This window comes from Lactuca saligna, chromosome 3 (genome assembly GCF_052625555.1).
Source record: "Lactuca saligna cultivar CGN05327 chromosome 3, ASM5262555v1, whole genome shotgun sequence".
In the NCBI taxonomy this organism is placed as follows: domain Eukaryota; kingdom Viridiplantae; phylum Streptophyta; class Magnoliopsida; order Asterales; family Asteraceae; genus Lactuca; species Lactuca saligna.
In genome coordinates, this window is record NC_136419.1 from 26,002,894 (window position 1) to 26,074,982 (window position 72,089).

Here is a 72,089-nt window from a genome sequence, read left to right on the forward strand (position 1 = left end):
TCCGGTGAGATTATTGTATGACAAATCAAGCGTCTCCACCATTCTCATCCCTGATAAAGAACTCGGAATCCTACCTGATAAATGGTTCTGTTTCAGATCCAAAACGTGAAGTTTTTTCAAGTTGCCAAATTCAGGGGGTATTTCGCCGGAGAGGAGGTTGCTGCTTAGGTCAATTGACGGTGGAAAGCTCATGATCTGATTGTACTGCACCGCTGATCCTCTAGAGCTCATGTTTCTTCTTTTGAAGAACGGGAAATCCGGTGAGGGTTCTTCTAATGAAATATCTCGTGAAATCAGGCTCTGTAATTGCGCTAGACTTTTGGGAATCTCTCCCGACAAGGAATTGTTTGATAAATCCAAGTAAAAAAGAGACCTAAAATCACCCAAAGAAGCCGGAATTGAACCCGTCAAGTGGTTCCATGACAAATCCAGTAACTGCAACTGTGATAAACCGTTCAGCCATGGCGGAATGCTACCTGTGAGCCTGCAATTGGCGATTACAAGAGCTTTGAGTGCTTTGAACTGTAGATGATCATCAGGTGGGAGCTCTTCGGTATGGAAGTTCATGGTGAGAACCAAAACGGTCAGATTTGGGAGGTGTTGGAGGACTTTGAGAGAGTTTGAGAGGTTAGTGAGACTACAATTAGAAAGTGAAAGGTAAGAAAGAGAAGGAAAATTCTTGAAAGTTTCTGGGACTTGGCCTATGAGTCTGTTCCTGGCGAGATTTAAAGCTTTTAAGTTTTGGCAAGATGCAAGGTTATCAGGTATTGTACCCGAAAAGTGATTTGTGCCCAGATCAAGTGAGGTAAGATTAACCATCAAGGAACAGTTGAAATCGATTAAACCATTTAAAGAATTGTTTCTCAAACTGAGGGAAGAAATTGACTGTGAATTTGACAACGATGGGGGAATTCCTCCGGACAGATTGTTGGAATGGGCTGAGAAATAACTTAAATTTGGAAAGCTACGGAAGAAATCGGGTATACTTCCTGAGAGCCTGTTGGATGAAATATCCAAACGAACCAGATGACTGAAGGAATTACCGATTCCGTTGATGGCGATGAACCTGTTATCCTGAAGAGCTAATTCCCGCAATCTTGGTAATCTGAGTAAGAACTCCGGTATATCCCCTGAAAGAAGATTGGAAGCCACGCACAGATGTTGAAGGAAAGTGCAATTCTCGAATTCAAGCGGAATAGTTCCGCTGAAGTAATTCACAGCAAATCTAAGAACACGAATTCCGGTGGAGTTGACACATAAACCAGAAGGGAGGAAACCCCTGAAGGTATTATCAGATATGTCTAATTCTTCAAGTGCAGGCAGATTGACGTTAACCGGTAAAACCCCATTGAACCGATTACAACTCAAATCAAGCACTTTCAAATGGGAAAGATGAAAAATGGAAATTGGAAGAGGGCCTTTAAGGAAATTGCGTGAAAGATTAAGGGTTTGAAGCTGATCTAAATTAGAAAGCGAATCGGAGAAATTACCAGTTAATCTTTTCTTTTGGAGTTCTAATGCAACAATCCTACCAGAAGAGGAATTGCAAGTGATGCCTACCCAGTTGCAGCAATTAAAAGAGGGAAAAGACGACGAATTCGTAGGCCACCACCCGACAATTGGCGATTCCAATCCGCTCATGAAACCCCGTAATCCTCTCAGGTCATCGGAATTGCATGTCACATTCTGTGAAATCACAAGAACCTGACTTTGAAGAGAAAACACAAGAAGTATAATCACAAGTACCCATACCTCCGATACAGCAACCATCTCGGATTATATATAAACTGAAACACAGAAACACCGAAGAAGAACACGAAAAAAGGTGCACAATTTGGTAAAATTTCAGGGCTTATCGAGATATCCCATTTGAGAAATGGAGATTCCTTGATCTGAGTTCCAAACTCATTATTTTTCTCACTCCGGATTGCGTCACATACCAAGCAAGACGGAAAGAGGCAGCAGAAATGACGAAATTGTGAACAAGGGTTTCAATCTGGCACCGTTTTTGAAATTTGAAGAGTTAAGAAAAAGGAGATAACATTAAAAGGCAACACAGATCGAGAGAAGTATTAAATTGACTTTGAGAAATGGGTTGTTTGGTATTGAAAGAGGTGAGTTTGTTTTCATTCTTTTCTAGTGGGCTAGCTCGATGATGGTGGCTCTTTTCTAGAGAGAGAGAGAACCCAGTCAAGGTTTAATGCAGAGAGAGAGAGAGAGAGAGAGAGAGAGAGAGGAACCGCTGGTGGAAATGAGAATGCATTAAATAATAATTCCCCATCTGTATTTACAATTTATTTTTTTCGGCTTTCTACAAAAAGATTTACCCTTTTCTTTAACTTTATTTTAAAGTTATTAACTAATTGTTATGCTATATTATATTACTGAAAAAGTTTCTAGCTTCGTAAAGTCTTTTTAGTTACTTCCAAACATAACTCTTAATAAGTGTTTTGTAACCAATGTTATAGCTCTTTTGTATGACCTTAATCTAAATTTAATATTGGGTGTGTTACTAAAATCCTAGATACTTCAATAAAAATAAAGTCTGCAACAACCTGTGTATTGAAAATGACCCTTCATTAATGAAGGATGTACGTTTAAAGTCAAACAGACAGATATTTTTTGCACTTTGTAATTATTATATAGTTATTTGAAATATTTTATTAGTTAATTAATGTTCTAAAATAATGTTAATAAATAATAATGTAAGCATTTATTTATAGATACTCGATCAAAATAAAAAATGAAAATTGGAAAGTATTTAAATAAAAGGAGGAGGAAATTAATGGAGAACCGGAGATCTTGTTGGATATTTGACAAAATTAAAAGAAATATTTTTTTAAAAAATAAAAAAAGGGAAAAGGAAAGACTAAAGTCAAAGATTTGGGTTGAAAAACAACAAAAATATAATGACAAATCACGTAGACGACTTGAAAATACAGCTCATGCTTTTACTTTCATATTTTAAAAAGAAAAGTCTAATCCTAAACCTTTATCTGTCTATATATATCTATATATTTAATAAATATTTGATAAAAGTTATATTTTTTTTATTTATATATGAGTATTTTTTTTTAAATAGTTGTTAGTTTTAAATACGTAAAACTATATAAAAATTATAAACTAAAAATTCTTAAAAGCATAGAAACTTACTTTTTCAAATATTTTTAAACGTCTAAAATTTTAAATTATAAAAGCTCTATATTGAACATGTTCAACGATCTTAAGAAAAATGTATTGATATATTTTGAGGTTGCAATTATTTATTTAAAAAAAGATAATAACATAAAAGTTCTTAAGTTTGATAGAAATATATAAATTTATATTTTTCAGGATTTTAGGTTCATCAATATCGAATATTCATAATTTTTTTTCAACTTTACCCTTTTTGCAGATTTTACTCGGTAAAATTGCATATTTCTATCAAACTTAAGGGTTTAATGAATCAGAAAACCAAAATTAAGGCTTTTTAAAACAGAACAAAAAAAAATGTAAAATCAAATATTTTGGCAAAGCGTAAGACCTTTAATATAATAGACGTGCACAAAAGGGTAAAATTATTTAAAAAATTGCAAATATTTGGTATTAGTGAACCTAAAATCTACAAATGGGTAAAGCCGTACGTTTCTGCTAAATTTAAGGGCTTATGTCATTATCCCTTTAAACATATGTAAGAAATTTAAGATATCGTTTGGGTTATTGTAGCAGTCCTGCTATAATTTCTAAAGATATTTCTTTTTTCAAACAACTAAATGAATTGAAATTTAAAAGTTAAAAAATTGGGAACGAAAGAGATTACAAAGAAATAAACAAAATCGAAATTTTCATAGTGTCAACCCATTTGATAGTTGTTTTCCTATGTCTATTGACAAACCATAAGTAAGAAATATCTACCAACATATCCTATAAAGAATCCTTCTAACACCTTGATTATAAAAAAAAAAAAAAACTATGTTTTTAAAAGACATATAATGACAACCTCTTAAAAGACATTACATTTGGTATATCTGTTTTCCTTCATAGTTTCCAAAACCCTAAACGTAGTAGTCTGAACATAAAGCAAATTAGCACGCAAACACAAAGTAGCCGAGTCAAAACTCCAAACTCGCGATGTAGGATCATTAAATTGGAGGAGTTCAAATGGTACATAAATAAGTGAGAAGAGCAGGGGAATTGTAAAGATGAGGAAATCACTTCTTAGCATATTCTATGGCACTCTATGGTGGATTTGGAAATCAAGGTGTGTTCGATTGTTTAAGAATCATCGTATTGCTCCAACCAAGGTGGCAGACAACATAAAATCACTTGTCTTTTCCGGATTAGGCAAAGGAGAGTTTGGTGTACATTTAAACGGATAGAATGAAGTATTGATCCATTAATATGTTTGTAATTGCATAGTGTTGCTTTAAAACTTATATGTACTGTTTTTATGTCACTCTTCTAGTTCCTTGTTAGGTGGGGGTTGCAGTATTTTAATATAACCATTTGCCGGTTAAAAAAAATATATGTGTTCCTTCAATTTTTGTTTATATTGTTACAACTTTTTTTCAATGGTTAATTTTTGAGAAGTTATTTTTTAATCAATTAACTTATCTTTTATCTTTTATACATGTTACATAGCTCTCTTACTATGTTTTCTTTCTTATTTTAAGTTTAAATTATACTTTTGAAAAAATAACTTTAGTTGTTACTAAAATTTTAATAAATAAAAAAACGATAAAATAATATACTAGGACAAACCTTTTAACCTTAGTTATTTGTATATTATAAAAAATTTTAAGATTACTATTTTAAATTTCTATGAAGTGTATTAAATCTATTTTTATATTTAACTAAATAAAAAACATAGTTAATAGTTAAATACATCTGCAATTTAAAATAAAGTGTTATGAAATTAAAATGGCTTTCTCCGTTTTCCAAAATCCTTAGATGATTTCCTTAAGTGATTAGTGTGACTTGGAGTTTCATACGGCGATTACTTTGCATTATATTTTCCTTTACCTTATCGTGCGTGATATGTCAAATTCTTATATACTCACAGAGTAGGTTTTTTGGGCAAAAATTTGGCTCTAAACGGGGTAGGTGAATAATTTAGGGACGAAAACTGTCAAAAAGAAAAATTGGGTTCCGCGAGACGAGGACGCCCTGTGCGCCTTTTCCAATTCGATGATAAAACGTGCGTTTGGGTGTCATTTGACGTCATGCGCTCCTCAAACGTCCCTTTCTTTCTCAACGGGTTCCAACACGCAATAAGCACGTGACATTTTTGGAGTTTTTCTCTTTATTTTCTCGATCCTCTACTTCTAAGGTATGAAACCCTCTTATCTTCAATGTATTTCATCCACAATGTTTCATAGATTTGTGGTTTTAAGGTTTTGAAGCCTTTTCTACGGTTTTGTTGATTTAGCTAGAAATACTTGAAATTAACTAGTTAAATATTCCTTGTATGACTCGATTAATGGTTTTGGTGGTTTTGTCATGTCCATGTCCATATTGAGGAATTGAGTTTTAAATATAACCATCTCCTTAATAAAAATTAGTTTATCTCGGTTAAGTGCATTTAAAAGTATCATTTTGCTGATGTTTTTATATTATTAATTATAGTTATAACAAATCTTGATAATCATTACATCAAATCTTGATAATCATTACGAGTCATAACCTTTGAATAAAATCAATCAAATAAAAAAGGCGCAGTAATCGTTTTCGATACTTTCGGTACCCACCGTCGTAGGCCTCGTCCATCTCTCTTAGGCTGAGAGGAGTGGTCATATCCAATCCACTCAAAAAGTGATGTCAATTCAACGTCATGTCAGCTCCACTACAAACTCACTACCAAACCATTAGTCTTTGGAAATTGTTACCGCTCCACAATAACTTTTTTTATATTATTAGATTAAATTAAAAACATAATTCAAATAAAACACAAATTACATTAAATTAAAAACACATTACATTAATTTAAAACATACACATTTAAATCCTAAAATACTTAAAAAAACATTCAAAAAAAAAAAGAACAAATTACTGAAATCTTCCCTATAGTTTGTTCAAAATTGTGTATTTGGTCCCTAACTTTTTTTTGTACTTGGACCGTCCTTGTAATATGATTTTGTTACGTTTTCGTCCCTAACACATTTAAAAAGACTATATTACCATTTGTTTTTTTTAAGTTTTTTTTATTATTTATATATATTATTAAAAAAACTGATAAAACATGTGGGGCCCACTAAACTATTTCATCTCCTCTAACACTCCGTTCCCGAGTCTCATTTAACGGGGGAAGTGGAGAGAAAGGGAGGAAATCGGAGAGAAAAAGTAAACCACCGTGTTCCCTAGTTTTTTTTTTTGGAATGATTTAGGAAGAAAAGAAAGGAAATCAGAGGAAAATCTTCCCTCCTAATCTTCCTCCCAAATTGGAGAGATTTGAAGAGAAGAGAATCAATGATAAGGATAACAACACACGGTTAAATAATCATTTCCTTTCCTTTCCTTCACACTCGGGAACACGAAAAAGTTAATCATTTCCTTTCCCTCCCTTTCTTTTCTCTCCATATCTTCCTTCACTTTTTTTTCTTTCGTTTAATGAAACTCAATTAAACTCGGGAAGAAGACCTAAGTTTCTACCCTAGATCCTTCATTCCCTTTCACTGAAACGCATCCCTCGTTCTTCTCCATAATTGGAGCTTTTGTCGGAACCCTAAATCTACACCACTGCTGCCATCATCTGGGATACATCAACCACGGGAAGCACATCCCTTTGTCGAACCTAAATCTCTCAACCATCGTCGCCTGGGCGAGTGTTTTGTTCCACTGCCGCAGGTGGAGCACTGTGTCAAAGAGCCACCCGCCGCTTGCCAGAACCCACTGAAAACCCATGGACCACCATCTACTTCGTCTCTCTCATCTCTCTCTCCCTCTCTCTCTCTCTCTCTCTCGACTCCGCTTTCTTCACTCCGCTTTCTCTACTCTGGATTCTCAAAGATTATTGGATTCCCCTGAAAGACCATCACCTCTCCTTCCTCTGCCCCTCTCCTTGATAATCTAGAACCGTAGCTGAGACCATCGCCTTCGTTCGATTTTCCCATCGACGTTTAGTTTCAGATCTATTATCGAACATTGATGTGTGGTTTTGGTTTAGTGTTAATTGTAGGCTTTGATTTTGTATACATTGATTCCTTATTTTGTTTTGTTCTGATTTTGTAAAGAGTGGCGGGTGTGGTAATTGATCTAGTGCTTGATTTTGGTTTAATTTCTTTTGATTTTGTGTAAATTGCGGTGGCTGTCGAAGGTGAATCATGTTTGAACATAGGTGCTGCGAGGATGGTTGTCGAAGGTGGAAGGTGAGGGTGAATGGGATGGGAGACGGGGGGTGGAGTATGTGGATCCACTTATTTATAAATTACTTATAATTCATTTACTTTAATTAATCAATAAAAATTAGTAACAAAAAACTGAAAAAGAAAATACATAGGGTAATATAGGCTTTTTATCTTTACAAGAGATGAAAAACGTAAAAATATGATATGTTAGGGATGAAAAACGCAAGAATATAATATGTTAGGGATTATCCGAGTGCAAAAAAATGTTAGGGACCTAACGTGTAATTTTACCCAAACCATAGGGACGATTTCAACAATTTGTTAAAAAAAATACTAAATTATTTATTTATCCTAAATTACTTAAAAAACATAAAACATATCAACTAAAACATAAATATTAGAACCTGTTTTCCATTTTTTCGCGGACTTGTTGTTGGATTTTTAGAAATGTCGGTAGATTTTCCAGGTTGAGATCCGATCGGGGCTTTGTATTTATGATTTGAAGATCGGTAAGAGCTATTTTTCGGCGACGAACTTCCTCCGTTGATTGGTATTTTTTCTATAAAACGTAGAGCTTTTTCTATGGATTCCACAAGCCCGCCTTTGCTAGTTGTGGTTGCTTTTCCGCTTGAAGATGTTGCCTATTTCGCTTTGTCTCTTCCCGGTGGTCGACGAAGTTGGACTTCCAGTGGACCCTCCACCTCGGTAATGTCGAATTCATCATTGAGGTTGAGGCCAAAACTCGCATCCGATTTGGAAGTTCTTAGCCTTTTGTTGGAGTTGGTGGTCGAGTCTGAATGCGACGTCTCCAGATTAACAACCCATTTTGATCCTAACGACAAACTTCCCACACTTTTGGTGGCCAAATGGTTTACCACTGTTGGTAACTTTGAATTGGTAGCACACGGTTGATAAAATTTTGAAGTCGTTGCAATCACTTTTCTGCATATTTTTAAGATTCTCAAATATACCATTAAACTTTGTGCAAGCCGCTCGTTGATCATGTTATTTTTCGTTGATCGCGTCGTGCGATCGATCCGTTTGCCTGCTTAGTAGCACGTGAAAGTGATCCAAAACACGATTCCAAAAACTTTCTCCGGATTATGTGTTGCATCTTCTCGAGTCACACGATATGCAAACCCAAGCTTTCGCTAAAGCTTCCCCATCTTCTTTATTCCAAGCCACTACTTTTTTCCTTTTCCTTTTCCTTTTGGTTGCCTTCTTTGAGATGGTTGTGGTGTTTCTTGGACCAGTTCGTCGTCGGTGTCGAGGTTTATAGTTTGGGAGTGAGATAATGGTACTTGAGATGATTGTGTTTGGAATTGTTATGGTTGAAATTGTTGAGAATATAGAGATATATTGATATGCTGTGAATGCTTGATTGTATTCAAAGGTTGTGGAGTTCCACTTTTTACAAGAGTAAGTATAGGAACTAAACTAAATTTAGAAGAATAAGTAATTACAACATGATTATAATGATATAATGAATTAAGATGGGCTAATGGACTCGGTGGATCCGTTATCCTTAATACATCCCCGCAAGATGGAGGATCCATCGGATACTCCAATCTTGGATCGATTGTGCAAAAATAGAGCTCTAGATAATGGCTTGGTGAGCATATCAACTATCTGGTCTTGAGAGTGAATGTGAAGAACTCGTAGATGACCACTTGAAACTTGTTCTCGTACAAAATGATAATCAAGAGCTACATGTTTCATGTGTGAATGATACACATGATTTTCACAAACATAAGTAGCACTAGTGTTTTCACAAAATAAAGTAGGTGTTGTTTTGACTGTGATACCTAACTCGTGTAGTAGATTCTTTAACTAAGAGAGTTATGTCGTTGAATTTGCTAAGGCTTTATATTCCGCTTCGGTGAAAGACCGGGATACTGACTTTCGACGTGTAGATCGCCATGAAACAATGTTAGATCCAAGACAAAGAATATAAGAAGTTGTTGACCTACCTACATCGTTAACACCACCCCAATCGGAATCAAAGAAGGTCGTGAGTGTAAGAGGAGAGTTACGATTGAGGAAAAGGACATAATGAATTGTGCCTTTGATATACTGAAGAAGTCTTTTGAGACCTTTCCAGTAAGATTGGCGTGGAGCATGCATGTACTGCAAGAGTTTGTTTATGGCATAGGAGATGTCCGGGCGAGTAAAGGCTAGATATTGAAGAGATCCAACAAGTTTGCGGTATGGGGTAGCATCAATGGTAGGAGTAGAGTCAATTACGACAAGTGTTTCAGTGGCACTGAGTGGAGTAGTAACATCTTTAGCTCCATCCATATGTCATAAATATGACGAGGCTGAGATAAAAAAATATTGGAGGTGGTAGGAATGACTTCAACACCGAGAAAGTGGTGAAGCGGACCAAGATCTTTTAAGGAGAATTTGGTTCTTAGAGCGGAAATGAAGTGAGTTAAAAAGGTGGACTCATTGTCAGTGAGGACTATATCGTCCACATAGACTAGGAAGTAGAAGATGGTGTTGTGATTGTTGTAAATGAACAGAGAGGCATCGGCTAAAGATTTGGTGAACCCGAACTGAGTGAGAAAGGTTGTGAGCTCAGTGTACCATGCTCTAGGCTTACTTAAGACCATAGATGGATTTTTTTAGTTTACAGATATGATGTGGGAATTGGGAATCAATGTCACCGGTGGGTTGAGTCATGTAGACCTCTTCATGGAGAGTGCCCTGAAGAAAGGCATTGTTGACATCGAGTTTTCGTAGGGGCTAATTGTTTGATAGGGCAATAGAGAGAACAGTTCGGATGGTGACAGGTTTTGTGAAGGGACTGAATGTGTCAAAGTAGTCTTTACCATATTGTTGGTGAAAACCTTTGTCAACCAAGCGGGCTTTGTACATGGGAATGGAACCATTAGGATTTTGTTTGATTTGGAAGACCCACTTACAACCAATTGGAGTGTGATATGTGGGCGGAACTAGCTCCTAAGTTTGATTGTGTAAGAGAGCATTAAATTCAGAATCCATGGCTTTGCGTCATTTAGAGTCTTTGAAGGCTTAAGTGTGCATTGTGTGTTCAATGGTAGATGGAAGTGGGTGGAGTGTAGTGAAGTTGATAACATTGTTGGATTAGGTGTCTAAGCCCATAACTATAATTGGTATGTACTTGAATTGATAGCAACACAATCCTTTTGGGTTGCCCTTAAACCTAGCAACCAGACAAGGAAATTATGAAAGAAGAGATATTAATTTATTATAAGATTAATAAATTAATATAAATGAATTTATTAATATATTAAAAGATTAATATGTTAATTAGAAATCATTATGTTTAATTAATATTTAACCAGAAATTAATTGGAATTAATTTTGGGGTTAAAAGAATTAATTATAAGGTGCAGGGACTAGTTTGAAATTATCTAATAGTTGAGTGGAAGGCTCTAGAACCCCCTTGGAAGAGGGTGGACGAAATCTTTAGGGGAAACCCTAATAATTTATTCCATAGGGGCTTGGATAAGGCCCTTAGGTTTGCTTAGGCCCTAAGCAAAGGATAACTAGGGTTTCCCCTAAACCCTAGATCCCTCAACTATATAAGGAGTCTCCTCTTTCATATTTTGGTCACTCTTTCTTTTGAAGAAACCCTAAGGGCCGAAATTTTGCATACTCCCTCTACTATCTCTCTTCTACTTTCCTTCTTGCTAGTTTGGGTGTGATTACATTAGAGGCATTACACTTGTGGTGCTAAGCTTCCAAGAAGATCTAGATCAAGATCAAGGGAATTATCAATTGTTTACTATAACAATTGAAAGGTATGTAATTACTAAACCCTAGTTTGTAGATTTCGAAAATAGCCTCTCTCCTCTAGGGTTCTTGTTTTGCAATTCAAAGTTGTATGTTCAATAGTTAAAACATAGATCCAAAGTAGGTTGCATATGAACTTATGAATTGTTTTCTAGTTTATTTGTTTTACCTAAAACCCATCAGTGGTATCAGAGACATTGTTTTTTTTAAATTAAATTGCTATAATTGTTGAATTGCAAATTAGGGTTTATAGCTATTAAACCCTAAAGGCCATTTTTTCGATTTCTAGGGTTTTGGATCAAAGGGTTTTCGAAAACCCTAGCTTCCAAAGAACCCTAATCGAAATTAGGGTTAGGGTTTTGAAAACCCTAGCCTCCTCCCTTGTAAATTTCGAAATATGCTAAAGTTTTTAGGGTTTCTTGTTTTGGATAATTGTTACTTGATTAGATTAATTGGATAATTATCCTTTACCCCTAATTTTCGAAATTTAGAGGGATAAGGATTAGGATTAAATTAATTGATTAATTTGATTAAATAATCCTTACAAGATTTAATAAATTAATTAAAAGTTAATTAATAGATAAATATTAAATCTAATTGATTGGTTTATTTAAATTTAAAATTTAATAGTTTAAATTTCGAAATTTATATTAACCCTTGGAGTTTTAAAATGTTTTTTTAAAACACACCTTATATATATATATATATATATATATATATTATAATTAAAAGTCTAATATTATATATGTATAAGAATATGGTCAGTCAAATCACTAGTATGCCTCATTCACGAAGCTAGTCTATAAGGGAGGTATAAGGAAACTGCCTATAAAATGGTAGTTGAATGGGTGTCCATTCTCACCCACCGCTTCCTTGATTAGTGGAGGGTCGTTAGCAAAACGGATTTGATAGGACAACTTCTTCTCATTAAAAGTATAATGCTATTAAAGAAAGTACTAGAACATTATTTTTCAAAATCCCAACTCTAGTTACTTTAGGAAAAATGTGAAAAGTATGCTAATCCATGAAATTGCACATTATGCTTTATTGGTCGTTAGTGGAGCGTGTGTGGTTAACCGACACACTAAAAGGCACTAATAAAGAGTATTAATGGGTATCTTATAATTATCATTTTGATGGAGCGTGTGTGGTTTACCGGCACATCAATAGTTAATGATAAAGACAATAAGGTTACCAAGCACATTTACATGGTTATTCACATCTAGTTTGTGATCCTCCGTATCCCAGTCACAAATAGTAGAGCATAATCCGAGATTAAAACATGCACTTAAATAGTTTTAATGTATCTCAAAAGAATTAGGAATTTCACTTCGTTTATTTTGTCTAATGGTGGAATTGGTGAATCGTCATTCACTTACCTTTATGAGATTTGAACTTGGATCTCGGCATCCCATTTCTAAGATGTAAATCGTCATAGTTGGATCCTAACCTTGATGTGATATCTTTGGGTTATTATATTGAGGTGTCTTGAAATCTAACTAAAATTATCTTTCTTTTCAGATGTCTGCTCCTGGAAACACTTCTGCTTTATCATCCTCCATCCACAACTTCTCTCTACTAAACATCTGCTCCAAAGTCGTTATGGATGGCTCAAACTATAACGATTGGATGCGCAACATCAAGATGGCGCTTAGATTCGAGGACAAAGTGTATGTCCTTGAAAAGGAGCTCAAAGAACTTGATGAGTCCAAAGCCACTCCCGAAGAGTATGCTGCCTACAAGAAGCACTATGATGATGCTACCAAAGTGGCATGCATCATGGTCGCAACCATGTCCCCAAAACTGCAAAGGTACTATGAGGAATACTGGCCTTTTGAGATGAACAAGGACCTTATGGAAAAGTACCATAAGCGAGCTCGTCAAGAAAAGTTTAAAGTAGTCAAGTCACTCATGGCTTGCAAGATGAAAGAGGGGGAATTGGTTGTATCTCATGTGCAAAGAATGCAACGCTACATAGAGTGTTTGGTCAAGCTCAACATTCATTTTGATGAGGAATTTGCCATTGACATGGTCTTGAACTCATTGCTTGATTGTTATGGTCAGTTTATCTTATCTTACCATTTGAACAACACTGAGCAGACATTGGCCCAATTGCATAACTTGTTGCAGACTGCTGAAGCAGGAATGAAGGGTAAGAGTATAGCCTCCACTCTTGCAAGTGCTCCTGTTCTAGCTATTGGACAGGGAAAGGGGAAAAAGAGGAAAGGTCCTCCCAAGCAAAACTGGAAGGCAAAGGTACAAGTAGGGTCGTCTAGCAATGGCCCGAAAGCCAAGCCCAGTGCTTCCATTCCCCATGTCTCTGATCCAAAGGAAGCTGTTTGCTTTTACTGCAATCAAAAAGGGCATTGGAAGAGAACCTGCCCACAATATTTGCAGGACATCAAAGATGGCAAAGTGAAGCCATCCTCGGCAGGTATTTACACTATTTCTTCTAATAACTCATTATCTCCTCGTTCATGGGTCCTTGATACAGGATGTGGTTTTCACATCTGTTCTGATTTGCAGGGGCTAAGGGAAAGTGATGAGATAGAGTGAGGTAGGATAAACTTGATCATGGGAAACAAGAAGTCTTCACCAGTAACCAAGATCGGAGTTTATCAACTTTTTCTTAGTAATGATGTTAGATTAGATTTGATAAATTGTTGCTATTCGTCTGAGATGACGAGAAACATTATTTCATTTCATGCATTGTTCAGACAAGGTTTTAAATATTCTTTTAATGATTTGAATGGTTCAATTTCTGTTTATAAGAATGTTGTTTTTGTGTTTGAAGCTTTACCTTGTGATGGTCTGTATGAAACAGTGACTTGTGTTGATAGCTTAGGAATAGTGTACTTAATATTGACTTGTCTAATAGTGTAGACAAGGCATGCTTGTGGCATTATCGTCTTGGACACATTAACATGAAACACATAGCCCAACTCCAAAAGGATGGAGTGTTGGAATCGTTTGACCTAAAATTAGATGATATGTGTGAGTCTTGTCTTTTGGGAAAGATGACAAAATCACCATTCACAGGGTCTTGTGAAAGAGGTGAAGGTCTGTTGGATCTCATACACACAGATGTGTGTGGGCCCTTCAAATCAACCACAAGGGATGCTAATCCATTCTATGTGACTTTCACTGACGATTATAGCAGATATGATTACATCTACCTGATCAAACATAAGTCAGAAACCTTTGAAAAGTTCAAAGAGTTTAAACATGAAGTCGAAAATCAATTGGGCAGAAAGATAAAGATACTTAGATCCGATAGAGGCCGGGAGTATCTTAGTACCGAGTTCAATGACTATCTAAAAGAATGTGGGATAGTCTCACAATTGACTCCTCCTAGGACACCACAGTTAAATGGTGTAGCCGAGAGGCATAATCGAACCTTGTTAGACATGGTTCGTTCTATGATGAGTCGTGCCTATTCACTTCTAGCGGTATGCCTTAGAGACAGCCGCCCATATCCTCAATCTTGTCCCTACAAAGAAGGTTGCCAAAACACCTTCACGAAATGTGGACAGGGAAAGTTCCCTCGTTAGCACATATTAAAGTATGGGGGTTGTGAAGCTTTTGTAAGATGAGAGACTCACGACAAGTTAGCAGCTAGAAGTGAGAAATGTGTTTTCATTGGTTACCCAAAGTAGTCTTTTGGATATTTGTTCTACAGACCTAGTGAAAACGTGGTGTTTGTAGCTCGAAGAGGAGTCTTTCTAGAAAGAGAGCTCATATTCAAAGAGGACAGTGGGAGTACCATTGACCTTGAAGAAATCCAAGAGTCAACCAATGAAGGAACCTTGATGACACTAGCACTCAACCAGAGGAAACAGTTCATGTTGAACCAGTTGATAAATCATTACCTCTTCGAAGATCCACTAGGGTGAGTGTGCCACCTGAGTTGTATGGTTTTCATATTACTTCAGATGGTGACACATTCATAAGTGACAGAACACTAGTAAACTTAGATGAACCAGTCACTTATAAGGAAGCAATGGCAGGCCCAGAGGCTTCCAAGTGGAAAGAGGCAATGGACAGCGAAATTAAGTCCATGTATGACAACCAAGTCTGGAATTTGGTTGATAGTGCACCAGGTCGTAAGACAGTTAGATGCAAATGGATCTTCAAGAAGAAGACATACATGGATGGGAATGTGCATACATTCAAGGCTCGACTGGTTGCAAAAGGTTTCACTCAAACCCCAGGGGTTGACTATGATGAGACTTTTTCACCGGTATCTAAGATTAAATCTATTAGGATATTGCTCGCCATAGCTGCCTTTCATGACTATGAAATCTGGCGGATGGATGTCAAGATTGCCTTCCTTAACGGGAAGTTGGCTGAGGATGTTTACATGAATCAGCCAGAGGGTTTTGTAGATGCAAAGTTTCCAAATAGAGTATGCAAGCTTGAGAAATCCATTATGGATTGAAACAAGCATCTCGCAGCTGGAATCTTTGCTTCCATGAGAAAGTCAAAGAGTTTGGTTTCTCTAGAAGTGAAGATGAGTTTTGTGTGTATATCAAGGCTAGTGGGAATATAGTAACTTTTCTGGTGTTATATGTCAATGAAATATTACTCATTGGTAACGACGTTCCAACCTTGAATGAAGTTAAGTCTTGGCTTGGAAAATGTTTTGCCATGAAAGACCTTGGAGAAGCCGCCTATATTCTTGGGATTAGGATATTGAGAGATAGAAAGAAGAGACTAATTGGACTTAGTCAGAGCACATACTTGGATAAGGTAATAAAGAGGTTTAGTATGGAAAATTCCAAGAAGGGAGAGCTACATATCCAGAGCAATACCAAATTGAGTAAGACTCAATACCCGAGTACAAATGTGGAAATAGATAACATGAGTCGTGTACCTTATGCTTCCGCTGTCGGATCGATCATGTACGCTATGACATGTACTCGCCCTGATGTGGCCTTTGCTTTGAGCATGGTCAGTCGCTATCAGGGAAACCCAGGTAGAGCTCATTGGATAGTCGTAAAGAATATAATCAAGTATTTGCGAAGGACGAAGGACTGGGTCCTTGTGCTTGGTGGCAATGATACTTTGAGAGTAGATGGTTACAGTGATGCCAGCTTTCAAACGGATAGAGATAACTTGCATTCTCAGTCGGGCTGGGTATTTTTACTGAATGGAGGAGCAGTTACTTGGAAGAGTTCCAAGCAAGATACGGTGGCTGATTCTACTTGTGAATCAGAGTACATAGCAGCAAGTGAAGCGTCGAAAGAAGGAGCTTGGTTGAGGAACTTCACCGGGGATCTCGGAGTTGTTCCAACCATCCAGGAGCCTATGGAACTGTTCTGCGATAATGAAGGAGCGGTTGCCTTGACAAAGGAACCGAGAGATCATGGTAAAACCAGACATATCGACAGAAAGTACCATTTCATCAGACGTAGAGTAGAAGAAGGCCATCTTATAGTGAAGAGGGTGTCATCTAAAGATAACCCAGCAGATCCCCTCACAAAGGGTCTGAGTAGGGATAAGCATATTCAACATGCTCGGAGCATAGGACTGAAAGATGATATTAGTTTTAGTAGTTAGATTAGTTTTCTGAAACTTGTAACAAAGTAAATGTAATTGACTTTTGGTGATTAAATAATAAAGTATTATTTATAAGTTTGGGTTCTACCTTTTGTTAATTGTTTATTATTGTTTCAATTTTGCATATTTTACTTCCCGAATAATAAGATTATTCAAACTCCACAGTCGCTCGTACTTTTGGAAGTAAGTAGTGAATTAAGACTATCATGAATTGGACTGCACATTGTCTGAGGATAGACATAGCAATATAATTGTTGCAATGTTCATGAGTACTCAGAGAGTGAGATTTGATTATTGGATAAACCCACGCTCAGAGTATTACTTCATGGAATTCATCACGAGTAATACTGAGACGATAATATCTATGATCTTGAAACAGAGATATATGAGTTGTAATTTGCAAGTCGGTTGTGCATTGGTGATACGAAAATGCATATTATCATGTATGGTTTGATGAGTAAAAGATACAAGCATATGAGTCAATGTTGATTCATTCCTTTTGCCCTAACAGGAAAAGCCATATCTGTGGGCCCCTCGGTGGTGTTGACTTATGTGTTGGGCCCAGCCAAGACAAAATTGACGTGTTCAATTAGAAGTCCTATATCATCACAAATCAGAAATCAGGAAACATAGATTCTGGACAAAGAGATTGATTGTATTCCATGTCTTATGTCTAGAGATTTCTATTAGAACGAAGGATTATATGATCACTTATCTTAGGACACGTAACTGACTGGGTCAGAGTTCGGCAACAACTTTTTGGAAGCTACAATTTGCTGGTCAAGTTTAGAAGGCATACTAGCAATTATAATTACATACTTATCCAAGTGGGAGACTGTTGGATTAGGTGTCTAAGCCCATATCTATAATTGGTATGTACTTGAATTGATAGCAGCACAGTCCTTTTGGGTTGCCCTCAAACCTAGCAACCGGACAAAGAAATTATGAAATAAGAGATATTAATTTATTATAAGATTAATAAATTAATATAAACTAATTTATTAATATATTAAAAGATTAATATGTTAATTAGAAATCATTATGTTTAATTAATATTTAACCAGAAATTAATTGGAATTAATTTTGGGGTTAAAAGAATTAATTATAAGGTGTAGGGACTAGTTTGCAATTATCTAATAGTTGAGTGGAAGGCTCTAGAACCCCCTTGGAAGAGGGTGGACGAAATCTTTAGGGGAAACCCTAATAATTTCGTCCATAGGGGCTTGGATAAGGCCATTGGGTTTGCTTAGGCCCTAAGCAAAGGATAACTAGGGTTTCCCCTAAACCCTAGATCCCTCAACTATATAAGGATCCTCCTGGTTCATATTTTGGTCACTCTTTCTTTTGAAGAAACCCTAAGGGCCAAAATTTTGCATACTCCCTCTCCTCTCTCTCTTCTACTTTCCTTCTTGCTAGTTTGGGTGTGATTCCATTAGAGGCATTACACTTGTGGTGCTAAGCTTCCAAGAAGATCAAGATCAAGATTAAGGGAATTATCAATTGTTTACTATAACAATTGAAAGGTATGTAATTACTAAACCCTAGTTTGTAGATTTCGAAAATAGCCTCTCTCCTCTAGGGTTCTTGTTTTGCAATTCAAAGTTGTATGTTCAATAGTTAAAACATAGATCCAAAGTAGGTTGCATGTGAACTTAGGAATTGTTTTCTAGATTATTTGTTTTACCTAAAACCCATAAAACATTATGGTTAAAGAATTTAGAGTTTGGTTTTCAATTTCAAGGAGGTAGGAAGGGGAAAGTACGATCATTGTGAGGAGGTGGGCCTAGGATTTGAGGTGACGGAGGAGGTGAGGGGGCTGTTGGTGGTGTTTGTGGGGAGACCGGTTCGACGAGTGGTGGATTATCGGGTGCAATAGGTGGTGTAATAAGAATGGTAGTGGGTGTGACTTGTAATGAATGGCTGGGAGCAGAAGGTGTAATAAGAGGAGATGTAGTGGTGAGTAGAAAATCATCAGAAGTGAGTAGAGGGGGAGTGATGTCGGTGGTAGTAGTGTTGTAAAGGAATATGTGTTCAGTAAAAAGAACATGGCAAGAGTGATACAGTTTGTGAGTGGCGGAATCATAACATTTTTAAGCTGACTTTGAGGTGGAGTAACCAAGGAAGATGCATTTGGTTGAGCGAGGGTGAAGTTTTGTGGCAGCATAAGGTCGTAACCAAGGAAAGCACAAGCAACCAAAAAGTTTTAATTTGGTATAAGCTGGTGGGGTATTGTGTAATTGTTGATAAGGGGATCGATTGTTCAGAATGGGTGTAGGCTGGCAATTTATGAGATACACTACAATTTAAAATGCATGAGACCAGAAGGTCAATGGTAGATGGGCATAATGAAGCAAGGATAGGCCAGTTTCTACAATATGGCAGTGTCATCTCTTGGGGACACCATTTTGTTCCAGGGTATGAGGTGGGTTTGTAAAGTGAGATATGCCTTTTTCTTGTAGGTATGAAGTAAGAGCTACATATTCACATCCATTATCGGTAAAGAGAGAGATCAAGGAAGTATTATAATATTTTTCAGTCAATGTTTTGAACTTTGGAAATATGGCAAAGACATCTTGTTTATGTTTCATGGGGAAGAGCCACATAATAGGTAAATCCATCATTTGATTTTTGGACTGGACCCAAACATCTGAGTAGATCAATTCAAGTGGTTTAGTGACAGTGAAGGAATTACTACTAAAAGGTAGCTTATGACTTTTATTAATAGAGCATGCATCACAATGAAACAAACTAGCAGACACTTTATGAGAGTCTAAATTTAAACTATTGAGAAGAGTCTTGAAAACTTTGATGGAGGGGTGACCGAACTTGTGATGCCAAGAGAGGATGGTATTCAATGATGTCGTGACAGAGTTGAGTTGATAGAGGCGTTTGAGTGATTCGATAGTAGCATAATAAACATCATTGACGTTTACTCCCCGTATTAGACACGCCCTAGTGCGAAGATCCTTAATAAAAAAAATAGGAAGCAAAGAATTCAACAGAAACTCGGTTAGATTTACAGAGTTTAGCAACAGACACAAGATGATTTTTTTAATTTAGGAACAAAGAGGACGTTATTGAGATATAAGGAATGAGTATGAGTGGGAATGAGTGTATGACCAGTAGGAGATACACGCAGAGTTTTACCGTTTCCTATTACAATTTGATTGGGTCCTCCATATTCTGAAAGGGTGTGAAACGAAGCAAGATTAGATACAACATGATGAGACGTTCCACTATCAAAAATCCATGGAGGTGTTGGTGATGTGGACATTGATGTAGTAATGTTGACTGTCGGAGAAGATGTTGTCATAGATAGAGTAATATTGTTTTCTTTCAAGAAACGTGCTAATTTCCTGCATTCTTTAGTATCTTGGCCAAGATTATTGCAATATTGACAGTAAGATGAGTTGTGATTACCATGCTGAGGACCATTGTTACCATCAATGTTGTAAAACCCGGGTTTTTAGTTGACCCGGTGTGATGACCGGTTCACGGGTCAATCGGTTCAACCGGTTGAACCGCCGGGTCAACCCGGTTTATAGTCTTTTTCTATTTCTATATATTTTTACTTTCATGCATAATGTATAAACATATAAAACCAATAATTTGATGTCCACAAAGTTTAAACATTGAAAAACATTGAAGAAACCGCAAACGGCTCGTTGTTTTGGCGTTCGCTACTTGTATCCAACTATCCAAACTCTATTGAAACGGGTCAAACCGGTTTAACCGGTTCAACATAAGCGGTCGAACCGCGGTTTAAGGGAAACCCGGCCGGTTCGATCCGGTTCGTATTTTTACAAAAAACCGGTCTCAATCGACCCGCCTTCTGCCCCGGGTCACGGTCCAACCGGTTGAACCGGCCGGGTCGACCCGGGTTTTAAAACATTGGTTACCATTGGATGATCCTTGAGAACAAGAGTATCGAGGTCCATAGTTGTTGAACCTGTTTGGTGATCGGTTGTCATATCGATTATCGTAAGAATTCTTTGTTGCGTACCTTTGTTGTTGTTTCTGCGTGTTGTTGACAGTGGTGATGAGTGGGGTTGATTGGGTTTCCTTGAGTGTGCGTTCGTGATCAACAAGTTTGTTAAAGAGATCAAGGAATTTGATGGCGGTATCTCTGATTTTGAGTGCGGTTGAGATATGGGCATAATCTTCTCTAAGTTGGCCCAAGATGTGAACTATTAGATATTCTTCCTCCACTGGGCTTTGGGCCAGGGCTAATTCATCAGCAATCGTCTTCATCTCATGAAGAAATTTGGCTACTGGGCGGGAACCTCTAGGTTGTTGGCAAGTCTGGATTTAAGCGAGATGATGCGTGATCTAGAGACACTGCATAACTGTCAGTGAGACGCCTGAAGGCTTGGCGGGAAGTTTTGGCAGATGAAACAATTCGTTGGATTGTTTCAGAGCAGCTTCCAAGTAGGGCTCCAAGTATGATCTGATCTTAACGGTACCAAGGTGTATACATTGGATTGGCTTTGGTGGCATCGGTGGCCAGAACTTTTGATGGAGCTTCTTTAGATCCATTAACATAGTTGTTGAGAACCAAGCCTATGAGAGTAGCCATGACTTGTTTTCTCCATACGGGAAAATTTGTACCTGTAAGTTTGATAGGAAAGTGAGTGTGAGAGGTAACTTCAATTACGGAAGACATGATCATGAATGATTATGGTTTGGAATGGATCGAGTGTGGTTCAAAGGAGCTAGAGGAGCTCTGATACCATATAGAGATATATTGATATGATGTGAATGCTTGATTGTATTCAATAATGTACACGTCACTTATAGGTAAGTTACAAAGGTTATGGAGATCCACTTTTACAGGAGCAAGTATAGGAACTAAACTAAATGTAGAAGACTAAGTAATTACAACGTGATTATAATGATATAATGAATAAAGATGGGCTAATGAATTCGGTGGGTCCATTATCCTTGATAGAGAAGGTTGTTGAAAACCTTGGAATTGAGGTTGAATGAATTCGCGTTGAGTGAATTGGGGTTGAATGAATTGTTGTTATGGTCATTGTTGTTGGTAGAATTGTAGGTTATATGCAAGGTCAGTGAATAAAGGTTGTTGTTGGATTGGAGAGTTTAACAATTACATGTAAGTTTGATAATCATTCGGGGTGTTTGGAGTGGGTGCGGTATTTTGGTTTGGGTCCATTTTTGAAGAAAAGATAAAGAAAATAAAAGAAAGTTGTGTTTTAGAAGTGTAAAATATAAGTAAAATGTGTATAGGTAAAAGATATAAGAGATGTTATTTAAATTCAAAAGTGTAATAATTTTAAAAAAAATGGATTGAACGGCCAAATATGCAACCGTTACTTCCCTCCCTTCTCTCCCATCTTCTGATTCGTTGTCTTCGTCCATGGAGGATGCTACGCCACAAGCCACATATGCGCACCTAGGGTGATGTTCACACGTAGGTTGGCATGGCAACTCATCTCCCACGCGTAGCTTTCCCTTCCATACCGGAAGGCCTTATCCTGATATGCTCTTATTGACATCCATAACATCCATAATCATTTGACTTCTTTGATTATTCTAACAAAAAATGAATCCCCATTGGAGAGTTTGTATGTGCGCCTTAATTTCCGATGTCATGTTTTCACTGGAGGAGTTTGTTTGTGTGTGTTTGATTTTTTTTATATAGCTTAGGCACCAAATGAAATTTTTTTTTCCAAAATAAACAATCTGGCGCCGTCGTTTTGCACACATATACACCTAGTTTTCTTAAGTGAGATATATTTCTGAAAATTCAGGCTATTTTAATAATCTGACAAAAAATAATTATTGTAACAAACTGGGTACCTCACCATTTGTTAAAAAACATAGACGGATAACCGGTTAAGCATAACAACTAGGCTAAACGAAACAAGTAGAAACTTAGTATCTAATCCATACAAAGAGAAAGAAAAACAGGAAAACATAATCAACACATTTAGTCTAAAACATAGTCGTCACTAAATGATGCACATCCCGATGCTACTTCAATAATTGCATCCAATATTGAAGATATTTGCTCTACTTTTTCAAGTCTATCTGTTGCTTGGTTGTTAGTGGTAGTAGGTTGCTTGTTAAGATGATCAATGATAGATAGCCTCAGGAGTAGGGTTCCAAGTGTCTTCCCCTTCTTTGAAACCAAAGGGAAGACTGAGTTTTTACATTGAGTTATATCGGTCAGGGATTCTTAAATTGGTGGCAGCTTTTGTCTTATGTACGCGGTTTTGGGTATTACCAAAGCATTTCCATACAGTGATTTTCGGCCTTATTAGAATTGATCTTTTTACAATCAGAAGCAAAAATGATGGTGCACTCCAGAATCTTCTTTGTGTCATCCATCTTTGACTAAATTTGTGAATCCAAGTAGACATGGAAACGAAGTCAGAAACGTACAGTAAGAAAAAAAAAAATTCCTTTGATAGAAAGGAATTAAGTACTGAAAAGTAAGAAAGAAGGTGCTGTAATCTTCAATTTCCTTTAAACAGGTAAAAGAAATAAAGAGAAAATCAAAGTGAGTTCAAGAACAAAATGATATTTTCTAAGCGAGAATTATATAGACTTTCATAATGAATAGAATATTCTGAGGATATCTAACTGGATAAACCCATAAAGTGTTGATATATGTAATCATTATATATACACTAACAACTTTAGGCATGCATTATAAGCGGGGAAATTGTATTAAAGTTAAAGTGTGAAACTCCAGAAAGTTGAAACATGAATTTTTTTTGTGTGTTTGTACGAATTAATTCACTTAATTCCCTTGAGAATGAACTTTTATGCAGGAATCAATTGAAAAAGAACAGGGGAGAAGTACTATTGCTTTGGCTCAGTATCTTAAAACTTACAAAACTTGAATTAAAAACGTCATACATAAGACCCTATTTATACTAAACTAACTCAAAAACTTAAAATTTGAAAGTTTTTCCCAAAATACCCCTGGGCCAAAAATGTCGTAGATTTCTATACTATCCTAAAACTTGATGGGAAAAACTTTCAAATTACATATAAATTGTCGTGCGTAATACCGTTCAGGTCCTATACATTTTGATCACAATTACATTGTTTATATGCTTCTTAATACTATTATTCTAAGTTTTTTCTTAGAAAAATAATTGTAGGGAATAGGCTGGTTGGTTTCGTTTCAAGATCTTGTAGGCAAACATGTTTTCTGCACCAGGAAGCAAGGAATCTATGAAGCTTTATTGGTCAATCAACAAAGCTAATATTTCCTTCTATCTTTTTTTGCAAGATATCTGATGCTTTTTTGGTGGTATTTTAAAGTACAAGTGATTTTGTGTACCAAAATCAATACACATCAATGAGTCTGATTAGAGTAATGTGGGTTTCTCCATTAAGACTTTTTTTTCTTGACATTTCGATTTCATAATCTCCCCTTCGGTTTATTGTCTTTTTCTTTTTTGTTAATAATTTTTTTTTTTAACTTTTTAATTATTTCCTACATGAGTTTTAAGTTATCCCAAATTTCAAATATAAACTCCAGTTTACAAATTTGTTCGCATGTCATATTTTGTAAATTTAATCCTAAATTCTTTATTTAAACTTGACCCATATTGATTATCTTTTTTATTCATTCTACCTAGCTCATATTTAGTTTGTTCATAATGTTAGATAAAGTAAGCAGTTAAGGGAAAATTGTAATACAACCCATGCACATCACTCAACTTATTCACATTCTTTGTCTATCGTCCTTGAGAAAAATCAATAACTTAACATGCTATGAAAGTTGGCCTACAAATCTGCATTTTTTTTGCTTCATTCCATGTTTCAGTTTATGTTGGTAAGTTTCGAAAATATTATAAAGGTTCGAATTGGGATTTAATCTATTTTTTAGGCATGAATTTTCCTATGGTTAGATTTTGATATAACTTGGTTTCAATTGTCTGATTTCGACTTCCATATTCTCTCTCCAACACAGCTTTTTATTGATAAGGTTATCAACATTTATCTAAATGTGGATGAGAAACTCAATTTCTGTTTTGTGTTTCACCTTTTTTCTGCTCATTATCCGGGTCTTTACATGTTGTTGACATGGTTGTACATGGTGAAATTTACCTTAATTTACTCATATTTTAAGTAACTTATCGACTTATTTATTCTTTACTTTTTGCAGGTCTTCTTGGGTTTGATTAAATCAGATATTTTACTAATATGTCATCTCTCTAAACATCATCATTCTAGCTGAATCGAAGCCTAAACCAGGTAAATTTGCCTCTGCCTATAATTTCTTTGACTTAAAAGACTTTACAAGATTTGAAGCGCAATTTCTACATTGCATTTCTGTTTCTACTGAACAAAGTATCTCATGTACTAGGTTGTTTGATCTCGATCTTACAACAATTATCTGGTAAAGCTACTCCATTCCTCTTTTTAATTTCTTTTAACTTGACTCCTATAAACTTTATGTGTTCATCATGTTTTTTTGTATTTCTGTTTCTTAAGTTGATTCCAGTTGTTAATGCTTTTGCAATCCACCTAAACCTATCAGTGTGTGAGTAAGCAAGTTGTGGCCAAAGTAGATGGTTCATCCATGTTGCCTTTCTACTGAAGGTGTTAATGATGTCAAAGGTTGAATTTCGCCAAGCATTGTTTTTGTTTTTCTGTTTTGAATTTGTATCTTTGTTTCATAAACACATGACCACAATATGAAATACAAATAGTTAGCTACGAAATTTCTCATTCCATCTCTATATTTTTTGCTTGAGAACATATTATTCAACAGATTAAAGTACTCAACAAAAGTTGGATGATAAACCTATAGATTTTGATCAAGCTTACAAATTTTTGCAACTTCTTACATGCTTTACAATCTGAAATGGTATGGATTTTTAAAGAGAGAATTGGGATATTGCATTGAAGAGTGTCAAGACACTACCATGAACAAGGTGCTTCAAAAAATAGAGGAAGGGAAAGGCAAAATGAAAAAGAAAGATATGAAAGTAGTAGGAGAAGGAGAAGGTGCAGCAGACGTGAGAACCGGTAAGTCCACTGTAAAATGCTAATACATTCTGGCTAATTAATCTTAGATTTCCACTGATCTCTTTCTTAAATCTTGACATTTGTTTAGTTTAATGATCACTAGGTTATGCATTTAATGGAATTAACGAGAGAGAAAAGAATAAGTAGAAAAATTGTTCAATTGATTAATTGCAACGGAATACAAGGACTAAAATAAAAAAGGAATGCCATAAACAACATCCCGTAAATAACTCCTCTAAGTATGGAAGAGATAGCAACGAAATATAAGATAAACCCTCAAGATGTAGCATGCAAATTGGTAATGCTAATCTTGCCAAGAAGAAATTGAAGTTGTTGTGCTGTCAGCCATTTTGTTAACAAGTCAGCTAACTGCATTTTGCTGCTTATATGCATGGGAATTATCTCCTTGGACTCAACGCGTTCACGAACAAAGTAACAGTCCATCTCAACATGCTTAGTTCTTTCGTAGAAAACCGGATTATTAGCTATGTGACGAGCAGCTTGATTGTCACAAAACAAGGGTGTGGGTGATGAAGTGTCAATTCGTAATTCACTAAGTAGCCAACGAACCCAAAGAACTTCACTTACGGTTGACGCCATTGCTCGATATTCTGCTTCTGCAGAAGATCGCGACACAACAGACTGTTTCTTACTTCTCCAAGAGATAGGGGCCCCGCCTAGTGAGAGGAAGTAACCGGTACGTGAGCATCTTGTATAAGAGCATCCTAACCAGTCGGCGTCACAATAAGCATTTAAGACATGATCTCCTGCTCGGGAAAGGAGGATGCCTTGACCCGGTGTAGCCTTTAAGTATCGAAGGACACGGTTTGCCGCTTCCAAATGATTGGTTCTCGGATCGGCCACAAACTGGCTAGTAGGTAATGTCTGGACGTGTGGCTTAAAGGTACAACAACCGGCCGATCAGACGGCGGTATTGACCCGCATCGACACGTGCTTCATTGTCACCTTTGTCAAGCTTCAAACCTTGTTCAATAGGAAAGGAACTCGGTTTGCAGCCCAATTTCCCGCTGTCCTTTAAGATGTCCAATGTATATTTTCGTTGGCTTAGGACTAGTCCATCGCTAGTTTTGGTTACTTCTATGCCGAGAAAGTATTTGAGAGGGCCAAGGTCTTTAACACTAAATTCTTCGTCAAGTTGCGCCTTTATTTCTTGAATTGTATCAAGACAATTTCCTGTAATGATCACGTCGTCCACATAAATGAGAGCAGCCATCGTTATTTTTGCGTTCTCATAAATGAATAGCGAGTGATCGGCCTTGGACTGTTTGAAATTCAAGCTCAAAAGATAAGTTGTGAACTTGTGATACGAGTTGCGTGAAGCTTGCTTTAACTCGTATAAGGATTTTCTTAGACGACATACTCGACTTTCACCTTCTTTAGAAAAACCTTGAGGAATTTTCATGTAGACTTCCTCATCGAGATCCCCATGCAAAAAGGCGTTGTTTACGTCAAGTTGGTGGATAATCCAATCCCTTTTTACAACCATGGCTAGAAGAGTTCGAACTGTAACGAGTTTGGCGACTGGTGCGAATGTATCATGATAATCCACCCCTTCCATTTGAGTAAAACCCTTTGCTACTAAACGAGCTTTGTATCGTTCAACTTCGCCATTCGGTTTGAACTTTATTTTATAGACCCATTTGGAGTCTATAGCTCGTTTGCCTTTAGGTAATTCTTCCAAGGTCCATGTTCCATTTTTCTCTAGAGCTTTAATTTCCTTGTGCATAGCTTCACGCCAACGAACGTCTTGAGCTGCTTGTTTGAAAAACTTGGGCTCATCATTGTTAGAGATGGCCGAGAGAAAAGCTTTGTGATTAGTGGAAAACTCATTATAAGACACGAAATTGGAAATTGGGTGACATACCGCAGAGGCAACCTGATTGGACGTTGATGTCGGATGTTTGACCGAAGGGGGAACTTGTACCACGAAGTCTTTGAATCTCGAAGGCTGGACACTCGTTCGAGTGGGTCTTGTTTCGAAAAGGACTTCTGTTCCTTCGTTAGACTCATCGGTTTCAAGATTATCATTGATTAGCTGCCCTTCATTGCTCAGGTTGCCCATTTCATGCTCACTGTGAGTTTCATGCGAGTCATTTGGTTCACTATCTTGGTCATGATCTACTTGAGCATCTTGCTCTATGGGGTTTTGACTTTTGTTTTGTGTTAAAATTGGCTCATCATGACAATGACAATCGTGACACATCATTGGTTCTTCGGTTTCATGTTCACTGTTTTCTTGAATATTTTTGAAAGGAAAATTTTCTTCGTGGAAGTTGACATCTCTGTTGAGTATTATTTTTCTTGTTTCAAGATCAAAAATCTTGTATCCTTTAGTTCCAGGAGGGTATCCAAGAAATACCCCTGGCTTCCCCCTTTCTTCAAACTTGTCACCTCTCGTATTGGTGTTTTTAAAGTAAGCGAGACAGCCAAAGACCTTCAAAGAATTGTAATCCGGTTCTTTGTTCCAGATCAATTCGAAAGGAGTTTTGTCTTTAATCACTTTGGATGGGAGACGGTTGATCACATGAGCTTCGGTTAAAATGCATTCTCCCCAAAACCTCTTAGGAAGGTTAGCATCGATCCTTAAGGCACGTGCAGTCTCGAGTAGGTGTCTATGCTTCCTTTCCACAACCCCATTTTGTTCGGGAGTATGGGGACATGTGGTCTCTAACAGGATTCCCTTCTCATTGTAAAATTCAAGCATGCTAGTTGATGTAAATTCCCCACCATTATCACACCTAATCCGTTTGATTTGCTTTTCAAATTGGACCTCTATCATCTTGTGAAAACTTTTAAGATATTGACTTGCCTCACTTTTGTATTTAAGAAGAAATATCCAAATTGCTCTACTAAAATCATCAACTATAGTAAGAAAATAGTTGGCTTTTGTATATGACGGAACACGATATCCTCCCCAAATATCACAATGAATTAACTCACACGGGGCATTTGTTTTAATAAAACTAGAAGGAAAAGGCAATCTCGTATGTTTTCCTTTCGCACAAGAATCACAAAAACTTTGTAAATGATTAACACTAGTTTTGAGAAAGTTAACTCTAGCAAGCTTCCCTTTTGATGCGTTTCCAAGCCTTTTGTGCCATGTCTCAATGGTTGCGGTCATAGCCTTTCTTCCTTGAATCATCTTCATTCGGTACAGTCCCCCTCGGCATCTCCCCGTACCAATCAAGTTCCTCTTCAGTAGCCCCTGCATGGTACAAAAATTAGGGAAAAAGGTTATGGCACATTGTAGGTCGCGAGCAAGACGACTGACAGAAAGAAGATTGCACTTGAATTCCATAACATAAAGAAGTCCATTCACTTTTGTTCCCCCTGGAAGAACACAATCCCCTTTTCCTTCAACTGGGATGGAATACCCATTGGGAATGAGGACAGGAGCTTCAAAAGGGGTATCCTTATTGCTAATAAGGACGTTGGGCAAGTGAGTAATGTATTCGGTGCAACCCTTTACCTAAATATAAATATAATCTACTTTTAAACTAACACCTAATTTCACATATGTCAACACGGGACTTGAACCATCAATCTCACGGAAGGTGGCCACCACCTGATACCGCTGCGCTAGAAGCCCTTTACGATTGGGCATGATACCCATAAGACATAAGACTTACTAAGTTAACACATTTACTTGATTTTGATTGGTGCCTTTTTAGAAAAGGAATATGTTTCATGTAAATTGTCATTTAATATATTAAAGTTGTTATTACGAGGATACATTTTTTGAAAATTGACATAGGTTTGATTTATGCATCACTATATTTGGAATATGCTTACGTAAAGTTTCATTATATGTGATGACCATGAACTTCATTTTGGTAAAGAAGTCATGATTTTTTTTTAACATGCCATTTTTTTAACTATTACATTATATGTTGTAATATATTTATTTCGAAACAATGCATTATAATAGTTTGAGTAAATTACACGAATGGTCCTTATGGTTTAGGGTAATTTGTGTGTTTAGTCCCTAACTTATTTTTTTAACTTGGAAGGTTCCTACTGTTTGTTTTTGTTACACGTTTGGTTCTAGTCTTTTCTAAAAAGATCATTTTCCCCTTGATTTTTTAATTTATTTAAATAAACACTCCCCTAACTCCAACCCTATAACCTTACATTGTCTACCCCACTATTTTTCCCTATTTAAATAATAATTTTTTTAGATCAGACAGGGACCAAGAGCGTAATAAAAACAAATAGTAGGGACCTAGCGCGTAACAAAAACAAACAGTAGGGACCTTCCGAGTTAAAAAAACAAGATAGGGATCAAGCACGCAAATTACCCCAAACCATAGGGACCATTCGTTTAATTTACTCTAATATTTTTAATAAAATTAAAATACGTGCAATTAAAAAACGAATAATTAAATATGGGGGTTTTATAGAACATTTTAGACAGATACGGATAAATTAGTAAAAACTTTATAAAAAAAGCTATTTGAGGAGGTTAACCACTGGAGTGGTTATTTAATGATAGGTTAATTTATTATATTGATGATGTGACAGTTGTTTTAAGTCCTAATATGACTTAACAATTGGAGATGCTCTAAGCTAAATGATATAGTTAGTGGAATGTTGATGTGGCAATCCATTGAGTTCTTACGAGTTTAGTGCATTCGAGATAACCTTACAAGAATATATAGCTATCAGAAAAATCATATCATATGGTAATCTCTCATCAGAGCCGCCACCCTCTCATCGAGAACTTTTCACTTAGACGTCTCTCACCCTCTTCCCCTTCAGTTTTCATCAGGCGAAACCCTAACTCTGGTTCGTTTTTTTGCAAATATTTGGTTTATCAGACCACCGTCGGTGCCACCCCTATCGTCATCAGACCACACTAGGTATAAGAACTTGGTTTGTCTTCTTCGGTAGCAATGACAAGATCACGGTGATGGCGACAAAACCCTATATCTTCAAATCTTTGTCCGTCTTATCCAATAGAGAGAATTGATTACTGTTTTTTGAAGGTGATGAAGGATCTCAGATTGGAGGGTTTTCCAGAAAGGGTTTCATATCGGATGGTGGTGTCAGTGGTCATATCTTCTGGCTGTGGTGGTGGTCATATCACAAAGGGTTTTCGACATTATTGAAGGGTTGTCTTGATCTTGTATAACTTGTATATTTGGAAACCCTTTTTGTACTGTGTTTATTAGGTTATTCTTGTGAGTTTATCTTGTTCTTGAGTAAGTTTGCATAAATGTCTTATGTTCATTATCTGGAAAAAGCTAAGTGTGTTTTGTTCTTTAGATTTGAAAAAATGAATGTGTTTTAGTACATTAGATTTCTCCAACTTTCTTGTTCATGTCTTGGTAGTGGAAATATTAATCGATGGTGGCGCAAAAATCTATGATTAGTGATGATTGAGTTCATCATATTAAACTGAATAGAAAAGGGGAGGGAGAGATATGGGGTAGGTAAGGTGGGCAGTAGTGGTGGACGGTTTGAGTTTTGATGATCCTGCTGACTGTTTCATTTTTATCCAAATAATAATATAATTTTGTCTCAATCCAACATATTTCATGATATATTTTGTTATCAGAATTTGGTTTTCTATTTTCTGTTTTTTGTTTATATTGATATAAAGTATGTTTTATGTACTTCATATTATTGAAATATGAGATTATACGGACGTTTAAATCCATGATATTTTAATAAAGTGCATGTATTTTCCTATTGAGCCTGATAAATCGTTTTATTTCAAAACTAATTTTACCGTTGTAATTGTTATAACTTATCCAAAAAAAGAAAAAAAAATTGAACTTTATAATTTCTCTCAATACAAAATGTCACTAAAATACGAAATACAATCATTTTCTTATTTGATTTTTTACAAATTAATTTTTCATTTTATTATATATCTGTTTTCATCGATGTAGGGTTGTAATACCAGGTAAAATTTTGTTTGTTAATACACAAATTTTTGGCAGCAAGGGTGAGGTGCTACCAGTGACGGATCCAAAACCAAACCAACAAGAGGCCAAAATATATAAAGAAAAAATATAATAAAAATTAATAAAAGAAAATGATTTGTTCCCACTTATGATGCACTAAATGCCACTGGGCGTGCTTTTTATTTTTTGAGCCTGCAAATATATATATATATATATATATATATATATATATATATATATATATATATATATATATATATATATATATATATATATATATATATATATAATCTATTTCTAAACTAACACCTAATTTCACATATGTCAACACGGGACTTGAACCATCGACCTCAAAGAAGGTGAGCACCACCTCATACCGCTGTGCTAGAAGCCCTTTACCACTGGGCGTGCTATCCATAAGACATAAGAACTACTAAGTTAACACATTTACTTGATTTTGATTGGTGCCTTTTTAGAAAATGAATATGTTTCATGTAAATTGTCATTTAATCTATTAAAGCTATTGTTACGAGGATACATTTTTTGAAAATTGACATAGGTTTGATTTATGCATGCCTATATTTGGAATATGCTTACGTAAAGTTTCATTATATGTGATGACCATGAACTTCTACATATGATCTTGATTTCAACAATTTGACATATTACGACAGAAGGTGGTGCACTTTGGTAAAGAAGTCATGACTTTTTTTAACATGCCATTTTGTTAACTATTACATTATATGTGGTCATTTTCCAACAAAGTACATTGCTTTAATGATAAAGTAACATATGTACATTATTACTATGGGTAAAAAACAAAATACATACGATTTTATTATGGGTAAAAAAACATACGAGTACTATAGGTAAAAATTATAACTATAGGTAAAAATAAAGCACATTGCTTTTTTAGGTAAAACATTATATGTACATTAGATCGGAGGGTATGAGCGGGGGGTTTCCTTCACTTTTTGTGGGTCACATCATTATTTCCCTCATTTTTCTTTCCCTCACCTAAACCGAAGGAATGGGTGAGAAGATTCCCTAATTTTTTTAAAATAAAATTAATTGATTTTTATGATTTATAATTTTTAAATTAATAACAACCAAAAATTTTAATTAAAAATAAAATGCATTTCGTTAATTAAAATAAAAATTACAATAAACCTCAAATTTAAAAAAGTAGAAAAATTATAAATAAATAAAAAAAAACACAAACAAAAAATCAAACAAATCAACGACAACCTATGAAAAATATTTTTTCATAATTTTTTCCCTCTTCTTTATCACGAGCTCAAGAGATGGCCGATGTTTTCCATCAACAACTTCATATCCTCCATTTCTTGTCTCTTCGCGCGCTCCTTCTTCCTTGCTTCTTATTTTTCTTTGTCGAACGTCAAACGTTCGGAGAAATCAATATTATATTGATCAAACGACGCTGCTATTTTCCGCATTTCGTCAACGTCTATGTTGAAATCCGATGCACCCGAAGAAGTCCATTTTCCCTTCCTCTTTGCTTTGTCTATACCCATCGGGCGGACAATTTCTTCTAACTCGAGTTCGTTATCATGATTTAAATATAGGCCGACCTGAGCATCAGAGGAAGTTATGTAACCACTAGAGCCCGTTTTCGTTTGCTTTGATTATTGTACTCCAAAAATAAAATTTCGCTCGTATTTTTTCCACCTAGGACATTTGACCAATAAATTTCCAACAATCGTGCCACTTGAATGGTTTTTCGACTTTCTCAAGGTAAAATTGCAAAGCTTCTTGAAGTATTTCTTCGTCGCCTTAGCCGTTTTTTCGTTGGGTTTTTAGGTTACCCGTTTATTTTTGAAACCCCATTTGCTATTTCTCGAAACTTCGAATTCAGTTGGTGTTTCGTATGGTAGTCGTCATCTTTTTCTTGCTCCTCCCGAAACCATTCTAAAATGCGAAACCAAAAACGCTCTCATGGTTGTGCATTTCCCATCTTCAAATCCTCAGAAATGTCAACCCAAACTTTTACAATAGCTCTTCTTGTGGAAACCATGATGTCGGCTTTTGTCTTCCCGGTTGTGCAATACCCTCGCGCACTTGTTTTTCCCTTTACGTCATTGTGGGGGTGGTGTGGGTTGAGTTTCGGGAACCATCTCTTCTTCTTACGAGTCATCAAACTCATCGACAAGTTGGAATTGTTGTTGGGTTTGGGTTTGAGGTTGATTTGGCGAATGTTGATCGGGAAAACAACAAAGTTTGAAAACATTTGTAGAGTAACATTTGGAACTTGGACCGAATAATATTGTCTAACATTTTGGTATTGAAATTGTAGTGGAGATTAAATGGGAGCATCGAGTTGGAGACGATAAACTCCTTGTGATGATGAATCAATAGCAAAAATGTTTCAAGTATGGGTGCTTAAACTCGAAACATGAGTTTTTTTCCTTCTATCGGAAGTTTGGGTTTGGTTGTCGGGATTGGGTTTTTTTTTTTTTGAAGAAGAAGAAAATAGATATCGTAGAGGATTTGTTTGAAAGTTTGATTGAAGGTAAATAAATATGAGTATTTATAGATGTTTTAAAGGGTAAAAAAAATAGATTTAAATGCTTATAGCCGTTGGTGTGTATATATATATATATATATATATATATATATATATATATATATATAGGGTTGAGTTCATGTGACACAATGATATTTTGTGAGACATGGGGACAGAATCTGAACCACTAATCTATAATAATCTATGGGTAGAATTAACTGAAATTAAAACAATAGAGGCGGTGGCAATTTTGCAGTTTGATCAAACTTCAGGATTAGAGGAAGGATACGGAGGGGTAGTTTTGACAATATACCTTTTATCCGTCAAAATAATCCACCGTCATTCAATATCTATTCATGTTACATCTTGCTTCCTCCAAAAAAAACCCTCTTCACAGAAACTCAAATTTTATCTCGATTCAGATTTGTGCATTCAAAACCCTAGAAACCGATTCATAATCTTTCATCTCTTTCTAAATTCAAAAATTTGTTTTTGATTTTAATATGGCTTGCACTTCACCATGATAAACACGTTGAAACAATCAGGGAAATGCCTCATTCTACAGAAGCATATTATGATTATACACTACTTCACTTCGCAAAACATGTATTAATTCAAGCCTTTATAGTTCAGATTGTGTAATTAACCTGCTAAATAATTCTTGTTCTACATATTCTAATTTGGAAAACCCTAGTCGGTCAAATCAAAACCCTAGATCGTATCCACATTTTTAGCCATTCTCCAAATCAACTCAATGTTTCTCAAAAGAGTTAATTTCGCTAAGTTTGTGTCTTCTATGAGATTTCTTCTCATTCTGATTCTACTTTGCACCGATCTTCCATAACCCCCAATAAAACCCTAAAAATCGATTTTGATTCACTGTCATTTTGATTTTAAACGTTTTTAATTCATATTCTGATCTTGAATCATGGTTCTGACAATCCTTCAACTGTTACTTCTTCTCATGATTCGTAGTTGAGGAAGGATTCTTCTCATCAGGTAATAAATGATTCCATTAACTCATTTTGGCTGTTAACAATTTCAATGTTAATAAATCTACAATCCAAGCTATGTTATTATGCATAAATAAAGTTATTCACAAAATCTGTAGAGATATTCTTGGAATTTGAATTATAATTTGATTTAATATCTTAGTTTGTTTGGTTTATCTTATTAGTTTCATACTTCTAGTGTCAGTTAGGTGTTTGGTAAATTTAGTGATCGCCCGCTAGGTGTTCGACATAATGCACTCTGTATTGATTTCATATTTTCTGCAATAAAATTGTTATTGAAAATGATAGAATGTTATGCAAACATAACTTGCTTCATAAATTGATTTTATATGTTATTTTGTTTGACTATTTGGATTATGTAGTAAATATTTAGTGAAATGTTATTTGATAATTTGATATTATAGGTATTCTAGTTTGATAAGTAATATGTTACTTCTTAATTTGACTCAGATGTTACTTTGTTTGATAAGTTAGATGATCCAGTAAAAATATTAGTAAAATAGTCTTTGGTAACTTAATATTCTAGGTATTATGATTTGTAAAGTTAGGTGTTACTTCATAAATTTGATTTGAGATGTTATTTTATTGATTAACCGGATGTTACTGCTTACTCTGATAAGTCAAAACTAAAATACATTTTGAGAATTTGTTATTCTATCCTGACATAATTGAATTCATCTATTTATGTTTTAGTTTGATAATATTATATTCAGATTTAGATTCTACATAATGTAGATTCTAAATCATCTCTTGTAATAGGCTTTAGGAAGTTGTTAAATAATTTATTCTAATTAAGGAATTACTTTTCTAAAATTTATATTGTAGCTATGGTTAGTGTTTAATGCAGATTCACTATAGCTTGGGCTAGAAATGAACTTCTTTATTGTAGTTTCAGTTAAATACTTTTGAAATTATTTACTGTAGCTAGGATTAGTGTTTGATACACATTGAAAGCTAATGAAATTTATTTTGATGTGTTCTTAATGCGATTCTGATGTGTTCTTAATGCGACAGATGGAAATTTATTCTGGAACAATAAGTGGAAATGTGAAATAATGACTTGGGTAAAGAAGGTTTATTGCAGAATAAGAAGCATACAAAATAGTTATGCTTTGACCAATCAGACTCCAATTCCATAAGAAAGTAACTGACAAAGCAAAGGAATAAGGAAGGGTTGATAAGGATGGTCATTAAAAATGATGAAGGAATGGATCAATGCAAGAAACATACTGGAAGGACGTGAATAATTTTTTTAGAATATTTGAAAGTCTTTGATTATGAATGACATAGTAGTGTTTTGTTCGTTTAAATATTGGTTATCTTTTTTTAGTTTTGAACAATAGCTATGGTTGTTTCAATGGCCAGTGAATGTTTCACAAAATAATAGTACTGGTTAAAAAATAGTTATGCTTTGACCAATCTGAAATATCATACATTTTATGATCAAATGTTTATTTTTTGTTATAGTTCATGTACAATATTCTAATAGAGTAATGTTATAGGTTTTCTGTGCATTTATAATATTCTATTAGAATAATGTTAATATTCTAATAGAATAATTTTATAGGTTGTATTTTCATGTATAATAATTTTATGTGAATAATATTCTATGTTTTAAAATATTATAATATTAGAATATTACATATATTATATTTTTATGAATACTGAAATATTAGAATATTTTACTAGAGAAAAGTGGTCTCGTGGTCTTACTGTCTCAAAAAAAATTGACATTTCGAACATTCTATTAGAATAATGTTAAATTTTGTTGGTTTTTATAGATTTATATGTAATGAACTTTTTACAAAAAAAATGATATTATAATTTATAAATATATGTAATGTTAATAAGACTTAATTATTATGTATATGTAGAATATTCTGATAGAATAATTTTATAGGTTGTATGTTCATATATAATAATAATTTTGGAATATTGTTCATGTATAATAATTCTTTTGGAGTTTGGAAAATGTGATCAAACAAAACATCTTAACTTGGAGCAAAAAGGGAAGAAATGGAATGACGATTGTTGAATTGATAAAATATTTAGCAGTGTTTAATAGTTAATAAATATAGATTATCCTTTTTTTTAATTGCAGCTATGTTTTCTATATTTTAAACAACATGAACAATTGAATCTTTGCTAAACAGTAGTTATGGTCTGAAGGTTTAAAGATTGGTGAATGCTTAATAAAATGATATTATGGTTCAAGAACGGTTATGCTATAAATAATAATACATGAAATTTGTAGTTAATGTCGTATAATGTTAGTAATATCTTTCACATACTAGATAAGCTTAAAATTAAAGTCTGTATGTACAATATTATAGTAAAATAATATTATATGTTTGTCATTATAAAAAGGAGATGTATGTTATTCTAATAGAATAATGGTATGTGTTATTTGCTATAAAAAATTATAGGCTAACTGCAAACATGTATAAAATTAGAATATTCTAAAAGAATAAAATATGTTGTATGTACATATAGAATATTTTTACAAAATAATGTTATAGTTTGATCGGTAACAATGCACCAAAAACCATAAAAAATATTACATTTTTGTGACATATAAAATCTATTACATATTTATTAATCTTTAACTCTTGTAGTTGAAAATTTATAGCTTGAAATATTCAAGTTCCTTTCAAGTTGAGTTTCATCAGTTACAACTATCTGCAACCATAAATGAAATAATTATTAGAATCAAGTATGGATACAATCAAAGATCTAAAAATGAAGTCTATGAGTGATTATACATCATAATAATGTATTATGTAATGTAATTGATCATACAAGACACAATATAATCACTGAAAAAAAATACTCTAAATTTAATAATCTTTCTTAGTACATTCCCTTACTGCACATTAATAAGAATAATAAACATTGCTAAAAGAGACATCCAACCTTTTGTGTTTGATGGAAAAAAATTAATTTAAAAAAAAAAAAAAAAAAAAAAAAAAAAAAAACTATAATAATGATCATATTCTAAAAACATCTGATGTATATCATGCACCTGAATTTACATATTGCAAATTTAAGAGCATATGGTCTTCTTTAGCACAATTCTTTTCTGCAACATAAGAAGAGCATATTCAAACCAAACTATGCTAAAAAGACATCTCCAGTATTTTTATGTTTGACAAAAAAAAACATGTTTTAACGTAACTATGGTAAATATAATAAAAGTAGTTAACATTACATTGTTTTATACCAATTGTGACTCATATTTTAAGAAGTATACTCCAATTCTTAAAGAAGACATTAGTCGTGGGCAAGAGGAATGATGCATCAAACTCTTTGTTCATTCAGGATTTTCATCAAACACATAGAGTGCATGTATAGTTTAAGAGAATTTGCTAGAGAAGAGTAACTGTTTTGTATATACATTATTAGATTGAAAATTTAAGATCTAGGAGTAAAAATCAAAGCTTAAAGGGCTGAAAATCGATCTCGATTTGATGACGATAATGATGAATAGTCGAAAGAGCTTACCAAGAAGCAAAATCGAAGCTTGAAAATACTGAAAGCGGTATGAATCTTATGATCAATTGCTAACATCGGTTTATGTAACTTGATGAAAGCGTATTTCGGTGAAAAATCTATTTCAATCTGGCTTTGAAGTTGAAAATCATCAAATGAAGGGGATAAGATCTGATTCCGAAAAAACCTCCAATTGCTGAAAACGATTTCAATCGAAGATATCAATTGATGATCAGTTGCTCGTGAAAGCTTGAAATCGATGTGAACTCCTGATCAGTTGTTGAAATCTCTTCCAATAAGCCTGTAACATCACAAATCATCGTAGCGTGAGTGACAATTAACGTACAAAACTCAAGTTTTTTGCTTCTCATTCAATCAAAATATTGTTGCGATTGAGAAAACCGTATGAGGAAATCAACGGATGAAAGAGCGAATCTGATTTTGTTACGTTGATTAAGAAAAGATCATGTAAATCAGGGGATTTCATTATATGATTAAAAGCTGACTAATCTACCATTGAGTGTTTAATTAAGCGCTTTAATCAGGGTTTTTTTTAACCACAAGATCAAATTTGATCAATGACTAAGATTTGGTCCCTTTATCTCACAAAATATAGGTGGTCTCAAATGAACCTATATATATATATATATATATATATATATATATATATATATATATATATATATATATATATATATATATATATATATATATATATATATATATATATATATATATATATATGCACCAACCATCATTTACAAGTTGGTGTTTGTCCTTTGTTGTTCGTTCTTTTTGCATCTTCATGAAGTTTTGGTATTCTTCTCAGTTTTCATGAATTCTTTTCATTAAGTAACATAACACGTTTGAGTATAATGGAGATAGAGTTGGCAAGAAAAAACTAAAATCACCATGGGCGGCTTAAGAAACACACATTGAATACACTCCATGTCTTATTCACATAGATTATAGATAGAAAGAGAAAACTCGCTGGACAAGAAAGAGTGACGTAGGTCTGCCATTGGAGAACATGGACCAACATTACTCAATTTAATTCCTTTTACTTTTATCCCTAATTGCAGGAACAACAAGCAATGCGACGACAGTGACAAAGAAACCAGCTCCAAACCCAGTCAACACAGGCAAAATAATGGCAAAGTCTTCCTGGTTGTTCTCGGATGCCACAGGAGTTTGCAAAGGGACTTGAATTTTGTCACAGTTGATGAAAAAATCGCCACATAAACCAGAGTTTCCTTCAAAGGTGGAGTTTGTAAACGTTGGAAATTGACCTCCAGAAGGAATCGTTCCCGTTAGATTATTGTATGCAACGCTGAATTTGGACAAAAAACTTAAGCTCACCAGAGACGTAGGGATTGTTCCTGTGAGACTGTTAAAAGAAAGATCCAGCGTCTCTATGCTCCTCATACCTGATAAAGAACCGGGAATCGTACCTGATAAACTGTTGTGTTTCAGATCCAAAACATGTAGCTTTTTTAAGTTCCCAAACTCCCGCCAGATTGGGCCAGTGAGGTGGTTGTAACTGAGGTCTAAAAGCGGTGGAAATCTCATGATCTGATTGTACTGCGCTATTGATCCTCTGGCGCTCATGTTCCGTATTTTAAACAACGGGAAACTTGGTGACGGATCGTTTAATGACATATCTCTTGAAATCAGGCTTTCTAATCGTGTTAGATTCTTGGGTATCTCTCCTGAAAAGGAATTGTTGGATAGGTCCAAGTAAAAGAGAGACTTGAAATTACCCAAATACCCCGGGATCGATCCTGTCATGTGGTTCCAAGAAAAATCCAGCAACTGCAACTGCGTTAAACCCTTTAGCCATGGTGGAATGCTACCAGTGAGATTGGAATTGGCAATCACTAGAGCTGTGAGTGATTTGAACTGTAGATCATCATCAGGTGGCAGCTGTTCGTTATAGAAGTTCATAGTAAGAACCAAAACAGATAGATTGGGGCAGTGCTGGAGAACTTTAAGAGCTGTTGACAGGTTACTGAGGCTACAATTGGAAAGTGAAAGGTAAGAAAGAGAAGGGAAATTCTTGAAAGTTTGTGGGATTTGGCCTTTGAGTATGGGGTTCCTGGCAAGATGTAAAGCTTTTAACTTTTGGCAAGATGAAAGAGCATCAGGTATTGTACCCGAAAAGTTATTAGTAGCCAGATCAAGTGAGGTAAGGTTAACCATGGCGGAGCAGTTGAAATTGATTTTACCATCCAAAGAATTGTTTCTCAAGCTGAGGGAAGAAATGGAGGGTGAATGTGACAATGATGGAGGTATCCCACCAAACAGATTGTTGGAATGAGCTGAGAAATAACTTAATTTCGGAAACCTATGGAAGAAATCGGGTATATTTCTTGAGAACCTGTTGGATGAAATATCCAAACGAACCAGATGACTAGTGGAATTACCAATTCCCTCGATGTCGGTGAACCTGTTATCATGTAGTGCCAATTCCACCAACTTAGGTAACGTGAATAAGAACTTGGGTATGACGCCTGAAAGATAATTGGAAGCCACGTCCAGATGTTCAAGGAAATTGCAATTCCCAAATTCAAGCGGAATAGTTCCATTGAAATAATTCGCAGCAAATATAAGAACATGAACTCTGGTGGAGTTAACACATAAACCGGATGGAAGTGAATCCTCAAAGGCATTATCAGATACGTCTAATACTTGAAGTGAAGGCAGGTTTATGTTAAGTGGTAAAACCCCATTGAATCTATTACCACTTAAATCAACTACTTCCAAATGGGGGAGAAGAAATAAGGAAACGGGAAGAAGGCCTTTAAGAAAATTGTGTGAAAGATTCAGTGTCCGGAGATGATTTAAATTAGAAAATGAATCGGAGACACTCCCTGTCAATACGTGATTCGGGAGTTCTAATCTAACAATCCTACCAGAAGTGGAATTACAATTGATACCGACCCAGTTGCAGCAACTGGAAGACGAAAAAGATGATGAAACTTTTGGCCACCACCCATCAATTGGCGATTCCAGTCCATTCATGAAATCCCGTAATCCTCTCACATCATCAGAATTGCATGTCAGATTCTGTGAACTCAAAAGAACCCGACTTTGAAGAGAAACTGCAACAATAATGACAAGTACCCACATCTCCAATAAAACGACCATCTCGGATTATATGGACTGAACAAGAACACCAACACCGATAGGAACAAAAGTGATCAAACTTCAGGGTTTAGAGAGAAACCCCATTTGAGAGATGGGGTTTTCTTTCAAAGGTCCATAGTGTTATCCAAAAGATGAAGAAATTTAAGTTTACAGAGTATATAAGAAGGAGATGCTTGCAAACACAGCCACACAGATCGAGAGAAGAATTAGACTAAACTTCATTGACGTGACATGGCTTGTTTGGGCATTCTCTTGCTCTCTGGCTCTTTTATGCTTTAGCCAGCAAAGCATGTCAACGCGTGTTAGTATAAGACAACCGTCAACTGTTTGCCGTATAATTAGGGGACAAAATTACATGAATGGTGCTCATGATAAAATCGATTAATTATGGTCTTTATGACGAATTCTTTTTATAGATGGTGCTTTTGGTTTTAGAATCTTGCAAAAACGGTCCTTTTGACTAACGGCTTTAACTTTTTCAGTTAAGTCCTATGTGAAATGACATATTTGCCCTTCATGCATAAGAACGTTTTATGTAATATGTTTCTACCACAGGAACTATTTATGTAATTTTCTCTATTATTTATTACTTTTTTATTTATTTTAATTATATATTTAAGGATTTAGATTTGTTTAAGTTTATTGTTTAATATATATATATATATATATATATATATATATATATATATATATATATATATATATGCTAATATTTTTTAACGTTTTGCTCAAATTATTTTATCTAATCTTTTTGATATATATATATATATATATATATATATATATATATATATATATATATATATATATATATATATATATATATATATATATGTGCTAACATTTTTTAACCTTTTGCTCAAATTATTTTTTTTAATCTTTTTGACATTTTCTTCAAGTAAATTTATTAATGTTTTTTATTTTGATGTTTTATTCGAATATTATTATTTTTTTTTTGGCGTTATGAATACATTTTTCAACTATATAAGGTTGTATAATTATTATTTTTGTAAACTAATTTACTAACATTTTTTTGTAAAAAAGTGTAAAATGTTTGTTAAACATGAATATGATTAATATAGATTAGGTAGACATAAGCTAAACTGAGACCGCCTCACAACGTTGCCGAGAACGATCAGGTCATTTCACATTGGATTTAAATGTAATTATTTCAAGCTATTTTCTATTTTTTGTTTTTAGCAGTGTTGTAAAAAATCACAACGCAAGATCCTCTAATCGGTCAGGTAGCGCTTAGGGATTAATTTGAGATTAATCGGAACCAAGTTGTGATTTTTTACAACACTGCTATAAACAAAAAAAATTAACTTGAAATAATTACATTTAAATCCAATGTGAAATGACTCGGTCGTTCTCGGCAATGTTGTGAGGCGGTCTCAGCGTAGCCTATGTCTACCTAATCTATATTAATCATATTAACGTTTAACAAACATTTTACACTTTTTTATAAAAAATGTTAATAAATTAGTTTACAAAAATAATAATTATACAACCTTATATAGTTAAATATCTGAATTAAAAAATAATAATTATATAACCTGATTAAAGAAAAAAAAAATGAAAACATAGGTGAAAGTGAATTAAGTTACGAATTATAATTGCAATAGTCGTGAAATCCTTTAACAAATATAAACATACTATATGTTGAAAAATGTATTCGAACATAACGTCAAAAATAAATAAATAATATTCGAATAAAACATCAAAATAAAAAACATTAATAAATTTACTTGAAGAAAATGTCAAAATGATTAGAAAAAATAATTTGAGCAAAACTTTGAAAATGTTAGCATGCATGTGTGTGTGTGTATATATATATATATATATATATATATATATATATATATATATATATATATATATATATATTAAACAATAAATTTAAACAAATCTAAATACTTAAATATATATAATTAAAATAAATAAAAAAATAATAAATAATAGAAAAAATTACATAAATGGTCCATGTGGTAGAAACATATTACATAAAACGTCCTTATGCATGAAGGGCAAATACGTCATTTCACATAGGACTTAACTGAAAAAGTTAACGCCGTTAGTCAAAATGACCATTTTTGCAAGATTTAGAAACCACAGGGACCATCTGTGTAAAGAATTCGTCATAAGGATCATAATTGGTCTATTTTATCAATCATGAAGACCATTTATGTAATTTTGTCTAATTAGGGGATTCTATTAGAGTATAGAAACAGATTGGCTGAGTTGGCACACGAAAACAGTGTTACAACGCGGGGAACACCGTCCCCCAACTTGAAGAAGCTCGTTATGTTGGATGTTATGGTAACGAAGACGAGAAAAAACAAGAAAGATAATTGGTTATCTTCTTCATCAACTAATAAAATAACTTTCTCTATTTTCTCTCTCTACCTCTTAACATGATACAACATGTTAATATAAGTTCTAACGTTTTGTTCGAAATTTTGGAACAACTCAATCTTCCGGCAAACGTTGACTTGCTTTGCTGGCTAAAGCATAAAAGAGCCATACTGTAAGAGAATATGCCCAAACAAGCCACGTCACGTCACTGAAGCTCAGTCTAGTTCTTCTCTCGACCTGTGTAGCTGTAGGGCTGGCAATTCTCGACACGACACGCGACACGATCCGCGACACGACACGAAATAAATGGGCTTGGGTTGAGTTTTTCAACCCGCCAACCCGTTTATTAAACGGGTCATATATGGGTTTCTCAAAAAATAAACGGGATGACCCGCCAACCCGTTTATATTCTTAATAAAAAAATTATTTTATTTTTAAATGTATTTATGTATCAAGTATTAATATTTAATAAGTATTATAAATATATACTATTGATTCATAGATCATTTGATTGTTTTGACATTTTGACTCGTGATGGATGATCTAAGGTCATAAGTCGTAACCTATAAGGCTAAGTTTGTAACATGTTTCTATGAATGTTTTAATTTTCATTTGGATGTTTAAGACTTAAATGTCTAAAATTCGGATCCACGAACACGCCAACCTATGAACACGTATAAATAAATGGGTTGACGGGTAATATATGAGTTCATGTTCCAAACCCGTCAACCCGTGACCTGTATATTTAAATGGATTGTGTTTGGGTTGATATATTTTGACCCGCCAACTCACGACACGCCAATCCGAACACGATACAATTGTCGGACCTACAAAACGTGAAGAGGGAGATTCAAATTGAGACATTAAGTATCCTCCTATATTCTCTTACGGCCACCAAAGTCTCAACTTTGAAATGTTTAACGCGTGTTCCTGTGTTAGTCCACAACAACCTTCAATTATTTGCCATATACTTACATACTTACCAATTTTCCATACAACCCCTTAAACTTCCACAAAGATATTAAACCACACCCTTATTTTTTAAAATTTTTTATCTTGCCTTTATTATTTGTCCGATTTATTAATAATATTTTATAAATATTTTATATATATATATATATATATATATATATATGTTTAAACAAAAACAATTAGACAATTTAAAACATAAGAATAATTCTCAGCCAATCGACATCATTTAAAAGAGTGTTTCGTATAGTTAAGTTTCCAAAAGTATTTCTATAACTTTGTCGCTTATAAGCATTATTGGGACTTCGTCGATTATGTTTTGGCTCAAACGAACTTTGGATGTAAATGGAGAGGTTGGATCAAAGTTATGTTAGTTTCCAGTTGTGCCTCGATCGTTGTGAATGGCTCCGTGACAATCGAACTCTCTCTTTCAGAAACAGTTAGTCAAGGAGACCCACTCTCACCCTTTTTATTCATATTGACTATGGAAAATATATATGTCCTCATGTGATAGGTTAAAGAGAACATTTTTATTTCATGGTCTTGTCTTTCCTAATGGGTCCCGTTTTATCCCACTTGTGTATGTGGATGATGTGTTGTTTATTGAAAAATGGTTCTAAATTAATTTCTTTAATCCTAAAAGGCTTTTTCATTGATTTTATCTTGCATCCGGTTTAAAGATAAACTTTAACAACAACAAAATGTCAAGTCCCATAAGGATAGGGTAAGAGGGGATGTAAAATGATTGGCAACCTTAGTTGTTTCCAAATAAGACCTCCGTTCCAAATAAGACCTCCCACTGAAAAAAAAAATGGTTAGACAATATTGCTTGAAAAGATAGATAGATTCCCATCATCCAATCAGATAAAAATTGCTTGTTTTCTCATAGGCTAATTGTGTGTGCCCAAAATATTGTCTCATGGAAGTGAAATTGGAAAAGGAGGCTAATCAATTTGATTAGTTCTCTTGCTAATGTTCGTCACCACTACAGTAATGAGTCGATGTATTCTCACCAACCATATTCAGCTTTAAGCATTTTCCTGTACAATTTGCAATGGCCTTTGAAGTTTGAACAAAATTAAACTAAAGATATTAGGGGAAAAACTCAGAATCGCCAAAGGCCTTAATCAAGAAACACACATTAAATACAAAACATACTTACACACATTAATTGAATATAGCTACAAAGTAGAAACTATCAACATTACACAAATTTATCGGTTCTTTTAGTATCCCTAATTCTTGGAACAACAACCAACAAGACAACACTCAAAACAAAACCAGTTCCAAAACCAGTCCATACAGGCAAACCAATCATAGTCTCTTCCTCCTCCTCATCCTCCTCAGATTCTTGTTTTTCCAACAGATCTTCAACTTCACGACAGTTTAAAACAAATTCACCACATAAACCCGGGTTCCCTTCAAAGCTAGAGCTTGAAAAGGTCGAAAATTGTCCTCCAGAAGGAATAATCCCTGTAAGATTATTATAAGCGACACTAAACTTTGACAACATCCCCAATCTCACCAAAGAAACAGGTATCTCCCCACACAAATCATTATGAGACAAATCAATACTCTCAATGCTGCTCAAATTCGCTAAATTTTCTGGAATACTACCCGATAACTCGTTATATTTCAGATTCAAAATATGTAAGTTTTTCAGATTCCCAAACTCCGGTGAGATTTCTCCCGTCAGAAAGTTGTTACTCAGATCTAAAGTTGGCGGGAATCGAATTCCGTAGCTGTAATATAAAACTTTCCCGTTCATGGCACGCCTCATAAATATAGGGAAGTCGAGGGAAACTTCTAACGAAATGTTACGGGATCGGAGACCCGGTAATTGAGTTAGGGTTTTTGGAATCTTTCCATCTAAAAAGTTGTTTGATAAATCAAGGTAAACGATAGATGATAAGTTTCCTAAAAAGGGTGGAATTGGTCCGTTTAATTGGTTCCATGACAAATCCAAGATCCTGAGTTTTGTTAATCCGTTTAACCAATTGGGGATTTTACCGGTGAGTTTGCAGTTTGGGATCACGAGGGTTTTGAGCGATTTGAATTGTAGATTGGAATCAGATGGGATTTCTTCATTGTCAAAGCTTCCACCAAGGACTAAGGTGGTTAGATTCGGGCAATGTTGAAGAACATTTAGGGAACCAGAGAGGTTGTTCAAGTTGCACATTGAGAGCGAAAGATAAGATAACGATTCGAATCTTTTGAAGGTTTCTGGGATTTGTCCAGTGAGATTGTTCCCACCAAGATCAATCATTTTTAATTTTGGGCAGGCGGGAAGATTATCAGGAATGGTGCCCAGGAATTTGTTATCAGCTAAATCAAGAAACGTAAGGCTTATCATTGCTGAGCAGTTTATATCGATTGCACCAATGAGCGAATTGTTTCTTAAGATAAGCGAAGAAATGCTTCCGGAATTCAACAATGACGGGGGTATCCTACCAAAAAGATTGTTCGAATGAGCAGCGAAATAGCTTAAATTCGGAAATGTATGAAAAAAATCAGGTAGATTTCCTGAAATTTGATTCAAGGAAACATCGAAGTAAACAAGATTTGAAGGATTAGTATTGTGTAGCTGACCGATTATATTGTTATCTTGGAGAGATAATCGAAGCAGTCTCGGTAACTTGAACAGATATTCTGGTATGATCCCAGAAACGAGATTTGCATCTAGGCAAAGATGTTCTAAGGAACTGCAATTCTCAAATTCTAGTGGGATCTCGCCATTAAAGTAATTCACCCCTAATTTAAGCTCCTTAACTCCAGTGGAGTTGATGCACAAGCCTGGTGCGATTGGACCTTCGAGGTTATTATCAGAAAGGTCTAACAATTGGATCGAAGGTAAGTTTACGCTTGATGGGAACGATCCAGAAAACTCATTGGCACTCAGATCGAGAATTTCCAAATGAGGCAAGTGAAAGAGTGAAGTGGGAAGATTGCCTTTGAGTAGATTACGAGAGAGATTTAGGGTTCTAAGTTGGTTTAAACTAGCCAGTGAATCAGCCAAAGCACCGACTAATCTTTTTCGTGACAGTTCCAATCTGATAACCTTACCTGAGAAATCGCAAGTAATACCATCCCAATCACAACAATTGGAAGAATTCGAGGTCCATCCATCAATGGCGGTTTCCATTCCGTTCATGAAACGCTTCAATACCATGGAATCATTGGAATTGCAGGTGGAATTGAGCTGAGCTTCTACCGAAATCCCGAAAACTATGACAGTCACACATAACCCAAAGACATTCATCTCCAAGATTACAACAAGAATATTTCAATGAAATCAATCTGAACAGATGGATCACATCCCATCACCCAAAGAAAAAGAGCAATCAATATTTGATTTTCGCAGGGTAGAAAAACTTCAAAGTGTGGGACTTATGGAATTCGTCGAAGCTAGGCATCAGAAAGGAGCTGCAAATAGTGTGCGTTTGACAGTTGCAGAAACAGAGGGGCTGCTTTCTGTCAATGGAGGTCAAATTCATGGGGAATTGAGAATCTAATCTTCTTGGAGTATGCAACCAGTGCTCTTTTTGTATTAACTCGACATTCATATATGCTAAACACGTGAATCATCCTCGAAAACAACATGGAAATATTAAAATAAGTGAGGCTAACTATAAAAGAGAGTGTTATTATTCTGAATGGTGATTTAAATAAGCCTAGGAACGTTAAACAATAACTTGACTAAAAAACGAAAGTAACGTGGTGAGTATATCAGCTAGTCGTCAGTTGTGTACATTTGAATATTGATTTCTACTATGATGTAACCACATATCACAATTTAACCACTAAATGCCTAAATCCCACCAAATATACCATGCATTTGGTGCAATATATAAATATTTTAAGTATCTAATAAATAATAAAAAGAAAATGCTTTTGAATAATAAAAATGATAACCCTGATAATAAATAAAAAGCAATAATTTGCTAATAACAATAATAACTTAAAAAGAAGAAAATTAAAAGATAAAAAATATCATCATTGTTTTTAGAAACTAATTTTTCAGAATATCTTAAAGTTGTTAAGTAACCGATTTTATATTTTATTCGGTAACAAATTCATTTTTATGTATAGTTATCCGTTATCTTAGTATAAATCTTTTTTTTTTCTTTTAATTTTACACTTTTTAGCTAAGATTTTAAAATTTATTACAATTTGGTATGAATTTAAAATTTTGTTACAAAACCTCCCGAAATTTAGTTTTTTTTTTTTTTTTTAATTTATTTCTCTACAACTATTTTTTAATATTTTTTTATAATGGTTTATAAGAACTTTTTGTCATCTTTTTTCCAAATATTTTTTAAAATTATTTTATAATATTTTCTTATCTTTTTCTTTAACTTTCACTGACTCATATAAATTATCAATCAATTTTTTCTCGTTGATTATGCAGCACTTGGATTTGATGAATTTAAAAATATGATTCAAATTAGATGAAATAATAAATCAATAATTAATCATTGTTTTAGTATTTCCTCTAATTTTAAATCGAATTTTTTATTTCGTCAAATCCAAATGTGACATAACTATCGAGAAAATTAGTTTGTTAATGTATATGATGCAATTCAAAAGTTGAAAAAAGAATAAGAAAATGATGTAAATAAAAATTTAAAAATTTGGAAAAAAAAAATTAAGAAAAAAATCTTATAAAATGTCTTAGAAAGAAAAATAAATTTTTATGGTCAATTTGTAACAAAAATTTAAATTCTAACCAAATTTGTAATAAAAATTAAAATTTTGGTGAAAGTGTAAAATTTAAAAGAGAGTGAAATATTTAACTCGAGCGTCGAAATAACAGATAGTCATACAGAAAACATGAGTTTGTTATTCTTTAAAATATAAAATTATATTCAAGTATAAAATTGTGGTGTAATTGGCTATAACACATGAATGTTTCGTTTTTGGGTTCCTATTCGAAAAATCTAACAAAAAAGAATAAGAATGAATATGAATGACTAACTATAATCATTTTCTTCCAATAAAGCTAAAATAGTATTAGGTTTGTGCTTTCTACAACTCTCATTTATACTAATAATACTATTCAAATACTTTAACACAATATGATTCTAAACTATTAACTGATCCTTGACTTAATAAGCATACATGACACCCAATTTCTTTAGCAATGAATCTTTCAAACTCTCTGTTGCAACCTCTTTTCCTTTTACCTTCACAAACAGATCAAATAGTGTCACTTATGACTTAATAAGAAACAAACTAATTTGCTTCCAAAATTTTCCATCTTAATTCTTACCTCTACTTTCAGAATGTTCAAGACTTGGCCATTACAAGTGGTGACGTGGACATCAACTACTTCAAGTCTCAACGAATCAACAATCTCCATAGTCCTCGAAAACCCCCCCTCATTTTTTACCACAAACAATTTTAACCAAAAACTCTTTAGCCCTAATTTGATGTACTTCCACTTTAACCTTCATAAAAACAAGAGGATTAATTAGGGCATCTAACCCAATATATCCATAAACAAATAATATTTAAACAAGCATTATTCACCTCGGTTTTAGTATGCCCTTTTTTAACAGATGAGGGTTGATTTGCTCTTTTCTGTTTGCAGATCTCTACTTCGTCTTCGTGAGATTTTAAATCATCTTCTTCTAATCCTTTAAGTTTATCTTCAAGTTCTTGAACTTTCTTTTGCAACTCTTTTATATACTCGATTGCCACAAAAACATAAAATAAATTTAAAAAATTACTGATCATCCTGTCTTATATCAGTTTATTACCGTAAAAATGGCTATATAATAGTGTTTAACTGGTATGTTTTAAAGATCACTATACTACTCAGATCAAATAATCATTTTCTTAAAGGTAAACATAATCAGGTAGCTTCGTATTTAATTCTGGAATCAGATCTATTATATGCGAGTATTTTTTATCAATTTCATGATTTGATTATTTTATTTCCAATTTCAGTATTGGGAAACAGTTGGAGTAAGACTGGAGGAAAGAGAGGTTCTTATCCCTTTCCAAACACTGAATTTAGTCAAAGAAAGCCAGACACCATGAATCCCCCATCCCCTCTTTCCATCTTACTTCCTGTTTCAAGCTTCAACTCATCTTCCTCTATAAAACTATCATCTTCCACTTTCATCCCCTCACACACTCACCTCAAAAACATCAGACCACTGGAAAGCAATCTGGGGCATCAACGAGGTGAAATCAGATATATATTTTTATAATTAACTATGTCAAGTTGTATTGATGAAAGCATCACAATCCGAGAAGTATGGTCTGATAACCTAGAATCCGAGTTTGATTTAATCAGATCTGTTATCGATCAATTCCCTTACATCTCCATGGACACAGAGTTCCCTGGCGTTGTATACCGTCAATCGTCGGAGCCTGGAAGATCGTACAGGCATCGCCAGCCATCGGAGCACTACAAGCTTCTAAAGTCAAACGTCGACGCTTTGAACCTCATCCAACTAGGTCTCACCCTCTCCGACGCTTCCGGCAACCTTCCACAAATAGACGGGACTCACCAACGCTTCATCTGGCAATTCAATTTCAACGATTTTGATCTCACGCGTGACGCCTACGCGCCGGAATCGATTGACTTGTTGAAACGTCAAGGGATTGATTTTGAACGGAACCGGGTAAACGGAATCGACTCTTTCAATTTCGCTGAGTTGATGATGTCATCGGGTCTGGTTTGCAATGACTCAGTTAGCTGGGTGACGTTTCACAGCGCGTACGATTTCGGGTACTTGTTGAAGATTCTCACGCGCCGCCTTCTGCCGAGTGAGTTGCCGGAGTTTATGGAGGCTGTGAAGGTGTTCTTTGGGGACAACGTGTACGACGTGAAACACTTGATGAAGTTCTGTCGGAACGGGTTGTACGGTGGGTTGGATCGGGTGGCGAGACTTTTAGAAGTGAACCGGGTTGTTGGGAAGTGCCATCAGGCCGGTTCGGATAGCTTGTTGACGTGGCACGCCTTTCAAAAGATGAGAGACGTATACTTTGTCGACGTCGGACTGGAAATGTATGCCGGCGTCTTGTATGGTTTAGAAGCTAACTAAAAAATATTACTTACGGTCAAATCGGTAAATTAGCTTATCAGAATTTAATTCATTTTTTTCATGTTTATGTCTACACTTAGCTTTTTATACTCTTTTGTGTAAATATTTAGACAAATTATAAGTAATTATTTAAATTAACTAGTTACTAGTAACCTAAAATGGACAAATACCATTACCATATTTCATACTTTACCATACAACTAGTCAATTACACACCTGATAGTTTCCTAAACATTAGAAATTTATTTAATAATAATAAGTCAAATACCATTATAACAAACTTCACTATAGCAGCAGCAATTAGCATACACACCCACAAAACCTTCAACACAGATTATTATTTATGAAGCTTTATAACAAACATCTCCATCACACACCCACCCCTCCGGATTCCCTTTCTCTTCCACAACCTCCTTCCCATTACCACTTTCTTTAAAAACACATTCAGGATGAAGATCAAAATTACACTCTTCACAACTATACCCCCAAACTTTCCCTTCTCCATCACACCCATCACACCTATACCCTCGCGACCTAGTCAAAACAAGCTCATGCTCTTCATGCAGCCCGTTCTTCACTTTATCCGGCCACCCTTTTGCCATGTCAGCAAACTTAGCTTCAATCTCAGCCATCCGTTCGTCTGTAAAAGGAAACGCATCAGCACCATGAGCCATAATAAGACCCCGAGCCTCGGTCGTAACCGTCTTCCCGGTGGGCCCTAAAGCCGCCAACAACGGAATCCCATTAACCTTAAAAAGACGGCTCAATGATTGCTTCCTCTTGTCCCCAAACGGAAGCGCCAACCATGGCATAGTACCATAGTATTCATCAAACGAATCTTGGTCTCTATCACTCGAGATGAAAATAACTTCAAAATTATCATGTTTTTTCTTGATTTCATGATATGTTTCCACAAGTTTTGGAGTGAAAGCACGACAAGGCGGACACCAGTGTGCCGAGAAATACAACAGTACATGCTTCCCCACCAGATCAGATACGTGCACCTTCACGTTATCTTTCCCGATTACATAATCAAGATCTCCGGAAACCAAAACCGATTCCAGAGTTTGTGATTCCCGTTTGGCGTTCTCGATCTTTTCAAGCTCGGAGAATTTATCGGGTGTGAAAGGGTACGCGTTAATACCGTGCTCTTCAATGGCATCAGCCACATTTGGGTGAAGGGTTTGACCATCTTGACCGATAATGACTAAAGTGGGAAGTGTGGAGAGCTCGAAGTATCGAACCAGTTTTTCGCATTTTTTGTCTTTAAATGGAAGTGAAAACCATGGGATATTAGCAACTTCTTTCTTGAAAGATTCTTCATTGTCATCAAGGGGGATCATCACAATCTCAAAGTTTTCTTGTTTTGATTTCAATTCGTTGTATACTTTGATGAGTGTGGGAGTGAAATCAGCTGATTTCTTGAATGATGACAGTATGAAGTACAAACCGACTGTTTTCCCTTCAAGATCGGTGATATTTACCTTTTTGCCATTGGCTGAGATGACATAGTCACGCGAGGGAGACTCGAGGATGGACTTTAAAGACTGATTCTTTCTAGCTTCTTCTTCTTCATCTTTAATCTCCTTGAGCCGTTCTGGTGTAAATGGGTAGGCCTCTGCTCCATATTCGGCGATGATTTCAACCCCACGATCAGTCAAAAATTTCCCGTTTTCATCAAGGAACACTAGATGAGGGATTCCATTGACTTTAAAAGATTTGTCTAGAGATTCTCGTGTTTTGGAATCAGAGAACGGAACTGCAAGCCATGGCATTTTGGAGAAATAACCATTGAAGGATTCAAGATCTTCATCAGCTGAGATGAATATGATCTCTAAATCACCTTTTGAAATAAGTTCGTTGTATACTTCGACTAGGTTTGGAGTAAACCTTTGACATGGGCCGCACCAGGATGCAGAAAAATATAAGCCCCGCTTTTTACCATTCAAGGTGTCGATTGCAACCTGACAATTCAAACATTTAGCAATAAAACACTCAATTTTAAGTTTTGTGTAACCGCTTCATACAGACATCTCAATCCAAGTATAACGAAGATGTAAGGGAGCTATCACCTAAGGTCCCAATTTTGGTGTTAAGAATTGTGAGAACTACAGATCCGTGAACACAATCCGTTTATAGCCTAGAGCTTATCATAAACCCTAATACTAGACAAGTAACTCGTTCTCCGATCAAAATTATCACTCTCCGAAGTTAATCTCTATATGGATATATGGAATTGACAACAAAATTATCATCAGATCCTTTTGATATCTAGTAGAAATCGACCTAGGTAAACGAGTTCCAGAAAGGTTCTCAAATTAATCCCAATTCAAAAGTTAAAACCTAGTGCACTTTTTCATATTTACAGCCCTTTTCCAGGAATACCTAATTTCGTTAGCACTAACTACAACAAAATTGAATAATCACACGAACGATCGAAGAACAAAAACATTGTGACTGCCAACAGTTGCGATCCAGATAAAGGAATAAAGGACTGAGCTAAAAGGAGGAAGAAGACTGGATACCTGATCACCGTTGTTGCGAACAAGATAATCTGTTTCGGTGGAAGTAAGGATCGACTTAATATCGTGAACATCAACTTCAACAGTATCCGCCATTGTTTAAGCACCAAAGAAATCAGAATGTAGAGATGTCGTTAACAATGCGAGCTTTTATAACAAGTGTTCGGTGGTTCTGGAAATTCTTGGATGCCACGTAAATAAACGACACCGCATGGGCTACGTCATTATGTACGTCATTTATGGAACGTCATATATATATATATATATATATATATATATATATATATATATATATATATATATATATATATATATATATATATATATATATATATTACCTTATAAAATATTTTTGGTTAAATTCTGAATTTTGAATTTTAAGTCGTACAAATATACAATGCATTTGTACAATCAATTTATGCATTACAAAAATAATAGAGTACATATGGTCAACAGTTGAAAATGTCAAATCTCTTATCCCCTATTATTAGGTTATTTTGACCTGGTTCTTTCCTTATCTCTGTATTTCCCCAAATCGCATAATTTCTGTTCACAAATCTTGGATATATCGCTGACGTTTCCATTTATAGGATTTAATTCATCTTTCAGCATTCAACCACCATTGTCACACCTGTCACTTGGCACGGGTAAACGGCTACTATATATATATATATATATATATATATATATATATATATATATATATATATATATATATATATATATATATATATATATATATATGTGGAGCATTTTTGTGAATTTTTTTAGAAGAATAGGAATGGGCAACGTGAACGTGCATTACTCCGACGTGGCACGACAAAAGCGGCGTTATAATGGCGGCTACACCGCTCTGGGTTTATGTTTTTCAGCGTTAAGGGATTGCATGTTATGGTGATAACTGATGTTATATTAATAACGGCCTAAAGGAAGGAAACACTTGAATTGACTTGAATTTTAAGAGAACGGTCACATTTTTTATCCATTGCAAACGGTCACAAACTTAAATAATAATAATAATAATATTATTATTATTATTATTCCTTATTTATATCTACTATAAATACACAATATTTATCTCAATTTTACCTACAAAACTCAACAATTTCTTTCAAAAATTCACATTTATTTCGATTTCATTTTTTTCTAGTTTTCTATTTACTTAAAGAATAGAGCTTTTTAATCAGTTTCATCCATACAATGATGATATCCACGAGGATGATATGTTTGTGAGTATGATGTACCGACATATTATGGAAATGCTACCGCCAGAACCAACTCCATTACTGACCAGACATGCTGCGTTGAACAAAAATCATGAAAAATGATATAGAAGTCTAGTACACGTATATTTTGCGGATAATTGTGTCTATCAACCTAGTGATGTTAAAAAAATGTTTCGTTTGCAGAAAAATATGTTTCAACAGATAGTCAATGCAATGGAAAGCAGGGACCATAAATACACTTGTTTTAAAAGTTAAATATATGTTCTTTTGATTTTTATATAATTGTTTTTTAGATAACATAAGTATATCATTTTTACAAATTAAATATACGTTTAGATATGAATATTTCCAAAGAGGTATGATGCGAGAGCTAAACGAGGTTTTATTGGATTGCAAAAATATTTTACTGCAATCAAGCTTATGGCTATGGGGGATTTGTTCGATTCTATTGATGACTATATGAAAATGTCGTAGCAAACTGCACGAGAAAGTTTCTATAATTTGGCGAGAGGTGTTATCGAAACCTTCAGTGATAAATACTTGCGCAAACATTCATTGAATGACATGCAACAACTATATGCAACGCATGAAGAACGAAATGGTTTTCCAGGTATGTTTGATTGCATTGATTGCACAGAGTGGATATGAAGAAATTGTCATGTGGCGGGGAAAGGTCGATACACAAGTGGTCATCTTGGATCGCCTTCGTTGGTATTAGAGGTTGCTGCTTCACAAGCCTTATGGATTTTGCATGCTTTTTTCGGAGTTACAGGTTCCAACAATGATGTAAACGTTCTTGATCAATCATAAATATTTCATGACATTTTGTCAGGAAAGGAATTGGATGCTCCTTTTACGGTTAATGGAAACGAATATAAGTTTGGGTATTACCTCACAGATGGAATATATCCACCAAATTCCACGTTTGTGAAGGCGTTTCGGTACTCGCTAGAACCGAGAGACAAAATTTCCAAGAGAAGACAATAAGGAGCACGTAATGACATGGAACGTGCTTTCGGAGTTCTTAAATCAAAATGGAACATAGTATGAACATGCGACACAGCCACATCACTTGAACACTCTACGAGATATAATGTATGCATGTACCATAATGCATAACATGGTAGTTGAATATAAATGACGAAATATTGTGGAGCATTTGCCTACGGAACCTAGATACATTTAATTTCAACCAGGGACAACATAATACTTACATATAGTTGTTGACATTCAAAACCAACAAAAACACAAGCAACTTCGAGAATAATTGGCATATCATATCTAAGATGGTACCGAAGATGAATAATTTAGGTCAAAAAATAAAAATTTTCTCTTTTTTTTAGGTTGTTAAATGTTTTTGTCATTTGTTGTATTTTTTTAATGTTATTTTTAATTTAGGATTTATTACAATTTTATTTTTACTTTTTAAATGTTATTTTTAATTTATAATTTAATTTATATGATAATTATAAATATTATGACATAAATAAGAAAACAAATTGGAAATATAAAAATTAAAAACATGAAAAAAAATAAAAAAATAAAATAGAAAATAAAGGGTGTTATCACATATTATTTGGTGTTATCAATTTCCACACGGGGTGTTATAACGCCCATGTATGAGTAGGATGATGATATGACATCTTTTGGGTGTGGTAACATGCAATAGGAATGAGCATGAGTCGGTTTGGATTGGTTTTTGGTTAAAACCAAACCAAACCGTAAAAAGTTGGTTTTTCGGTTTTTAAACCCATATAGGTTCGGTTTTTCGGTTTTCCAGGTTGGGTTTATGGGTCTTCGGTTTTAAACCGTGGGTTTATGAGCTACTGTTTTTTTCTATTTTTTGGGTTCCAACCCAGTAAAAGTACGTTGTGATAAATAGTATTGTATCTACTTTAAATATAATAAAATAAAGAGTACGAATTCTAGTATTATAAAAGCATAAAAGTGTTCAAAAGATCAAAGTTTAACAATATTAATGGTTTGTTGAAAATAAACATAAATTACTAATAGGATACAGTCTAAAGTCTAAAACTAAAAGTTTAAAACATAATAAATAATATATGTGGGTCGATTCAGTTTTTATGGGCGGTTTTATACATCAAAACTGAACCAAACCGTTATTTTTCGGTTTTCGTAAAATTCAAACCTAAACCATCAGCTATTGCTTTGGTTTCGGTTTTTCGGTTTCGGTTTTTCGGTTTCGGTTATGGCGTTTTTTTTCGGTTTTCGGTTTGGTTTTTGCTCATCTCTAACATGCATTAATATGTTGTCTACACCCAATAGTCTTAGTAAATTGCAAAATTGGTCAATATGGTTTACCCAAAAATATAGTTTGCATTTTTTTCCAAAATTGAAATTTCAATGCAGATTTGGTCCTCGAGTTAACTGTTTATCCAAAACATTCGTTAAGTCCAACTTTTCTCTAAAAGTCAAGGATATTTTTGTCATATCATAGTATGAACATGCGGCATTTATTTTTATGTTCTAATATGGTACTGAAGATGAATAATTTAGGCCAATTAAGTGAACTCCCGGATAAAGGATTCATCAGGGCGAGTTTCTCACCTTGGGGAGCTCTGGTCTTATTCGTCCAGAAGAAATATTAATCCTTCAGAATGTACATCGACTATCAGGAGTTGAACAAACTTACCATCAAGAACCGGTATCCGCTTTTGCGAATTGATGATCTATTCGACCAACTTCAATGAGCCAATTATTTATCAAAAATAGATCTAAGGCCCGGTTATCATTAGCTCAGAGTTTTGGAAGAAGATATTCCTAAAACTGCTTTCCGAGCTCGATACAGCCATTGCAAATTCGTTGTTACGCCATTCGGTTTGACGAATGCTCCCACAACATTCATGGATCTCATGAACCTAACCTGTCTCCCATTCCTTGATAATTTTGAAATCGTTTTCATTGACAACATACTCATATACTCTCAAAAACAAGAAAGAACACAGTCAACACCTACGACAGGTTGGAACATTAAAGTCGTAGAATGTTGTGAATGAAGCATTGTGTAACGCTCGCAGATTTAGGATAGTCAATTTAGAGACGATAAGCGTCAAAAATGACTTTTTTATAGTGGATTATTTAGAATAAATAATCTTAACCAAATTGTAGAATATGTCTCAAGGGTTCCGTACATATAAAGAACACCGAAATCCGAGTTATAACGAAGAAGTTATGGCTCGTCGAAGTTTTTCGGCAAAACCGGCACGGCACCGGGAGACGTAAATAGTGAATTTACGATGGAGGACTTTTTAGCCTTATAAATCTAAACCAAAGTTGTACTATACGTTAAACCGAGAACATACAAAAAGGAACACCCAAATTTGACTTTCTATGAAGAAGTTATAATTTTCTAAGATTTGGCATAGTAGTGCACGGCCCGAAAATCAAATTTTAGTTCGAGCGGTTTTTGGCCTATGTAACCTAAATGAGAGTTGAAGATCTCCTTAATAGCAACTCAACGATAAAAAAACGAACGAAAACAGAGTCCGTATGTAGAAGTTATGAATTTTATGCGGATATTTAACAGTATAATCTCCTCCTACTATTAAATTTAAGATTGGTCGAGAAGTAGCCGACAGAGTCTAAATAAAAGTTGTTTATCTTGTTTTTTTCTACGCGTGGATATAAAGAACATCAAAAACGAAGCTCGTATGCAAAATTTATGACTTTCCGAAGATGCAGCTGTCTAAGGGCATGACACGTGGCAGAAACCCTAGCCGCCTTAAGTCACGATGTGAACATGAAGTTCATGTCACACCCCCGAACCAGACGGCGGAAACGTCCGAGGGCTATCGTGACTCAATTGAATACCATCACATTGCATATACATGAAACATAACATTATACATCACCAACATTTGGAATGATACAACTGGTAGCGTTTACATCCATTACATTGTTCCCAAAACATGACATTCTCAAAAATAACTGTTTGCTACTAAATTAAACCACAGCAAAACGTCATAGAGTACAATTCATCCTCCACTTTATCTGTTACCTGAGAATACAAGTATTTTGAAAACGTCAACATATGAAATGTTGGTGAGTTCATAAGTAATGTTTGAAATCCAATGTTTGTAATGTTTTGAGAAACACCAGAAAATCCGATATTTTCTGAAAATAGTAAAGTCAAAAATGTGTGAAGATCCATAGGTATGCTTGTTTGTTTCTATACTTGTAAAATTTGTTCATTTAAAAATTTGTGTGTATTCCGAATCCGTATGTATTGAAATACCCTAGGAAAACCCGATGTTTTCCTAATTCGTACATTGAAACAATTGCAACGTGTGAAGTTGTCGGTACCAGGCGACGTTGGATTATTGTTGAGCATGATTATTTGCTACAAACACACGTTACACAAACGACTAGTCTATAGCGATACTAACGATCCCGAAGGTGTCATCCGTACTAATCACGTTCTCCAACCGCCCTGACTACGTGTAGTCCCACACCCGAAGAGAACGAGGACACGAAGGCCTCAATAACTCCATTAGCCGGTTGGGGATAAAAGGTACGAGGGGTCCCAGACCCGCCTCGCATGAAAATGTAGACTTTACTAGCAATACCAAAGGACCCTTGGGGACCAGTAGTATACAAGCCATTGAAAGTCCTTTTACGTTATGTCGGATCGGTGAAACCCAACACTTCGTAAGAGAGAGGTCTTCGGGCCTTAAGATCAGGTCATTGGGCTAGCTAGGCTCAACGAACAAGATTTTACACTTTTGGGGCCCAAAGGTGGTGCGTAGACGTCTGTGCACACTCGCATGTATAGTGACTTCCCAATCGTTATCGTAATGTCGTAATGTCATAGTGTTGTCGTGTTAGTAATTTCGGATTTTTATTGGTTCGAGACCGAACCAATTCATTTGACAACGACTTTTGGTGTTGTAATGTATTGTATTTCGTCGATAATTGTGGTATCATCATTGGATCAATTTGCATGTATTGAACTAGTCTTGAGAATTTTCTGTTTTCAGCCCCTCATTATTTGTAAAAATTTACTTTTTCAACCCTTTATTTAAAAACCTTCCGGTTTGGTCCTTAAATCAATTTTCTTGACATTTTAATACTAAAAATTATTGAAATAAGTATTTTCCAGCATATTTTTCATAGAAAACAGCTTAAGTCCCTGAATTTCAGTTTTTCTCGGCTATAACCCTTCTTTTTCGAAAGTTTGACAATTTTGGCCCAATTTGAAATTTTTTTGCAACTTTAGTCCTTTTTAAATTTAAAAAGCATTTTAAACCTTTGAAAAGGACTTGGAACACTTATAATCCACTGTATTACAGGAAAATGCAGTTTTGACCCTCCAAAACAGAAAATCTCGCATAATGGGCCTCATTGGGCCTAAAATGTCATTTTTAGCCCATTAAGCTTGAAGTTTATGTTTTTAATCCTCTAAATAAGTATATTTCCAGAAATTTCCTTATTGAAACTGTTTTGACATAGTTCAACCATCAAAGTTCGTGATTTGTCAATTTAGGCCCTTAAAGTTTGTATTTTTCGCATTTTAGGTCCAAAAATGGTGTTTTTAGCTCAAAGAAATTGTTACTAAACCATATAACCACTTTTCTAGAAATACTTTGTATGTAGAAATATAATTGATGCTAGAGTCTTTTAACTAGAGGTATATCTCGGTTTTGAGGGGTTTTATGACTATATCCAACATTATAACACACAAAAATCACACATATAAGCATGGAATCATACCAAGCATACAAAATACATATAGATCTACACTTTCACTTGTATTCCCCCCCAAAAAAAACTCATGAAAACCGAAAATAGGGGGTATGAAGCTCACCTTGTTTGAAGCTTTCGGTTTTTGAAGAAAAGATGGAAGAAAATGAAGTGATTTTTCGGCCTTAGCACCTTTCCTTGGTAGATCTCGAGTTTGGTGACTTCTAAGGTGCATGATCACAAGTTGGAATAGATTTAGAAGAGGTTTTTGATGGAGTGAAGTAGCTAGATCATGGATATAAGTAAAAACTTACCTAAGATGATGATTAACTTGCAAGATCCTCTTGAAAGCTTCTTAGATTCACGAAAATTTTGAAGAATGAGGGAGGATTGTTATTCTAGACTTAGAGAGTTTGGAAGAGATTTTTGTGGTGTGTGTGTGTTTGCTCGGCCGAGAGTGAGAGAGAGAGAGGAAGAAGAAATGATATTTGAGGTGAGGTTTGCATGGAGATATGAGTTTCTTGCATGGAAGTCCTTTAGGTAATAGTGAGGTGGCATGAGAAAGTCAAACCTTTCTCTTGGGCTTGTTTTGGGCCGAAAACATGGAAGGAAAAAGGAAAATTTGGGCTTTTTGCTCCTAAGCCCAATATTAGAGTTAGTCTTAGGTATTTATTGGCCTTATAAAATAAAATTGTGATTTTTATGTTTTAATAAGCTAGATTAGGTTAATCATGGATCAAAGCTTTCAATTTATTTCATTCTAGGCCCAATATGGCCCATAATATTGAAATAAATGAATGTGGGTCTAATTAGAGCCCAATTAGGGTTCTAAGCCCATGATAGTCCAATTGGAAGCTTATTGGTCCATTTGGATCCAATAAGGGAGTTCTAGTCCAAAATGGACCTAAATAAGAACTTCTAGGGTTTCCAATTGTTTGTTGACCATTTGAATGATTGTATGGTGTATTTGATTGAAATTTTGTTGTTACAATCATGGGTGTTACACATGTTCTTAAGCTTTTGATTCACTTTAGCTTGAGTGTATAGTTTACAAGACACAAAATTTCCAGTTGTGACATCATCCCCCCGTTAGAGGGAATTTCGTCCCGAAATTCTGTTGGAAAGCTAGATTTGAGAATGCTAGAATAGGTGAGGGTACTTTTGCTTCATTTGATCTTCGCGTTCCCAAGTGAATTCTGGCCCACGCTTTGCGTTCCACCGTACCTTCACGATTGGGATGCGGCTCTGTTTAGTACGCTTCACCTCCTTGTCCATGATTTCGATTGGTTCTTCGACGAACAGGAGATTCTCATTGATTTCGATTTCGTCAAGAGGAATGACAAGGGTTTCGTCTGATAGGCACTTCTTTAGGTTAGAAACATGAAACACGGGGTGTACACCGTTTAGCTCTGCGGGTAGTTGCAGTCTGTATGCTACTGGACCAATTCGAGCGACGATTTCGAAAGGTCCAATGTATCGCGGATTTAGTTTTCCCCGCTTCCCAAAACGAATGACTCCTTTCCAGGGCGAGACTTTTAACAGTACTTGATCACCGACCTGAAATTCCAAGGGCTTTCGGCGTTTATCAGCGTAGCTCTTTTGTCGGTCACGCGATGCTTGCAACCGAGCTTTGATTTGAACTATCTTTTCCGTGGTTTCACGGATGATCTCCGGTCCCGTTAGTGCTGCGTCCGTTGTGTGTATTTTTGCTAGCTGGGTGTCACCTACTTCAACCCAACATAACGGTGATCTACATTTACGTCCGTAAAGTGCTTGGAAAGGAGCCACCTTGATGCTCGAATGGTAACTATTGTTGTATGAGAATTCGATTAAGGGTAGGTGGGTATCCCAAGACTTTCCAAAGTCTATCACGCATGCGCGGAGCATATCTTCGAGCGTTTGGATGGTTCGCTCGCTTTGACCATCCGTTTGTGGATGATAAGCGGTGCTCATATCGAGGTTTGTTCCCATCGCCTTATGGAGTGATTGCCAAAATCGGGACGTGAACCTACTGTCCCTATCCGAGATGATAGATGTTGGTATTCCGTGAAGTCTCACGATCTCTCGAATGTATAAACGCGTCAATCTCTCCATCTTGTACGATTCCTTAATTGGCAGGAAATGGGCAGATTTCGTCAGTCGGTCAATTATTACCCATATGGTATCTAATCCATCCGACGTTTTGGGTAGCTTGGTCACGAAATCCATAGAAATCCCTTCCCATTTCCACTCAGGAATTGCCGGTTGCTGTAACAATCCTGAGGGTTTTTGGTATTCCACCTTTACTTTGGCGCACGTAAGGCACTTACTGACATAAGTCGCGATTTTCGCCTTCATGTTAGGCCACCAATAGTGTTGTTTAATGTCCAAATACATCTTATCGGAGCCGGGATGAATGGAGTATCGCGTCTTGTGGGCTTCCTTCATGACAACATCTCTGAACCCTCCAAGTTTAGGGACCCAAATACGGTTCATGAAATAGTATACTCCATTCTCCTTTGCTTCCAGGTTCTTTTCCATTCCGCGCAATGCTTCGCTTGCTCTATTTTCCGCTTTCATAGCCTCCGGCTGGACTGATGCAATTTGAGTGGCCAGATGAGATTGAATGGTTATCGAGTGCGTTTTCGTACGGCGATTAGTGTACTCTTTTCGACTTAATGCATCAGCTACCACGTTGGCCTTACCTGGATGGTACTTGATCTCGCATTCGTAGTCGTTTAGTAATTCCACCCATCTTCGCTGTCTCATGTTCAGCTCCTTCTGATTCAAGATGTGTTGGAGGCTCTTGTGGTCCGTGAAGATGTTGCACTTTGTACCGTACAGGTAGTGCCTCCAAATTTTTAGAGCAAAGACCATGGCTCCCAGTTCTAGGTCATGGGTCGTGTAATTTACCTCGTGCGTCTTTAGTTGGCGGGACGCATATGCTATCACCCTTCCACGTTGCATGAGAACACAACCTAAGCCCTGATTCGACGCGTCACAGTAGACCACAAAATCTTCCGTTCCTTCAGGCAAAGATAATACGGGAGCGCTACAGAGAGCTTGCTTCAAGGTTCGAAACGCAATCTCTTGTCGGTCTGTCCACTTGAATGGCATGCCCTTTTGCGTAAGCAAGGTAAGCGGCTTGGCGATCCTGGAGAAGTTTTGGATGAATCTCCTATAGTAGCCTGCTAGGCCTAAGAACTGACGAATTTCTGTGGGCGTAGTCGGGGTTGCCCATCCTTCCACAGCTTTGACCTTAGAGGGGTCCACATGAATTCCGTCTTGGCTAACCACGTGGCCTAGGAAATTCACACTCCGAAGCCAGAACTCACACTTGGAGAGTTTGGCGTAAAGCTTTTCCGATCGCAGGGTGTCCAGAATTTGTCGTAGATGTTGGCCATGCTCCTCTTTGCTTCGAGAATAGACGAGGATGTCATCGATAAATACAATGACGAAGTTGTCAAGGAACGGTCGACAGATTCGATTCATTAGGTCCATAAATGCGGCAGGTGCATTTGTTAGACCGAAGGGCATTACAACGAATTCATAATGTCCATAGCGGGTTCGGAAAGCGGTTTTGGGAATATCCTCTTCTCGGACCTTGAGTTGGTGGTATCCAGACCGTAGATCTATTTTGGAGAAATAACTAGCTCCTTGGAGATGGTCGAATAGATCATCGATTCGTGGGAGTGGTTAGCGGTTTTTAACAGTGAGTTTATTCAACTCTCTGTAATCGATGCACATTCTGAAGGATCCGTCCTTCTTTTTGACAAAGAGCACCGGAGCTCCCCACGGCGAGTAGCTAGGTCGGATAAATCCCTTGTCCAAAAGTTCGCTGAGTTGGCTGGATAATTCCTGCATCTCGGCAGGAGCCAGCCGGTAGGGTGATTTAGCGAGAGGAGTTGCTCCTGGAATAAGGTCGATTCGAAACTCAACCTGTCTCTCTGGGGGTACTCCCGGGAGATCTTCAGGAAACACGTCCGGAAATTCACATGCTACGGGAATGTCTCGAACGTTAATCTCCTCCTTGGTTTTATCCACCACGTGAGCTAGGAACGCCAAATTGTTCCTTCTTAGATACTTCTGTGCTTTGATGCACGAAACGAGGCGAAGTTTCATGCTAGATTTGTCTCCGAAAATTACCAGGGTTTCGTGATTTGGGAGGCGAAGACGAACGGCCTTCTCATGGCACATAATTTCGGCATGGTGGGGGCTTAACCAGTCCATGCCGATGATCACATCGAAACTCCTAATTGACACTGGCATTAGATTTATTCGAAAGACGTGCTGATTAAGAGTTAGGGTACATCCGGGGTAGATTTCCCCAGTGGATTCGGTTCTCCCATTGGCCATTTCCACCGTATAGGTTTCATTTAGCTTTTGGGGTAGTTGTCTTAATAAATGCTTAAACTTATTGCTTACGAAGCTTCGTTCCGCTCCGGTGTCAAATAAGATGCATGCATAAGTGTGGTTTAAGGGAAATGTACCGGTAACAACAGAGGGGTCTTGAAGGGCCTCACCCTGACCCATGGTCAACATCCTTCCTGTTCCTCCATTTCTTAAATTGCTGTTGTTAGGACAGTCTCGGCGGATGTGTCCAGTCTTTCCACATCTGAAGCAGGTGTAGCTAGGCCCTGCGTTATTGCCACTGGCATGGGCGTTGTTGTTGTTGCGAGGGTTGTTGCTGTTGGTTCCCTGATTTTGGTTATGGGGAGGGTAAGCCTTGCAGTACTTTGCGGTGTGACCCCTTCGGTTGCAACTGGTGCACTGAAAATCCTTGCATTCTCCATAGTGATGGAAACCGCACTTGCTGCATTTGGGAAGATTACCGGAATAAGGTCTGGAAGCATTTGAAGTGGCTGAGGTTGGAGCATGTGGCGCGGCTGGAACCGGTGCGGTAACAACATTAACCACCACTGCCTGCTGCTTCTTGGAGGTGTCGGGGCCCTGGCGCCCCTTCCGCTTATTGTTCTTTCCCCTCTTGCCATCACTTTCCTTCGTCTTCTCAGTCTCCATTGGCTTCTCTCCCTTTTTGTTGTTATGGTCATACAATCTTTTTGCCGATCTTTTTGCACTGTCAAATGTTTCGGGGTTTGCAGCTATCACATTCCCTTGAATTGGTGATGTGAGTCCCCAGATGAATCGCTCAATCTTCTTTCCTTCCGAGGCGATCGTACCCGGGCACAACAGAGATAGTTCGCTAAATCTCGATATGTAGGCATCGATATTCGCGTTCTGCACAGTGAGGTTCCATAGCTCTTGTTCCATCTTCTGTATTTCGCCTCGTGGGCAGTACTCTGCCATTAACATTTCTTTCATCTCTGTCCACGGCATAGAGTTGGCTACAGGGAGTGTCATGGATTCTACATGTCCGTTCCACCAGGTGAGTGCTTGATCCACAAAAGTGCAGGCTGCGAACTTCACCTTCATGTGCTCAGGGCAGTCGCATATCTCGAATACCGACTCCACCTTTTCGATCCATCGCTTAAGAGTGATCACCCCTCCAGTGCCATTAAAAGTTCGTGGTTTGGCGTTTGTGAAGTCCTTGTAGGTACATGTCTTGGTGAGTCCTTGATTCATTCCATTGTTTGAACTTCCGGCTCCTTGCCCATTGACTCCTCCATTGTTCCCTTGTTGAATTTGCGCAATCGCTGCAGTGACTGCTGCAGATACAGCCGCCTGGAAAGCGGCTGAGTCAACTTCAGGTGGGGTTGGTCCTGGGTTTCCGCGAGCAGGTCGGGGAGGCATCTTTCTGTCACAATACGGAAAGATGTTGAGGGTATGTTGTTTCGGTGAGGTCGTGATCGTACTGACTCGGTGCATGGTACGAACTTAAACACTACTACCATTGACCAATCATTAATAATTTCTCAACACATAGCAATTTGCAATATCGTAATAAAACACGTAAAAATTTATTAATATTATCCGCATTTGATACATGAAAATTTGCTCGTAGGAGCATACATGAGTGATACTAGTTCGACAGCATAACGACTCTATGAGTAGTGTAGTCACTTAAACATAGAGTCGGAGTACATAGCATATTTCCTAACGACCTACTATGATAAGTCTATCCCTAACCGCGATGAGCTGCGTCCTACTATAACGGTGAAATTATATGCCGAAGTGCTGAGCCAACAGCTGAGCCATCTCAGTCATGTCTACAATGACCTCATCCCTCTCCAGATCTGCTTACACGGCACGTGCTTCCATGGCGAACAGTTGTTGCCGCAAGTCGGCAATCTCGGCTTCTGGGGAGCGATTTTCCCTCGCGGGATTCACTGGTGGGACGTGGTGATCCTGTTGTGCTTTGCTAACAGGAGATGCGACGCGATCTATATCCGGGGTCTGATCCTCCCCCATGTCATCGTCGGTCTCCTCGAACTCGTAGTCGGTGTCCATGTATTCGTCAGGTTCAACGTCGTGGACTCCCTCCTGATTCCCCTCTGGTTCGTCTTCGAGTATCCCGTGTGCTCCTAAGGCTTGGTGAAACTGAATGCCCTGATGCTCTCCTTCCATGAAGACTGGGAGAAAGTATACGAATAAGCTATCACTTTCCTATGACTCTACCGCTATTGCACAAGCTAAACAGGCGTTCTCTTTTCGGTGGTAGGGGTATGGTTTTAGATTCCCTAGAAATCCCGATCTCATCAGGATGTGTGTTAGTTTTACGTTGGAGAGAATGTAGTTGATCAGGCTGCATTCAGTCCTTGGTATCACTAAGAACAGTTCCTGAATTAACCGAGACACTAGTATTATTTTTGTTTGGTTCGTCGTTATGTTCCTATTCCTAGTGCAAGCAAGGGTGTTTTATTTACTTGTTTTGTTCAGAGTTATGTTAGTCCCTCTTTTTGGTTTATAGTTGCATATCCATGTGTGGCTAGATATGCTAGTTCACTATAAACAAAGCTCTGATACCAACCTGTCACACCCCCGAACCAGACGGTGGAAACGTCCGAGGGCTATCGTGACTCAATTGAATACCATCACATTGCATATACATGAAACATAACATTATACATCACCAACATTTGGAATGATACAACTGGTAGCGTTTACATCCATTACATTGTTCCCAAAACATGACATTCTCAAAAATAACTGTTTGCTACTAAATTAAACCACAGCAAAACGTCATAGAGTACAATTCATCCTCCACTTTATCTGTTACCTGAGAATACAAGTATTTTGAAAACGTCAACATATGAAATGTTGGTGAGGTCATAAGTAATGTTTGAAATCCAATGTTTGTAATGTTTTGAGAAACACCAGAAAATCCGATATTTTCTGAAAATAGTAAAGTCAAAAATGTGTGAAGATCCATAGGTATGCTTGTTTGTTTCTATACTTGTAAAATTTGTTCATTTAAAAATTTGTGTGTATTCCGAATCCGTATGTATTGAAATACCCTAGGAAAACCCGATGTTTTCCTAATTCGTACATTGAAACAATTGCAACGTGTGAAGTTGTCGGTACCAGGCGACGTTGGATTATTGTTGAGCATGATTATTTGCTACAAACACACGTTACACAAACGACTAGTCTATAGCGATACTAACGATCCCGAAGGTGTCATCCGTACTAATCACGTTCTCCAACCGCCCTGACTACGTGTAGTCCCACACCCGAAGAGAACGAGGACACGAAGGCCTCAATAACTCCATTAGCCGGTTGGGGATAAAAGGTACGAGGGGTCCCAGACCCGCCTCGCATGAAAATGTAGACTTTACTAGCAATACCAAAGGACCCTTGGGGACCAGTAGTATACAAGCCATTGAAAGTCCTTTTACGTTATGTCGGATCGGTGAAACCCAACACTTCGTAAGAGAGAGGTCTTCGGGCCTTAAGATCAGGTCATTGGGCTAGCTAGGCTCAACGAACAAGATTTTACACTTTTGGGGCCCAAAGGTGGTGCGTAGACGTCTGTGCACACTCGCATGTATAGTGACTTCCCAATCGTTATCGTAATGTCGTAATGTCATAGTGTTGTCGTGTTAGTAATTTCGGATTTTTATTGGTTCGAGACCGAACCAATTCATTTGACAACGACTTTTGGTGTTGTAATGTATTGTATTTCGTCGATAATTGTGGTATCATCATTGGATCAATTTGCATGTATTGAACTAGTCTTGAGAATTTTCTGTTTTCAGCCCCTCATTATTTGTAAAAATTTACTTTTTCAACCCTTTATTTAAAAACCTTCCGGTTTGGTCCTTAAATCAATTTTCTTGACATTTTAATACTAAAAATTATTGAAATAAGTATTTTCCAGCATATTTTTCATAGAAAACAGCTTAAGTCCCTGAATTTCAGTTTTTCTCGGCTATAACCCTTCTTTTTCGAAAGTTTGACAATTTTGGCCCAATTTGAAATTTTTTTGCAACTTTAGTCCTTTTTAAATTTAAAAAGCATTTTAAACCTTTGAAAAGGACTTGGAACACTTATAATCCACTGTATTACAGGAAAATGCAGTTTTGACCCTCCAAAACAGAAAATCTCGCATAATGGGCCTCATTGGGCCTAAAATGTCATTTTTAGCCCATTAAGCTTGAAGTTTATGTTTTTAATCCTCTAAATAAGTATATTTCCAGAAATTTCCTTATTGAAACTGTTTTGACATAGTTCAACCATCAAAGTTCGTGATTTGTCAATTTAGGCCCTTAAAGTTTGTATTTTTCGCATTTTAGGTCCAAAAATGGTGTTTTTAGCTCAAAGAAATTGTTACTAAACCATATAACCACTTTTCTAGAAATACTTTGTATGTAGAAATATAATTGATGCTAGAGTCTTTTAACTAGAGGTATATCTCGGTTTTGAGGGGTTTTATGACTATATCCAACATTATAACACACAAAAATCACACATATAAGCATGGAATCATACCAAGCATACAAAATACATATAGATCTACACTTTCACTTGTATTCCCCCCCAAAAAAAACTCATGAAAACCGAAAATAGGGGGTATGAAGCTCACCTTGTTTGAAGCTTTCGGTTTTTGAAGAAAAGATGGAAGAAAATGAAGTGATTTTTCGGCCTTAGCACCTTTCCTTGGTAGATCTCGAGTTTGGTGACTTCTAAGGTGCATGATCACAAGTTGGAATAGATTTAGAAGAGGTTTTTGATGGAGTGAAGTAGCTAGATCATGGATATAAGTAAAAACTTACCTAAGATGATGATTAACTTGCAAGATCCTCTTGAAAGCTTCTTAGATTCACGAAAATTTTGAAGAATGAGGGAGGATTGTTATTCTAGACTTAGAGAGTTTGGAAGAGATTTTTGTGGTGTGTGTGTGTTTGCTCGGCCGAGAGTGAGAGAGAGAGAGGAAGAAGAAATGATATTTGAGGTGAGGTTTGCATGGAGATATGAGTTTCTTGCATGGAAGTCCTTTAGGTAATAGTGAGGTGGCATGAGAAAGTCAAACCTTTCTCTTGGGCTTGTTTTGGGCCGAAAACATGGAAGGAAAAAGGAAAATTTGGGCTTTTTGCTCCTAAGCCCAATATTAGAGTTAGTCTTAGGTATTTATTGGCCTTATAAAATAAAATTGTGATTTTTATGTTTTAATAAGCTAGATTAGGTTAATCATGGATCAAAGCTTTCAATTTATTTCATTCTAGGCCCAATATGGCCCATAATATTGAAATAAATGAATGTGGGTCTAATTAGAGCCCAATTAGGGTTCTAAGCCCATGATAGTCCAATTGGAAGCTTATTGGTCCATTTGGATCCAATAAGGGAGTTCTAGTCCAAAATGGACCTAAATAAGAACTTCTAGGGTTTCCAATTGTTTGTTGACCATTTGAATGATTGTATGGTGTATTTGATTGAAATTTTGTTGTTACAATCATGGGTGTTACACATGTTCTTAAGCTTTTGATTCACTTTAGCTTGAGTGTATAGTTTACAAGACACAAAATTTCCAGTTGTGACAGTCCACAACCTGAAAACTGTCAGGGACACTAATCGGGGCTATAAAACACGTGTTAAATCTACGGGATGACTAATGGAAGTTCACGACATGAACCTATCATGTTCACAACGTGAATGAGCCCAGAACACCCTATAAATAGCAATTAAACCCTTTCATTCCTTACACCATTTCTTCTCTTTCTCTCTCGTTTGTTGAAGACGTTTCGCATCCCGAGCCTAATGATTATGAACCGCTGACCGTTTTTAGTTAGATTCTATCAACTCAAGCTAATAAGGTGAGTGCATAGTTACTTTCATCTTACACATAGATATGAAGCATTTAATATTATAAATTATGTGTTATGTGTGCATATTATAAGTGTTCTTGATATCTATGTTAGATGAATGATTTATACATGTTTTAAATGATTTAAATCGTATATGTATTTTATATCTACAAGTATGTTGGATAAAACATGGGTAGATAAAGTAGTTGGTGTGTGATGAAAGATGAGTTAGGTGATGAGAGATAGATGATTATAGAAAGGTGATGATAATTAGGTGGTGAGAAATAGGTGATAATAGAAATGTGATG

At 35.8% G+C, this 72,089-nt stretch overlaps 2 protein-coding genes, 1 long non-coding RNA gene and 3 pseudogenes across 4 annotated transcripts in view; 2 read left to right on the forward strand and 4 right to left on the reverse strand.

Annotated features, from left to right (window-relative positions):
• PSKR1 (phytosulfokin receptor 1) overlaps window positions 1–2,220 on the reverse strand; it is a 3,582-nt gene extending 1,362 nt beyond the window's left edge. The window contains exon 1 of the mRNA XM_078983408.1: window positions 1–2,220. This exon is cut by the window's left edge and continues 1,362 nt beyond it. Within this exon, the coding sequence (XP_078839534.1) occupies window positions 1–1,770 (1,770 nt within the window). The 5' untranslated portion in view covers window positions 1,771–2,220.
• A 22,360-nt stretch (window positions 2,221–24,580) lies between these two features.
• Window positions 24,581–30,883, forward strand: LOC145033479 (uncharacterized). 2 transcript variants are annotated; one of them, XR_013677585.1, is made up of 5 exons: window positions 24,581–24,735; window positions 24,805–24,893; window positions 25,006–25,038; window positions 25,134–25,670; window positions 30,509–30,883. It is a non-coding gene; the product is annotated as an uncharacterized LOC145033479 (long non-coding RNA). The 2 variants fall into 2 exon arrangements; XR_013677584.1 differs by having other exon boundaries at window positions 24,581–24,725.
• An 8,645-nt stretch (window positions 30,884–39,528) lies between these two features.
• Window positions 39,529–42,022, reverse strand: LOC145034859 (phytosulfokine receptor 1 pseudogene; annotated as a pseudogene).
• A 4,279-nt stretch (window positions 42,023–46,301) lies between these two features.
• Window positions 46,302–48,356, reverse strand: LOC145035288 (phytosulfokine receptor 1 pseudogene; annotated as a pseudogene).
• A 2,723-nt stretch (window positions 48,357–51,079) lies between these two features.
• Window positions 51,080–52,213, forward strand: LOC145034861 (putative CCR4-associated factor 1 homolog 11 pseudogene; annotated as a pseudogene).
• A 162-nt stretch (window positions 52,214–52,375) lies between these two features.
• Window positions 52,376–54,836, reverse strand: LOC145034860 (putative nucleoredoxin 1). The gene is made up of 2 exons (XM_078983409.1): window positions 54,678–54,836; window positions 52,376–54,116 (listed from the first exon to the last, which is right to left on the reverse strand). Exons 1-2 carry the CDS (start codon window positions 54,768–54,770, stop codon window positions 52,494–52,496), a joined length of 1,716 nt encoding a protein of 571 aa, XP_078839535.1. The 5' UTR covers window positions 54,771–54,836; the 3' UTR covers window positions 52,376–52,493.
• Between the last annotated feature and the right edge of the window lie 17,253 nt (window positions 54,837–72,089).

Excerpts from the sequence above, each read along its gene's own strand:
- LOC145034860 (XM_078983409.1), bottom strand. The coding sequence starts at position 54,770 with ATGGCGGATACTGTTGAAGTTGATGTTCACGATATTAAGTCGATCCTT. Across the intron at positions 54,117-54,677 it reads TTCGCAACAACGGTGATCAG|GTTGCAATCGACACCTTGAA; the intron begins GTATCCAGTCTT and ends TTGAATTGTCAG.